At 33.6% G+C, this 53,814-nt stretch overlaps 1 long non-coding RNA gene across 2 annotated transcripts; it reads right to left on the bottom strand.

The window, feature by feature from the left end:
* Positions 1-13,716: 13,716 nt before the first annotated feature.
* On the bottom strand, positions 13,717-53,298 carry LOC143224127 (uncharacterized). Of its 2 annotated transcripts, none has more exons than XR_013013226.1 (3): positions 53,127-53,298; positions 44,139-44,416; positions 13,717-14,272 (listed from the first exon to the last, which is right to left on the bottom strand). It is a non-coding gene; the product is annotated as an uncharacterized LOC143224127 (long non-coding RNA). The 2 variants fall into 2 exon arrangements; XR_013013227.1 differs by lacking the exon at positions 13,717-14,272 and adding an exon at positions 42,239-44,048.
* Positions 53,299-53,814: the final 516 nt, after the last annotated feature.

The following is a 53,814-nucleotide window of genomic DNA, read 5'->3' on the forward strand; positions in this document are numbered from 1 at the left end:
GAGTTTCTACAAATTTCAACCTGCACAACAAAACTGGTGTTGCATTAGTGTTTATGTACACACATATATTGCTGCTTCTTACATTCGAGAATCTTCTACAACTTTAGTTAATAGAGGGGAATTTCACAATACAGATTTAACGGTATGAGTTATGCACATTTCCAAATATAGAGAACGATTAGGGAAAATGCTTCTACAGAAGTTGAGGTAAGGAATTTTTTATTTATCTCCGAAGTTACAGTTGCAGAATGATAAGGAAATTGAAACTTATGAGTCTCCCAATGCAATTGCACACACAAAACTGTGAGAATATTTTAACGATTTCACCGATTTTATTATAAAATATAAATTTCTACAACTCTCGTCGTTAATGGAGAAATGTCTTCAGTAAATGTTGAGTAAAACTTGAGAAATATGAAAGATTAATGTTTGGGAGAAATTGAAAAGTAACTTGTACTCTTTTTTTTTCTTCTCTTTTCATCAAACAATATTTGAGATGAAACAAAAGCGTTTTCATTCCCCTGAAATTGGCAAAGGATTCTGCTCGTACTGCAAATGTTTTGGAAATCCAGAGGCAAAGACAAGTAATTTAGTGATAAGATTCAATGACTGGAATAATGCAGGTCAGGATCTTAATAAGTATGAACGGAGTGTTGCTGAAATTACTGCGAGAACTATATTTTTACCCAAAGAAAAAGTAATTGCATATTGCAAAACAAATTATATAAACAGCTTGACGATGGAAAAGTTATTGGAAGAAAGTATTGGAAAGTGTGGTTGAAAAGTTTAAAAATTGTTAACTTAGCGAAAAATAACCTGCCCTTTCGTGAAGAAGATGAAAATATTGAAAACAAAGACTATGGACATTAGTTACTACAAAAGTGATTGGAAAAATTGACTCATTTATGGAACAATAAATCAAAACAAAGACACTTCATGCCGGGAGAGGAAACGTCTCATATTTATCCAAAACAGTATATGAAGATTTGATAAATATATTGTCGACAAAAGTAAAATGGAAAATATCGAATGCAATAAAACAAATATTAATTCATCATTGTTGATTCAACTTCAGACTATTCATACATACCAGCTTTGCTTTGTAATTCAACATTTAACTGAAAGGTGTAAACGTCATTGTCACTTTGAAATAAAGACACATTGAAAAATATTCGGTGTAAATTATTTTTGAAGAACTGAAGAAGAACAATACATATTTAACTGTATAAGTTTTGTACATTTCTAAATATAAGTGTAATTTAAACAAACATCGATATTGAAATAGTAAATCCGTCACACTCCTCCATCCTAAATCTCTGGGTATTATGGTATGAATATTCAAACTTTGTTCACCAAACTTATGATAACGCAGCCAATTTATCTAATTTAGATAATGCAGCAAAAACATGTATTAGTGATGAGTCTATGCAGGCCTTAAAGATATCATGCCTCATGTATAGTCTAAGCTTAGCAATCCAAAATGCCACGGAAGTTTTAAGGTTGTTCAAATTTTTTTCATTCTCTTGCAAAGGCTGCATAACGTTTTTGATGGTTGTACTCGAAGATAGCAAAATGTAAATAAATGTACATCAGAAGGAAATTATTAAAATCTTTATCAAAGTGTGGTAAAATGCTTAGATGACATTTTACTAGCAGAACTCTTGAATAAAGAAGCAAAAACATAGACTGGAAACATAAAGAAAGAACTATTATACCTGGATACAGTTGTCTTTGTGTTAGCATTTCAATTCAAAGAAGAAAAACACATTTGAAGCAATGTTACATTTCATTACAAAGCTTGATTTATTATGCATCCAGTAAACGCAAATGAAAAAACAAACTGTTGGAATAATTCAATGAACAACATTTTTACCCTTCCTTTGGGACAAAGGAGGGAGAAAGAAGTGTGAAATGAAATTCTTTGACAAAAGTCGACTCCTAGTCACAGAAAAGTAATTTAGATTTTACAGAAAATTTATATGCCAATTCTAGAGTTATTATGATTTTTAAAATCCTAGGTTCTCTAATTATTTTTTTTAGACAACGTAACGAAAACTATAAGAAACTTAATGATGTGTTTACTTTCTTATGGGATATATAGGTCTTAACAATAAAATTTGTCGAAATTTACAGATAAAACACTGATAGAAAGACGTAGAGGAAGAATTGCTGCAGTTTAATTCATACAATGATGCCTTTCTCTCAAGACAGCAAATATGATGTAGTTACTTTATTGGGGAATTTGAAAGAAACTATTTTATCCCTATACACTATGTAACATAAATTTTGTTCCTGGATAGTATTGTTATTTTTTAATTGCTTATGTTGTAAAAGTGCAGAAAATGGCCACTATTCCCTTCAAATTTTGCTTTTGCGACCTGGATAATGAAATTTAGAAATTAACCTATTTTCTATGTAAAAACGGGCAAATTTGCACATTTTCATTTACATAAGGTCAGAATAAAACAACATATCAATCAAGATTTACATGTACGTAAACTAAACTTATACAAAAATGTTTAGAATTGAGCAGTTTTTCGAGATTTATGACTAATGTAAATACTTTCACGTATCAGCCCCCAAGTATAGTCTCGGCTTTGTTAGAACAAGATCTCTGATCAAGTCAGTGAGGTCTCTTTGGTTGGGGTAGTATGGGTGTCTCTCAACAGCTGCGCTTCTGGAATTGTAATCTGAATCTTCAACGTCTACCTCCTCTTCTGATTTGCTGCTCTCTTTTAAGGATGGCTGCTTTTCCTCTAGCGGAGTGGGTACAGAAAACTCAGGGCAGTGTAGCAGTGGGGCGATGGATGATGGAAGGTCTGGATACATGATAACAGATTGCATTCTTGTCAGTCCGACGTTTGGAAGGGTCCACTATGCAGAAGTAGCGATTGCTTGAATGGTCAGTGGGTTCACGCCAAATTCTTGGAATAGCGAACTTCATGGCTCTCTTTCCCCTCTGTACCATCCTGCAAAAGAGCAAAATAAAATTGTTATTATGAAGAATAAATTTATTTCATCCACAAATAATGTGTAAGAGGTTCATACAAAATATTTTGTATGTGATATTTTTCTATACTATTGGAAGTTAAAAAAATGATATTTTAATTTTAAAAGGTCTAAAATTTGTATAATACAAAATCTTACCCTTCAAGCAAGCAAAAATTGTCCGTCTTATCTTCCAGAGTTTTTTGCAGGGCTCGCAGGTAAAATGAGGTGCCCGGGGTTTGTCTTGATCCCCGGCAGGCATGGCGAAATATGGCTTGTAGACGTCTCACATTTTAGCAGATGTTGTCACAGGAGTACTTTTCGCTCTTGTCTTAACACATTGGCCACATACATAGCAGAATGCGTCTGGAGAATGCTTGCAGCTTCTTGATGTCTTATCTGATAAAATCAGATAGGTCTATGTGTTCACTTAGGCAGCTAGAACCAAACTGAAGTGGTGAGTGGTGAGCCCCTATATACATATTACTATGGATAGTTCTAGAAAATTCTAAAAGGTTCTTAAAATTCTCGTAAGTTCTACAACATTCTTGAAAATTCTTTTTAAGTTCTACAACATTCTAGAAAGTTCTTGAAAATTCTTGCAAGTTCGAGAAAATTCTCTATCAGCTACTCAGCATTGAATATACCTGGAATGTTCTGGAAAATGGGTAAATTTGAAAATATAATTACCCAGGTCACTAAAGCAAAGTTTGTAGAGAAAAATAGGTCGTTTCCATTTACTTTAAGCATAAATAATTGCCCAGGAACAAAAAAAGTAAAAATTTTGTTATTGTGGTATTGAGAATGCATTAAGAGTATTTTTATCTATACCCAGATATATTTTTATCTATATCTGAAGAAGGAAGACCTTATTCAGTATTAATTAGAATATATTTAAAATCAACAATGAGACAGGACAAACTGTCAAGCCTCACTATTCTAAGCACTAAGTCTGTTGTTCTCGACAACTTAGACACGAATAAAATAAGTGCTAAATTTGGTGAAAACAAATCTCGTAAATCAAAAATTTGAATTTGATTTGCAGATATTTACAGTGATAATGCTGTTATTAATGTAACTATTTTAACAAAAAGAAATTTTATAGTAGTCTATATAGTATGCTAGCTACTGCACATTAAGCTTATTGTTTAGAAACTTAATACATTATAATATAGAATTATGATATATTTATATAGTAATTTAAATATAAACTATATTAATTATTATATAGATTATTCTTGAAAATATAAATACATGGCTCATGGAGCCCGAAAAGGTTTGCTCTGCAACCTGTGCTTCGGGCCTGGTGACAGCTTAACCCGGCCCCTCTTATGTTCTTTAAATGAGAACTGCAGATTCAAGCTCTATTACCGCCAGAAAAAAGAAAGAAGGTCGTATTACATGTTTTGGGGTTTTGATACATTATAAGCGTTGCGGATAAATTAAACTATGTTCAATTAGAGTGGTATAATTGATTAGCTGCTTTGCTACTAATATTTAACTTTAAAATTAGAATGGTTTGTGGAGTTAACTCTCGAGTAACGTTCCGCAAAATGCAACAAAGAACAATAATATTTAACTGAAAAGTGTGTTCATTTCTCACTCAAAAGAAAATGTTATCAAGTCTTTTGTATAATGCCACTTCAAGTACATTATTTTACAATTACAGATACATGATATTTGGACAAATTAAGGAACCTCAAGCTCTTCTATGCTTTCTCATAAACGAGTTGTCAATTTATGAAACACTACAATTTTTAGAAATTTCACAGCGCAGCCCCTATCTTTTCTTAAAGTTTCTGCATACACATCTTTCATTAAGTTTAAACAATTGATCTAACAAAGATTGATAAATTAGATAAAGCATTATTAAGTTTGTTGCCTTGAAACAAGAGTGAAATTCTAAAAAAAAAAAATAGATTTACTAATTTAGGTAAAGTGTAGCTTTCTGTGGAAAAGAAAAAAGGTTATGTTTCAACACAAAAAACGACAAAACAGCTAAAAACATATGCCCTGGTACTTGTACTGCCTTAAAAAAGTAAGTACCGGCAGAATTTGCGAATGTTTCTGAGTCCATGGAAATAACTAATTTAAAGAATAACTGATTAAAAAACAAAGATGTAGGTGTTGAACGTGGCGTCAGAAACACGGTACTTCAGAAACCAGATGCCACACAGTCTGTTTTAAAAGAAGACCAGACATAAGAAAACTGGGAGGAGAAACTCAGTGCCTGTTTGAACAAAATATTGGGATACTAATGTCGACAGAGAATTAAACAATTTTACTTTCAGATGCTCGTCAGTTACGCGTGATTCTATATCTGTCTAAAGAGATAATATTGAAATGTTTCAAACGCTGTTTTTGTGAGCTACAATAACTACAGTTCTATGCTGACTGAATCATTTTACAATTAGGGTTTCAGCAATTTTTCGCTCTGAGATACTAGGCAATGATTATTTTCCCATACCATTTTAACTTTTAAATAGAACTAAAGTTTCATAAACCATTCAAAGAAAGATGTGTCTCGTAATTATTTGTTTAAACATTTTGGAACTACATCTTTCAGGTACTATTTTTCAATGGCCTGGCATGGCCAGTTAGTTAGAGCGCACGACTCGCAATTTGACGGTTGCAGGTTCGAATTCCGGTCACACCAAACATGCTCGCTCTTTCAGCCGTGGGGTGTTATAATGTTTTGATCAATCCCACTATTCTTTGATAAAAAAATAGCCCAAGAGTTAGCGGTGAGTGGTGATGACTAGTTGCTTTTCCTCTAGACTTATACTACTAAGTTAGGGACGGGTAGCGCAGATAGCCCTCATGTATCTTTGAGCGAAATTAAAACTAACAAACAACTTCTAAAGTTTTATATTTTCAAATTTCAGATAAATAATGAAATATTAAAATATACGCCTTTTTATTTTCATTGTTCAGTCTTGGACTTCGTACTTTAGAAAAGACATTCAGTTGTTGAAAATTGTTCAAAATAAACTACTAGAAAAGTACCTAGAATGGATCGTCATAGAAAAAAAGATTAAAACATTCGCTGATGCACCTTAAATTAAGCATACAAAATTAGACATTTAGGTGCTGCCAAAGAGCAGTCACAGCGTCCCAAACACATTTGCCAGAAGATAATTTTGGATTTGAAACATAATTGTTTGTGACCCATTGGTGTGTCATGCAATCCATAACTAAAAATTGGTAATGATCCACAGGTGGGGAACATAACAGTGAACGAGTTACGATTTCTAAAACTGTTTTATTTTGAAAAAAGAAAAGTTAAAGGGGATCTGATTGAGGCGTTTAAGGATATTAAGGAAACTAATAATGCTAATGCATCATCCTTTTTCATACGTAATGGTAAAAATAGTAGCATGAAGGGGCACAAATATAAATGTCAGCAGGATATTAGTAATCTTCAGCTAAAATCGTTTTATTTTACTAACATTGTGGTCAGCCTGTTGAGTAGACCATTGCCTTTGATCGTTGGGGAGGCAATAAATTTAAGTGAGTTTAAGAATGAATTATAACGTTTTATTTTTATTTAATAGTTTTAGTTTAGTTTTGAGGCTGGGACAGCATAGCTGGATCAATATGTTTCTTGTTGTCCCTATAAATTAAGTTATAGTGTATTTAAAAATAAACCTGGCACTGGGAAAGTTATTCCATAAATATGGTAGAGAAATAGTTAATCTAACCATCATATAATGTAGAAAGAAAAACAAAGAGAGTATTAATATAAATTGATACCTTTGATTTTATTCAGCTTGAATTATAATAATCCGTAGTCAATACTTTACCATACCTTCTTCCAATTACTGGACTACTTCACTCGAACAATACTTTCCATAACGATCCTTTTAGTATATTATTGTCACTCGTATAAGTGTTAAAATGTGCATGAACTGAGTTGGAAGGGGTTCTTAATAATTAATATTCTTATTAGAAACTTATTGACCGAGTTGGGAAACATCATACTTTTGTTCAAATAATTATTAAAATAAGGGAAATTGTTGGGAAATTTCAGTTACTTTTAGCCACTGATATATTAAAGGTAGTAGAAAGTATTTAAAATATTTTATGCTCATTAGATATACTTAACTATTAGAGAATGTGTTCTGCAAATTCCGGGGTAGTAGTCTGAGAAATATAACATTAACAGGTGTTGATTTATTAAAAATGTTTTGTGATTTATTGATTGCTTAATTTATACAAATAGATAATATTAAATTTAGTTTAAGTAATCTAAAAAAATCACATTGATTAGTACATACTATTTTATATAGAAACGAATAAAACCCTATAAGAGAGCGCTTTTGAGAGGCGGGTTTTCTTCTTCAGGGGTAAATTGGAAATGATGGTGTAATAAATAAGATAAAATTCATGGCGGGTATTTCGAGTTAACACTTTGCATCTCAAGGAGAAGTGCAAAGCAATCGAGGGGGCTCAGAAGAGACCTTCTCTTCACCCTACACACGAAGTTAGATTTAGCTGGACTGATGATTAATAGCTATACCTACAAAATTTAAAGTTAACGAGATTATGCAGTCAACTGGTGGCAAAGTTCCATTGGTGTTTCGCGAGAGGTTAAATATTGACACCATAAAAAAGAAACACAATACGAGGGTAATGATCTGTAAATTCTAATACCCGGTAATTTAGCTGTGGGAGGAAAACATGAGTACCTCGAGAAAAACCCACTTTCACTAACTCATCATTCTATTATCTCTTGGTGTAATAGAATCAATGAGTGAAATATATAAGGGAAGTTTAGTGATATCACGAAGGTCATCTGGTTTTCTAGGAAATGTCTGTCTATGTACTGTTGTTAGCGTTTCATTTTCGATACAATGTAGCAAATAGCGAGAGTGTAAGTGAAAAGGTGTAAGGAATATTTTACTTTATACATGACTAAATACATGTATATTTAAAATTATATTGATGTATTTAAATAAAGTAAATTTAACAACTGGAGATTGGATATAAATGGATATGTTATACTAATAAATTTATATAAACGGATATAAACATTTTCTTTAAGAAGTAGTAAGTTTTATTAGATTCAGTTTTAATATTACATGAAAAAAATAAGCAAAGAGTAAAAATTATTTTTCTGACAGAGATAAAACCAATGAACGAATATCGCTGATTCCATGATCTAGTTTAATTCCGGCAGGTTGAACAGTGTTTAGATTAACAATTCAATAAGCTTATTTTATTTCTCGATCTTTGATTTTAAATCCTGTTTCAATGCTGATGAGAGTAAGGTCGTTAATGGAATGACCGGGTTGGTTAAAGTGCTGAGCAGCAGGGAGATCTTTTACGGTGTTAATATGATATTTATGGTTGTACAAACGTTCTCTCGGAGCTGCTTGTGTATGTCCTACATATTGGTGATTACATTTTTTATGCTGTACAAGATAAATGGTGTTTTTGTTTCATAAGTGATATCTTTGGATATTTTAAAGTTTAAAGTCAGTGATTTTTGTGAACTTGCAGATTCGACATGGGGCTTTATTATATGGACGACAATCATTTTGGTGTAGGATGTAATTCAGTTTTGTATGGACAAGAATATCTTTTAGAGTTCTACTTTTTCGGAAGACGATCATTGAGCTGCAGGAGACGGAAATATATTTTTTTCAGAATTTGTGGAACGTTTCTCAGTTTAAACTGATAAGTTTATTGTTCTCATTTACTGCCCTATTTCTTCGCTGAGTGTTGTTAGCTTTTTTAATTATTTGTGTGTCGATTTAGGTATATTTATCTCATCTTTGTAACATGGTTTGTTTTAGATCCTTGGTGTGGTTCTGTAGTTTTTTTTTATCTGACCGTATTTTCTTTATTTTAAGAGCCTGATTGTAGGTAAAGTTTTGTTTAGTGTGAAAGGGGTGACAGTCTTTACGGTGAAGTATTATGGTCTGTCTGTAGGGTTTTTGTGTAAGTGAGCGTGTAAAATTCTGTGTTTTACAAATACTGTCTTACTTTATTCCGAAATGAATATTTTCTTAAATGTTCACGACGAACGAACTAATTCTATGTTGCTACAAGTACAGTTCACTTGACGGATAAACTATTTCTCGCTGCTCACACGTGAGTTTTTCTCAGATGAAGACAAGTAATGTCCTCTTAGAAATATCAACGTTTGAAGCAATTCACTAATGTTAAGCGGTTTGTAATGTTCAAAATTTATAAACGTTCCGGATCAAGTATTTGCACTTTCCAGATTAATAAGAGTTGATAAAAATTATAGATTTCCAGGCTCATAGTATACTAACTATAGCAAATCAACAATATTAAACTGTATCTCCACGCGTTTGTAATTTATAAACTTTAAGACGAGGTTCTCGAAAGTTCAGGAGGCAAAAATACTGGTATTTTGTATACACACATTATATATTTTTAATTCTTATGGTCGAAAATATTATACAAATTTGTCATGTATCCTGCTATAATTCTGTTTTAATTTAGAATAAATTATTTTATACTAGTCTGAGTTGTGTGGTTTTTCTTATGAATTAAAATTCCGTACTTTTCTACTAGCCTAAGTTATGCAGTTTTCCTTTAATTTAGAATTAAGTAATTCATTAATAGTCTGAATTCCAGCAAAAAATATTAGGTTTTAAAAAATTGTAGATTATCTAACATTATTGTAACAAAAATATCAAAATTTATATCCAGAATGGGGCAATAAATAAGCCACGTCAATCTTTTGACAAACACTTGATAACCTAAGGAAACAAATCTCTACCAAACATTCAGTAACTTTCATAAAATTTCAGTTAGACAGTTTTACTCAGTTAATCAAGAATTGTTGTTTTAGTGGCATTTTATTTAGTGTTAGTGAGAAAATTGTTTTCATCTTAACAAGGTGTAACAAGATGGACCGACATGAAGTAACTCAATGCTTAATCAGGAAGAAAATCCTTCAAAACTATCGCAGAGAAAGGTACTCACCTGAATCGTCAATGCTTACTCCCTGTTATTTTTATCATTCTTGAAAAGTAGTTTATTAAAAATAACAGCACACATACACACACACAGAAAGTACAGTCCAACTGGAGTGAGTAATAGATGTCGTTGTTTAAGAAAGATATTTCTTTCGAGTAGCACAGCAACTGTGAAACAATATACTTAAGTGGGAAAATAAAACTACTTTATTCTGTAAAAGGTGTTGAACTTCAATAAAACACGTTATAAAAATTTTAACAACAGGAACAAATACTTTTGAAGCAAAATATACATGAAAGCTGTATTTTCAAAAGAAATAATTTTGAATCTCATGAGTCTAATGTAATACGCAAAAAAAGATGTTTCATATGACAAATTTAATTTATTTGCATTATGTGATCAGAAATAAGAAGTAAATAAAAATATAGTGATTATTTTTACTTCTAAATAATATGTCTCACCAGTGATTGTGCTATCAATTCTACTAGTATAATCACATGTATAATCATTTTGATCATAAAGAAATGTTTAAAGAGTTTAAAACAAAAGTCTGCAATTTTCAAACAGAACGCTGTAGCAAAAACTGCTCTAAACATAGCCATGACTCAGACTAGTATAAAAGAATATATTCTAAATTAAAACAGAACTATATTAGGTTACCGAACAAAAAATTAAATAAATATGGGGTTCTCTTTCACATATCATGTAGAGAAAAAAGATTTGAATTATACTCTTCAAAACAAGAAACGCAAAAGGGATATTTTTGTTATTTTAAAGAGAAATATATGTAATAACGTTACAAGCTCAGAGTACGTGATGTTACACGTATTAAGGCACTGATTGTCAGACCAAACTGACAATAAAAGTTGTGCACTTTGAAAACGGAGGAAAACATCGGATTTTTCGCCAAAACGCATGCGTGTCCAATAAATTTGTTTGAGAGATCTGCATGTTTTGCAAGTGCAACATGTGCAAAATCCCTATAAAAGTGACGGGTTATCGGTTTCCATAGCTCAGTGTTAATAACACGCAATACAGTTACGCCAAGACTGACTGAAGCACAACGCAACAACGCCATTGGTCGCTTGGAAGCAGGCGAATCTTGATCAGATGTTGCCAGAGCTGTGAATGTCCACCCAAGCACCATCACAAGGCTATGGAATCGTCACCAACAACATGGATCAATTCGTGACCGTCCACGATCTGGCAGACCTCGTGTGACCACGCCCGCACAAGATCGCTACATCCGGTTACGTCACCTTCGGGATAGGACCACCACTGCGACGTCTACTGCCTCAACCATACCAGGGCTGCGTAGGATTTCCGATCAGACCGTACGCAACCGTTTACGAGATGCAGGAATCCGACCTCGACGTCCAGTCAGGGGCGTCATCCTCACCCAGCAACATCGTCAAGCACGGCTGCAGTGGACTCGGGCACATCGAGTATGGCCTCATCGACGATGGAAGCATGTTTGTTTCAGCGATGAATCACGTTTTTGATACGTCGACGAAATTCTTAGGCCCCATGTGCAACCCATCACGGTGAACGTCAACGACGTTTTTCAACATGACAACGCCCGTCCTCACACAGCCCGACTCACCACTGTCTTCTTGAGACACCACAACATCAACGTTCTTCCCTGGCCCCCCAGATCACCAGATTTAAACCCCATCGAACATCTTTGGAACGAGTTGGACCGACGTCTGCGACGGCGACAACCTCAACCGCAGACTCTACCTCAGCTTGCAGCAGCTTTGCAGGCTGAGTGGACAGCAATTCCACAGGATGTGATTCGTCATCTCATATTTTCTATGGGCAGTAGATGCCAAGCAGTTATTGATGCTCACGGGGGGCATACTCGTTATTGACGTTGAGTGACGTTAAACTTCACCTAGTGAGCGTGGACTTCGCCTTTGCAGACTTTGGATGTTCAGCAGTGAATGTGCAAAATTTCACACATGTCATACAGAACTACCCGGAATAAACACGTTAACAATTTGTCTCATATTTTGCCTTTTGCGTTTCTTTTTTTTGAAGAGTATATTTCGCCATATTTGTAAACAATATAATTACATGTTTATTTTGCAATATACAATGTATATGTGTCATTATCAATGATATGACATACACACGCGGGTTTTTATCCCTACATAACATATATATTTTTAGAATTGTTGAATCTCTACGCTACTGTATGGAAAACGCAAATAAATTATCTGTACATTTTAAAATATTATATTCAAAATACTTTGTTTTCTCTTTCCAGGTCTAGATTTGACTAATTATTGAGTATAATGAGTGGTTAAGAAGAACAGAATGAGTGTCATATTTACTTGAGACCATCGCCACTCATATTACCATAATAGATGTATAATTTGCTTCAAAAGACTTAAGAAGAGAGAGACTTGTTTTAATCTACACGAATAAGGAAAATTACTCTACCTAAATGAATAAGAGAACAAGTTGACGAAATTTACACAGATTCCGAGAGAATAACGCCCTCGATCTTGGTTTTTGAAGTGGAACATAAAGCTACATAATGAGCTATCTATGCTCTGCCTACCACGAGTATCAAAAACCGGTTTCTAGCGTTGTATCATTGTGCTACTTAAGGTTGTCGTTCTCGATGACATTGGATTTTATTATTGAATTCGTTGTCACAGAATGTGTAACCACAGTAAATACGGTAAAACAAAAGTACGATCCTAAATGAATCTAGCCTGAAAAAGAATCCGAGGAAGTGTTGAAGAGCTAAGTGAAATGATTGTTCATTTATAACAGCAAATTCTACCACGAAATATAGACCTCTCGTACAAATCCGAATGACAGAGACAATTTGAGTGGCTTTGAATAGTTGTTTGGTATGTCGAGTGTGCACAGTGAGCACTAGCTCTTAGTATTTTCAGAAGAGTTTTGTAATCACGAGAGAGTCGTTTTGAATATTTATAACGGAGTTAAGAAACTGAAAGACATTATTGATTAAAATATAAGAGTCAACACAACCATAGGAAATATGTTCCCAACCTCAGAAAATCCATAGCAGGAGAACATATTTCTATATTTTAACAAGGTACAACAAGAAAACACTAAATATAATTAAATACAACATAAGAATCCTACAAAAAGAAGCCGCTTAACTTAAAAAACGCAAAAAGTGTGTACGTTTAAAGCCCCCTTTTGAGCTTGAATTCTGGTCCAAATGGCCCTTCTGCCCTCCTTAAATTGGCCCTATTCATGACTCAACAAACGTTGGCACCAAGGGAAATAGCAGAACTGACATGCAAATGCTGTGTATCAAAGTGTGATTCCAAAATGTGTAGATGTGTAAAGGTGGGATTGAATTACAAACTTAATTTGATAATACATTATTAAAGAATAATACTACTTCAGTAATCATGCTGATATATATAACACAAGTATATAACACAATCAATACAAATAACTTTATGAACATAAAATTACAAAGGACGTGAAAATGCATCGGAACAAATGTTATATATTTGGTAAAGGCTTAAGAGAATCAACATTTACACGACTAAGAGATTCTTTGAAAGCTGGAATTGGTTTGAAAGAAGCGACAGGAATTTTCTGATTAGGTTTTCTGACCAACTGACAGGTATGAAGAGTTTTACAAAACTGAGAAGCATCTTTTTTCAAAGATCGATAATTGGACATAACACTACTAGATTGTTTATAAAAATGGCAGACAGGCCTTAAGGATTTTGATGAAGTTTTATTCCATCTTGTGATTTTGAACTAGAGAAGTTGTATTTTTTAAAAAGAATTCGAAACTTTATTTGTGTGAACAGATACAATTTTTTTTGACATGGCAGAAATTTCTTTCTATGAAAAATTGTTTTATGTGTTAAAGTGTAATAATTGGAAAGAGCAACTGCTTCCTATAGTGTTTCAACTTTGCTTCCATCCAAGTAAGTTTTGAGGTCGTCACTTGTACAACATTCATATTCCTCAATTAGACATTGTTGTCTTAATTTGTCGAAACTGTTGTCAATATGCATATAATTACACCATCGATCAAACAAACCTCTTTTCTGTGGGCAAATTCCCTATAGTTCTCAAAGTGTTGAAAATATTTATCAACTTACTTTTCATTAAATGAAGGTACTTTAATACACTGAGTGAGTTCAAAGTTGTCATTTTGATTTGGTCGATCAGAGTTGGGTCTAATTTCTTTCAGCCTAATTTCTTTCTCGGCTCCTACATGGATTTGCTTTTTCTGGACTTCGATTAGAGTCTGCTCTTTCAGTGCTTCAATGAGGACTTGCTCAAGTTCAATTTCTTTGAGTTTTAATAGAGATGCTTTGTACTGTAAAGTTTTATAAAGTCATTAGAATTCATTTTATCTGTAATAACAATAATTTTTAAATGAAAAAAAGGTGTTACCATTGACAAAAATAAGCTTTGATAAAGATTTGTGTAAAGATAGAAACGAACTAGCGTTTAGTTCTAAATTATTTGATAATAACGATGAAAACAATCTTACAAGAATTATCAGCTTAAATTTAGAATATGAAAAATACTTACTGCGCTGATGTTTTGCTTTCACGGAGTAATACAGAATGCAGTTGTAATTGTATTAATAATTGGTTATTAACTATACCACCGATAAATAGTATATTGGTGATATCATTGTTGATAATGCTGTACTAATCGATTCTTTAAACAAAGCGAAATACGCTCAATGTTTTTATTGTTGCTGTTGGTATGATGGTTAATAGAATAGAATAACTGATAAAATAAATTAATCAAAAACGGTAATCGATATTTATTTGCTACATGATTAACCAAAAGTGAAATAATAGATATTGTAAAAAGTTTTAAAAATACTAAATCAGCCGGATTAGACAATATTTCTTCAATATTTAAAAAACAATTGTTAAGTCTATTGCCGTTCATTGCTATACATATTTAATTTTATGCATTGAGGCATTGAGAAAAATATTTTGAAAAGAAAAAGTAATATCAATATTTCCAGAGCAATATTCGCTTATTTGTTGTTAAACACAAAGCTAAGCAATGGGACATTTGTAGCGTTATAAGCCCTCAAATTTACTACTGACAAAAAATATTCTAATGAATTAATAAATACAAGGAGTGTTTGTCAGGAATTCGGTGTAAAATCACTGTTGTTGTTATTATATTTCAATGATATATCAGGATTATTATTTGATATAAATCATATTTTATTTGCAGATTAATTACTTATAATCATAATAAGAAGTGAAAAGGTTTAGATTAAATAATTAATCTGTCATTAGGTAGTTCAAATTATAGGCTCAGTGCTGATGATTTGGTTATAAATCTTAAACAAGATTAATTTTATACTTTTCCATAATGAAACACTTATTGTTGGAATGTAAATATGTATATGAAAGGAATAGTGTTGAAACGCTTTAGAGTAATACAAATTATGATAAATTGAAATGGTCTGGGTACATAAGAACTATTATAAACTTTGTTGCAAGATACTAACGATGGCAGCACAAACATTTAATTCTTGAAAGTTCAGATTATTACAGTAGACTATTAGGTGTTCAAGAGTAGAGTCACCAAGAATTGTTTTCATTTTGGCTCACCAAGGAAAACAAGCTGATGTAATCTATCAAGAAACATTCAAAGTATCAAAAACAAAAACACACTAAGAGTGTAAAGAAAGATTAGTAAAGGTAATATGGTAATGTAAAGTAATTAACTGAAACACTGTTCTGTAAAGTGGACTGAAGTAAGTGTAAAATAAAGAAAAAGGTCTGAAATAAATTATGTATATCAATAAAAACTCTTGATTTAACTCATTAGCTCATGTCCTACATTCAATCCTTATACCTCTGATGTAAGACGAGTGCTTCAACTTGTATAAACCCTTCATTGTTTCAAGAAAAAAAAAAGGAGTAATTGTGGACATGAAGTATTGAAACTTTGTGTATCAGTTACTTCATAAAACTATAGCATTACATATTTATCAAATACGTCATTACTTAGTAGATAATTTTATCTGTTTTGGACATAACAAGGACATTCATAGTCATAATACAAAAATTAATGCTCATTTAATCATATCACTTTTTAGAGGAGTTGAGAGATTGATGTTCAATAACTTGTACACAGGTAAAAATTTCGAATTCTTTTCTCAAAATAAAAACCAAAACACATTTATTGGACAGGAATCGAAGCTTAATAATAAACAACAAACGATGGCAGCAACAAACATTTAATTCTTGAACGTTCAGATTATTACAGGTAAAATGGTCTATTAGGTAAAAATATTCATAAAGTTTAAGCATTTTATAAAAAAGTAATTAAAATACAGAAAATCAGATGAAATAAATTAAAAGACAAACCAAATAATCAAAGGATAATAAAATGCAACAATATCATACAAGTATTTGGAACAAACGTAATCATAGTGAAGTTGTATTATTAAATTTGGAATTTCATTTATTGTTTGTTTGTTTTGAGTTTTGCACAAAGCTACTCGAGGGCTATCTGTGCTAGCCGTCCCTAATTTAGCAGTGTAAGACATAAACTTTCTTTAATTAAAAGTTCAATATCGGATCATCTAGATGAGAGGACCTTGAAATTCGTAAACGAAACGTAATCAAGGCTGGTGTTTTTACTATGTGTGCGAATTATGGAGTCTTGTAGATTTGATAGGTTTTTTTACCGATTCTGCTTGATAATCCCGTATGTTCGAAGGCTCACAGGTGTAACTGGCATATAGTTTAGCCAGTGTCAATGGCATAACAAAACTCATTGAAAATTTAAATTGAGAATACTATTTACTAGATATGTGATATCTAGTATCTGTCAGAATAACGCCTCTTGCAGGCCGTCTGGCCCTAAGGCGTCCTTCGTGTAGACGATTGCGAACAGTTTGGGTCGACACATGGGTTCCAGTGGAATGCTGAAGGTCATTTCGCAGTGACCGAGCCGTAGCTAACCTGTCCCGCAGAGCGGTAGCCACGATGTAGTGGTCCTCTCTGGTTGTTATGCAATGATGACGGCCTTGACATGGTCTCCTGCTTCAAGAGTTCGTCTTCTGGTAGCGTTGCCAAAGTCGATTGATGACGCTTGGTGACACACCGATGTGCTGTGCCACCCTCCTTTAGGTCTGGCCATCCCCCCAGCATCTAGACTGTCCTGGCCATCTCGTTCTCTGTTCTGTCAGATGGCGCCTGACTGCTTGGGCACACAAGATGAAGGTACACACTGACAAACTGAGCCGCAGAAGATCCCTGTTGGTGTTGTTTGTTTCGAGAATTAATGAGAAATGTATAGTTTTACGTAACAGCCTTATATAAGGTACCTTGAGTTGTATTCTCCTTGAGTGAGGTGAGTTTTGTTTGAGTTGCTTCAAACTTCACTCACAAGCTTAAAAAATACACTTGTAGACGAACGGATATGTTTTTCATGCATAAATTTAGTTGTAACAAAAATATTTTGAAATATGTATTTTCCCTCAAATTTTTTAGCTGTAAATTTCACCAAGACAAATTAAATTCGTTTTCAAAGTATTTTACTATTCTCATGTTAGCATGTATGTTACGTGCAAAGAAAATTAAATAAAGAGTAGCCCAAGAGTTGGTGGTGGATGGTGATGACTAGTTGCTTTTCCTAGTATATTTTCACTAACTTAGAGACGGCTAACAAAAATAACACTTGAGTAACTTTACATAAAATTCAAACACAACCAAACGTTTCTCTAATCACTGTATTAGACCGTAGGCCTAATAATACTTTAAACATTTTACATGCATTTATTCAAGAAATGAATAAAAGCCTTATATGTGGCTTACGAGGTCTGTTCAAAAAATACGCGGACTGTTTAAATTGCGCGGCTCCAGTTGATTCGAAGGGGAATCCGCTTGGTGTCGCTAGGTTTGCACAGATCAGCTGATTACGACGCCATTTCCCGATTGCAGATATCTTCATTTGTGTATTAGCTACGCGGTTTTAAGTGAAGTGCGATTTTTTCGTTTGACGGATTTCAGAATGAATGACCTGAAGGAGCAACGACTTGCTGTGAAATTTTGTGTTGAACTTGGAAAATCTGCGACTGAAACTTTTGCTATGCTTAACAGGGCTTACGGTGATGTTGCTATGAAGCGTACGGCATGTTTCAAGTGGCATGAACGTTTTAAGGATGGTCCCTGCCAGTCAGCCGTCGTTTTGCCCGCATCAGGTTGTTGATTTTGTCGACGTGTGAGTCGTCAGTTGACGTGGAAGGTCGTCCAGGGAGCTTGCTGAAGAGTGTGGGATATCAGTTGGATCTTGTTACGAGATTTTGACCGAAAAATTGAAGATGCACCGCGTTGCTGCGAAATTTGTGCCTCAGAACTCGTGAGTATTTGGCCAAACACTCGATCACTGTTCTTTCCTACCCCCCCTACTCACCTGACCTTGCTTCTTGCAATTTTTTCTTGTTCCCCAAACTCAAAAGACCCTTGAAAGGAAGAAGATTTGAGACGATTCCCGAGATTAAGGCAAATGCGACGAAGGAGCTGGAGGACATTACAAAAGAAGCGTACCAGGACTGTTTCAACAAGTGGAAACACCGTTGGGACAAGTGTGTGCGTTGGGGAGGAGAGTACTTTGAAGGGGTCCCAGACCTGTAACTTCTAAATAAAGTACATTTTGTTTTATGACGTCAGTCCGCGTATTTTTTAAACAGCCCTCGTATATGGTACATAAACTTTGCACAAAAGGCTTGGATGAGTAATTAACGTGGCCCTTATCAGACATTGACGTGAATTAGTAACTCAAAGAAAATGTGATATTACACTTTTAATGTGGTGTTTGTGCGTAAAACGTAAATAAACAACATTTCCGACTAATAGTGAAATTCGCGCTTATGTTTTTCAATAGACAATAAATAACTGATCATAAATTGTTAACGATCAACACTTGCCTCTCGACGTTGGAAAGGTGGATTGTTCAAGAAACCGACCAAAAAGAGAATTAGTGACGCACTCCTGACTTGCCTGGGGTGATGAAAGCAGAAACTTTAAAATCAATTCTTAAAAAAAAACGGTGAATAAGACAGCGAAAGAAATGAAAATTAATTTCATATCAGCGCTACTCCAAGGGACAAGACGGCCTTAATATCTAACAAAATGTTACGAAAACCACTCTTCCTCCTATATTTAAATTACCCCCCGCTAGTACATCGGTAAGTTTATGGATTTACAACGCTAAAATCAGATGTTTGATTCTCCTTCGGTGGGTTCAGCAGATATCCCGATGTGGCTTTCCTAAAAGAAACACACACACACACACTCCTAGAAATTAAGTGAGTATAGTATGGACTTGTTAGTTGAGCTTGCTAAAAACGATCTAAGCTGAATAATTAGTGAAATGAAGTCTAAAACTTATAGCTCAGGCAAACTAAATAAAAAGAAGCAAATAATAGACAAAATACCAAAAACAACATCAAATATATGTATATTTCATGTTTTTCAGTATCTAGAGTGATTCTGTTATCTGTATCAGACACATGAAACAACAAAAGTACACAAAAAAGTAGACGTTTTCACATTAATAACATGAAAAGGACAATAAATATAATCAAAATACACAGAAAAACAAAGTACAAACATACAGTCTCAAGAAAATAGAAAACACACATACTTATCCAAATATTCAGTTAGTATCGAAAGTTTCCGTCAAGGGAAAAGAAATGGATAACCAAACAACCTTCTCCCAAATTCGCCTCACAGCCTTCTAGACACAACACGTTACTCATTATACACTTACCAGGAATAAAGAAGCCCAGTGTCAAAGCATTTGTCATCCAAAAAGTACATTTTTGTTTTGAACATGCTCATATCCAGAACGAACTCACACACACACAAAAAAAAACATTTTATACACGAATATAAAACGAAGAATTTCATATACAACATGATAAAATTTGATGCATATGAAACATACAATCAGAGATTTCAGGTAGAAGAGTGATCTTAACTCAATATTTTAATTGTCAACGTCGTAGCACTCTGAAAATCTCTCCCATGATGTGTAGACTGTGGAGAACATCACCACAATTCAGCTTGTACAAAAGAACATGAAAACTCTCTTTGCTATAATTGTAAACGACAACACACTGTAAAAATTACAAAGGATGTTCAAAATATAAGGACATCAAAACAAGAATTTACGACATACACAGTATAATCAGAACCATAGAAACAAATACAATATACGCGGAAATAAATCACGTATAAAAATCAACCAGAAAAGCACCACTGCTGCCGACACAAATCACATAGCCCAAAGTTTCATTTATACAATCAACACCTTCATTTACTTATGTAGGAGTAGTACGCTTACAAACACACTGTAAACAAATTTCTCAACCAAATAAACAGACAAACACAGTCACAGTTGAAAAGAGCGACTTAACAGCAATCTATCATAATATAACTACAAATCGTCCAAATATCTCGCACTCAGACATACCCAAAAAATACCAGTAAAGATACTTACAAATGCAAAAAAACAACCATTACTAGAAGCAGTCCAAAGCACATTCATCGATTTAATCAGAAAATATTAAAACCCACTAAATAGCTAAGAAACATCCCACATCTACAAATACTTACATAATTCACACACTCACGAGCTCACTTTTCAAATGAAAATTCACGACACAATATCTAAGGTATGGTTCAAAACAAGTCACCTTTAACCAGATCTTACAATATAACCTAGATTAACGTAAAAAGTGTATTGTTAAGGTATTTATGAGTAATATACATCTCATAAACTGATCTACTGAAACGTGACGTTTGCCAGTGAACTGTTTGTGGACTATTATGCAATCAAACTAAATAAAGTGGTAAATAACATTAACTGCTATAAATTTAGAGTTCATGGGCGGAGCCCTTAAAAGGGTAAAATTATTAGTATAATTAATATCAATATTTATGCGCTTATATCGTGAATTAATCGTTTAGCTTTTACCAGTTAATAAAATAGTCAATGACGTAGGAAGATGACTAGGTAACACCTCATCTCCCAGGTCACGATCAGAAACAGACTCAGGGAGATAGTGAATGGGGCTGTTTGTGAAATACAGCCTCAAAACAAACAATCAAAGAAGTCAGAATATTCTATTGAACCAATTCCAGCTGAATAAGGACACGAATACCTGATTGTTAGTATAAGTAAATACACGGAAAATTCGCCCTAAATACACTTCAGCTATTGTGTTGGCATCTATTGTTTTGGTTAGATTCTTCATCTAAATTTGAACGGGAAATCTGTCATACTTAAACTATTTTAAATAACGTAACAAACTATATTCAGTCCAATAGTTAAATTGTAATCATCTGCGCATTTTAAATTAAATGTATTACAAATTTACATTCCTAGTTTTAAATGACTGCTTCAACTTTGGAGAAGTGTAACTCTTAAATCAGATAATCGTAAAATAGTCATTTAGTTCTTTTTACAAGAACGCATGATATATCCCCAGTAGTACGGTTGCATGTTTGTGGACGTATATCACTAGAAAGCGGGTTTTGTTACAGATAATCCATTGTGTAGCTTTATGCTTAGCTCAAAACAAGCAAACAAAACAATAATATAAAAGCACCAGATAATTTTGGTTGAAAAGTCTGAGCTGTTGCACAACCAAAATGGCACAAAACCACAAAACTTTTTTTCCGTGACGAGGTCATCGTATGAAGCAGATCTAGTTCTGGCATCTGCTTACTTTTTTTCTTTAATTGCTATTTATACTTTCCAAGAGCGCGTCCCATATATTTTTATTCCGAATGTGGATTATAGTAATTCTTGTCACATGTAAAAGGCTGATTATACTGGATTTAGTTTCTCAAAACTGACAACAGAGATTAATACCGCTTTACTTTGCAATTTTCATGATAAAGCTAGAATTTGGTCCAAATGTTTTTAGATGCACAAGTCATTTTTCTCGCAAGAGTAGATTGGATTACTTTAATATAATTTTTCTGGTTATATTTGTTCATACTTTATAAAAAACAGTATACTACGTTGAGTACATATTAATATTCAACGAAATATGTTTATCCATGAAGATATTTCTGTAATAAAAAACAGCCATCTACCTGACTTTATGTTTGTTTGAAGTTAAGTACAAAGCTACACAATAGGTTATTTGTGTCCTTCCCACCACAGATATCGAAATCCATTTTCTAGCGTTGTAAGCCCGCAGTTATGTCGTCGTGTTAGTTTAAGATATTTGGCCCGACATGGTCAGGTGGTTAAGGCAGTCGACTAGTAATCCGAGGGTCGCGGGTTCACATCACACAACAAACGCCTTTTGATATGATATATATTATTTTACTTAACTAAGTACATTGTTGTGTTATAAGACTGCTAAGGCTGACAAACCAAAGCCTTTGTTACTAAACGTTTTAAATAAGCCAGCTGTTCTAGACATTCATTTGACAGCACCAACTAAATAGTTGTTTATTGGAAGAGGATCTAGAGTTCCAGTACAAAAGCAGCCGTATTTTTAATAAATCATAGGTCGGTAATGATATTCAAATCTCTCTCACTGGTTAGATCTGCAGGTTCGAACACTCCTACAATTATGGTATTAATCCAAAAAACGTTCAATAGTCATCCCATTTCAGTTCTCCTTGATAACCGCAATTACTCTCTAATTATAAAGGAGGCTATATATGCAGCATAATAACTTACACAGGAAAAATATTTTGTCTCATCAGTAATACATTCATTTCCTTCTAAGCGTATAAGCGTTGCTGCTTTCCTGTAGCTCTATTCATTTGTACTTTACAAAAGTCAAGAAACACTAAAGGCTCAAGGGAAGCTCAGTAGAGAAGAAATTTGACGAAGAAACATCACTCTGGCATTCCTTACTGAAATCACATTTTGGGTCAAAGTATTGACATATTTTGTAATAAATAAGATCATTAATGTTAAAATGGAATATAAATACACTTAGCACTGTTAAACTGATAAATGTGTGTTACAGTAAACATCTAAGTATGCAATTTGTATAACGAAACATGTTCTACGAACATCATGAATGATTTATTAGAAAAGTACACAATTTTATCAAACACTTGTAGAAATATATGTACTTCAGCATTTCACCTATCATAACTAAACATTATCAAAATCTATACAATGACAAAATGTAACATCAAATGGTTATAAATAGTTTCTTTAATCTTATATCAATTCATATTAAACATTCAGTACTTGGTTGGTCTTCCCGGTACTTTAGTACACTCTACAAGACAATATGGCATACTGTCGATGAGGTCATTGATACAATCCACTTGGGTTCATTCCAACTTGTAACTAGAAGGCGCTGAAACTCAACTATAGCAGCTTGTTTATGATTGTTAGCAATTTTCATGTTCATTTCTGTCCAATAATTCCCAATGGGATTATAATCTACAGAGTTTGCTGGCCATGACATTCTTGTCTTTGTAACATTCTCCTTGTTGAGATAATCCTTTACTATACTTCCACAGAGGGCAGTGGCATTATCATCCTGGAACATAAAGCTATTGCCAAACCCTGATGTGATCAAACTTGATCAAAACATGGTTATTCCGGGCAGTAGTTTCTCGGAGTTTACCAGAAGACTTTCTTGGAATAACTTTTCCAATAGCTTTAAGAATTCTGGTTACAGTATATTGAGAGTACCGTACTTTTCTTGTAATATCCTTTTACCTCGTACCATTTTCGTACAGTCGAACAATTTGACATTCTATAACTTTTGGCATATAAGTAGGCATGACTCTATACCAAGTAGAGAGAAATTGTTTGAACAAAGCGTTGTTCTGTTTAGAAAAAAATTATACCAAAAGCACAACCTTTTATATAAAATTAGTATGTATGTGTGTTTTGATGATCAAATGATCAAAACAACTTAGATAAACCGTAATAACAACTCGTACATGTTTGTCAGATCATATGTTACCTTTTCTGTTACTACTCAGGCATTTACTCAATAATTACTCCTAGAAGTCGATAATCACATCAACATAGAATAGTATACAAACATTTTGACCATGAATATACAAATAGGGAGGAGTCCCATAGGATTGTTAAACACACTTCTCTAAAATATTATTTGTGGGTACATGATTTTATTGGTTGCAGCTTATCTGATAGCGTATGAATTACACAAAAATGTGTTTGATATTGTTATTAATTCTACTAATTGCTTCTGATATTTTCTAACTGTACATAGAAAATGGCTGTTTTAAATTAGTAATTTTCCTCAGCAAGTCACATTATATGCCTCCTTCAGGTATGCTTGAGGGCTTAAGCCGCTAAATGCTAGGCTCAGTCATTGAGGTGGGCACAGTGCAGATGGTTCATTTTGTATCATTAAGCTGCAAAAGGAAAATAAAATGAATACCAAACAAATATATGTTTATTCCTTACATTAATCTACAGATGGTAAAAAGCATTTCCGCATATTCAATAGCTGATGAAAAGTATGGAAGTAAGAACATACGAGTTAAATATATACGTACAAACATACGAGTTAAATATATATGTACGAACATACGAGTTATTTAGTGCTATAATAGAATTCGTTTCTGGTATAGACGGTTTGCCCATGATTAAATACATTATCTTTCATTTGACCTATAAACACCGACATAGTTTAAAACTAATTTTTGTTTCATATAGCTCCTTTCTAAATATCGGCCTGGCATGGCCAAGGGTGTTAAGGCGTTCGACTCGTACTCCGAGGGTCGCGGGTTCGAATCCCGGTCGCACCAAACATGCTCGCCTTTGGGGGCATTATAATGTGACAGTTGATCTCACTATTCGTTGGTAAAAGAGTAGCCCAAGAGTTGGCGGTGGGTGGTGATGACTAGCTGCCTTCCCTCTAGTCTTACACTGCTAAATTAGAGACGGCTAGCGCAGATAGCTCCCGAGTAGCTTTGCGCGAAATTTAAAACAACAAACCTTTCTAAATAAATATATTTGTTATTGTCTCACAGTGTTAAAACATATAATTCATATAGATATGTGCTTTCTTATAGTAAAGCCACATCGGGCTATCTGCTGAGCGCACTGAGGGAAATCGAGCCAATGATTTCAGCGTTGTAAGTCTGTAAACTTGTCGCTGTACTGGCGGGAGGCTTCACATAGGTTATTGATCCTGAAGGAAATTTTATTTAGAATTTTTATGAAACTACTTGTGTATGTGATGGTTTGGGTAGATGATTATAAAAAGAACTAAATCCCAGTTAGAAGTTCCCTTGTTCAATATAAATTCAGCTACAAAAATTTATTAATCACACAGTAACATAATCAGTGTTTTATCTTGGAATCGGCGAAAAGGCATAAACTGTGACGGATTTACTATCATATATCTGTTTTAATGTTGATATTTGTTTAAGTTAAATTTATGTTGTAAATGAACATAACTTACAGTGTTAAGTCTGCATTGCGAAATTCCAGCTATCCACTAAAATTGTAGAAATTTTTTTACTGTAAGAATTAACAACATATGTGTATCATATATGTTGTTATACAAATTAAATTTCTAGAAGCTCTCCTCACGCCTATAAATTTAACCAACGCGATGCGCCAAGAAACAGTATATATCATTGGTTTGCCACAGTTAGGGTTCTGTAAACCTCGGATGCTATGACTGTGATTGATGTAACGGTTATTAAGCGGAAACTTCAGATGTTTTTTTCCAGGAATGTTTATAAATTTTGAACAATACAAACGTTTAACTTCAGCATATTTAAATCGGAGAGTAATGTTTTTACGAAGACACTATACCTTCAGCAGCACTGAAAAATGCGCTTATGAAAAGCTAACTCGCTCCCTGTTAAGTGAACTGTACTTTTATTGACTCGAAATTAATTTGCTCATTGTGAACCCTTGATAAGATACCAAGGAAGTTCCAGACCAGATATGAGATGTAATATTGTTTGAATGTTTGTAAAACTTTTGTGCATAGATCATTATTTGTAATAACTGTTATTGTAAATTGTGTTATTGTTTGTATGTTAAAATATACTTGTATTAAGAATGTGTGCAATAAAGTAGACATATGGAAGTTAAAAGCGATTTTGTTCTCGTAAACGTGTGTGAAAATAGGCATGGACGCATAATGAATAGTTAAAAATAAGTACCTACGTGATTGTGTATGTGAAGAAGGCCTCGGTGTAGAAGACGAGATATCGTATCCTTTTATTTCATAGGCACTTGCAGCCTTTTATAGTTTGAGTTTACTAAATATCTACGTTTGATTTCGAAATTTCATATTGGAACCCACAAACTGGATATAAAGCGATATTTAACTCTTATAGATCTCTTTGTAATTCGGAACAAAAATTTATTTTTAGAAATTTTTTTTACTACTTTTAAATTTCGCTTTCTATATGAAAATCAAAATGCTTTAGGAGCTCTCAAGATTCGCTCAGAGTGTTACTTGCCAATTGACCAAAATATCTAAATGCTCAAGTAAACGATATGTGAAAACTTTTATGAGTAGGTGTTGTTTGCCGTGAATGTTTACAGTTAACTTACTAGCTTATCTATATCATATATAGTCTGACAAAGAAAAATAAATTCAAGGGTGGTATAAAAAAATCACACTCACTGGCCTTATGGACAAAATTTGTTTTCGTGGGGTGTTTGAATTCTTTTTTTTAATTCACCATGAAGCAGCATAAACTTGTTTTTTTACATATAACTTAAAACTTGCAGTGATGAAAATGACTGATCACAAACCTTTGTCACAGCTTGTTTGATCACATGCTCATTTTGTATGACGTCAGATTGCTTGGAATAAAAAAATAGAACACAATTTTATCGATAATAAATGAAACTCTTGCATATCTTTCAAATGACAACTAGAAGTTAAAGCTATATTCGAGACATACCTGTGTGTGTGCGTTTGTTGAATACCTGTTAAATAGTAATTATGAAAATTTACAGGAAAAAGGCCATTCAACTGTTTTTGCATTAGAATTCAGAAAACCTACCTATTACTAATATTTACACTTGCAAGTTAAATGTGAAAATATATCTTGTATAGAATATCATACAGAAATAGTTTTATGATAAAGCACTCATTTAAAAAAAGTTTTATTTTTAAACTGTTGAAATATGCAACTTACTGGTCTTGACATCTTGAAACATGAACTAAATATTTTATGAACATATGGAGATTGTACTTAGGCTTTAAGGTTATCAAAAGCACATAATAAAACAACGTTAGCCCCCCTTGAATGAAGCTTATTTGTTCCGAAAGCCGTAATAACAGAGAATTCTCAACAACCGTATGTCCTTTTGAACCCACTGCATCAAAGAATGTACTAAAAGCCAAAACTTTGACTGGAACGGAACAGGAACTTGTTACTAAAAGATGGAGAACTGGTCGGGACCCTACCAATAATTTGCCACTATATAACCGTCTGAAATATAATTATGAAAAAACCTGTCAAAATATCTTAACGTTCAATATAATTCTTCTAGATACAAAAGAAAGGGACACGCAGTAAAGCTATGTTATAAGTTATAACATGTGCACGAAAAACATTTTTCTTTAATGGCTAAATATATTTACTAATATAGGATAAAAACATTTAATATTACAGACAAAAATTCATTACAAGTTAGAAAGTTTTGCAATGAATTTTTGCCTCTAATATTAAATCTCTCTTTATCCTTTATTACTAATTATATTTAGCAATTGAAGAAAAATGTTTTTCGTGCACATGTTATAACCTGTAACATAGCTTTACTAAAAAGAAAAATATACTGCAACACGCATACGTATTAAAATAAACGTATAGTTTTCTTTTTTGCATATCACGTATATTCTTTACTGTGTATTGTGCAATTCCCACTTGTTCTCGAAATTTGTAGAAGATTTTTTGAGAGTGAGAATCAACAATGTTTGTTTTACGAAAATCACTAAAACATCGTTGAAACTTCGAGAAACTCGCGTAATTCGTATAAAAGCAGCTAAGAGAAAGATAGAAGAAAAATATTATTGTTGGTTAGCTACATTCAGTGTGCTATAGGTCTCAGAAGCTATAATTGTGATTAATGCCTATTAATCGGAAAACTACAGAATTTGACGAGTAGCGTTTAGAGATTTCGAATATTACAAACTATTCAACTTCATTGAATTAACGTTCGACGTGACTATTTCTACAAAGATATTAAATATCTTCTTTGGTAAAAAGTCGGTGATGTGAGGCCAATCAAGATAGCTAGCGTAAGTGAGGTGTAACAATATCAACTCAGAATTAATTTACTCGTCGGGGACCTGGATCGTCGATAAAACATTCAGCTCTAGACTAAATACAAGACTCAGTATTGTCTCTAAGTTTGTAAGCCTATTGTATAATCACCACTACCAGCCTGTAGCGTTGACACAAGGCAGGATGGATCCATGGATTCATGCTGTTTGCCCCAAATTTTGACCCTACCATTTGCATGTCGCAGCAGCAATCGAGATTCGTCACACCAATCTTCAGTCGTTCAGTTTTGGTGATTTCGTGCCCACTGTAGACTCATCTTCCTGTTCTTAGCTGACAGGAATGTAACCCTGCGTGGTCTTCTGCTACTGTAGTCCATCCGCTTCAAGGTTCGACGCGTTGTGTGTTCAGAAATGTCTTTCTGCATACCACTGTTATAAATAGTGGTTATTTGAGTATTTGTGGTCTTTCTGTTAGCGTCAACAAGTCTGGCCATTCTCCTCTGACATCTCTCGTTAACACGATGTTTTCACCTACCGAACTGCCGCTCACTGGATGCTTTTTTTTCTCACCATTTTTATAAGCTCTAAAGACTAATGTGCGTGAAAATCCCAGGAGCTCAGCAGTTTACGAGATGCTGGCACAAACAATCATTCAATGGTCAAAGTCGTTTAGATCACGCATTTTGCTCATTCTAATGAACCTCTTACCCATGTGTGCATGCTTTATATATTGAGTTGTAGCCACGTGATTCGATGTTTGGCTATTTGCGTTAAAGAGCAGGTGCACCTAATAAATTGGTCACAGAGTGTACATAAAAAGGCACATTTATTGAGGATGTATTTACAACAAAATAATGAACAAACGTATCATTACTATCTTTATGAGATTCAAATTTCTACAGGAGTTTTCGTTTTCAAAAATATCTGCAACGGTAATAAGCATAATGTACATACAATATTGTTCACACTCATTAGTCAAAATGTTCTCCTTTTTCATGTCAACCAAAATAAATACAGACCCAGCGTCTACCAGATTTATTACTAGGATCTAAGTTGACGACATATAACTGTTTTTTTCCATGATCAAGTAGTTGATTACTATTAATCATACCTCCAAATATTTTTTCTTGTAAACAATTCCTGTGAAAATACTGAATAAATTTCTAACTTATTCATATATTTTTACATATCTGTTATGGCATTTCTAGACTAATTAATTTTCAAAATTGACTTAAATTCTACATATGCTAGAACATTTACAGCGTTAAGTAAAACACTACCAAAAATATTTCAATTTGTAACTTCCCCTCTTTCATCAAGTTAAAACGAGAATCTCCAGCAAATATATCTGATGTAAGATCAAAGGCAAAGGGTGTGTATTCTCCGGAATGTTCGTCATATTCTATATCAATTTTTGATCTTGAAATTGTTTTCTAGTTCTACTAAATAACGTTTCATAGCTTCATGCATACAACTCAGCTTCAAAATCTGGCCGTAAGGATTGAGTAGGTATCCACCTCGATTATCAGGAAATTGATACCATACTGTTCTAAATTGTATGGGTTTTCCTTCCAAGATCCTTTGGATGCATCATTATCAACATTTTTAATAAGAAGGCCCGTAAATACTTAATCTAAAAATAGGTGCTTGTATGTTTCCCTATGGAATTGAAAACAATTAACACATTATATGCTTCAAAGGATATTTAGTTGTTCTTTTCTGAAATGTTTTAGCATGTGACAGAGCGACTGGCGAGCTCATCTTGACTTTTCTATCATAGATTCCAACATGGTGTAGTGAAATTTTGAATCCTGATTCATTATTTGACACAACAAAAAATGAATTTTTATTTCATATGAGTCGGATTTTAAATTTACGCCATTAGACAAGAACTTGTTTTGTAAAAATATATCTGTATGTAAACAGCCGATTATGTTGAATGTTTGACTACCACATGTATCCACATTTCGATCTTTGATTCCATCATATTCGTTATCATTAAAATTGAGATAATCAAAAGTGCTTGCTGTGTCTTTTAACAACATGGACGATGTCAAATGACTTGTCTTAGCTTCACCATCATATCTTGGTAAAGTTTCTATGTAGGTCTTCTATGCATAAAGGTTGTGAAACGAAGAAATGAGTTCATCATTAAGGTGTACATCTACTTGAGCAAACAGAGATTGAAGTAACAAGTTAATAGGCGCAGAGATATATTCATTTTTTTTATATACCATCAGGCTTGACAATCTTTGCCTTTATAAAAAGATATGATTAGGCTGGATCTAAATATTCATCTCATGGTCCTGATGTAGAAAATTCGATATGCCCTCTGTTGGTCGCTGTAGATAGAGGATAATATGTAGTTTACTGATCTTCCTCAATCATTGTTTGTGTTGGAGAGAGAGAAAATAAGTCTATCTCAGAGTTGCTACACTGACAGGAGTTTTCATATGTATAAAAGTCATAGTTACTTCACTCTAAATAAAAGTTGTTTATTTCTACTACCAGGGCATAGTCACGTCTATTTTCTGCTTTAGAAATATCGTGGTCGCTGTCAAATTGACTATCTAAACTGTATCAATAAGCAAGATGACTATCATTTTGTTGTCGTGGATATAAAATTGACTATTAAGTAGTAACGATGATCTATTACTAGTCAGTTTGACTGACTCTTAGAAAATTTAAGCAAATAATCAGTTTGACAACTTCCCAGTCGGTATGACCATGTCCCAGTCTGTTTTACCACTTCCCAGTCACCTTGACTACTTTATAGCAGCGTTACTATGCTAGTCTTAAGGACTACTTTGCGGTCAGGAAGACCAACACCATAGTCAGCATTAACTCATGAATTGACACCCTTGATGTTTCTTATAGCATTAAGGCGCAGTTCAAGCAAATGACTGTATACATGTATTTTGTTCCATAAGTACAACAATTGAAACGTGACCAGGGCTAAACTTTGCAAGAATTTATTTATTTATTTACTTTTATTTCGTCGAGGGAATAAATTTCTTTCACATAAAATAAATCCTGCCTAAATAAATCTTATTTATCGATCACTACTGTTCCTTCACTGTTTTATTTGACAATTGTGTTTTTATATTGTTGTGTGCGTGTGTTGGAATATTCGAATATGAAATCCAATAATCAATACATTTATTATTACAATCCACAATGATCTAAGTTATGACTGAAATAAGCTTTCCCCACGTGGTTAACACTCATTATACTCATTAAAAGGGACCTCGTCTGTTATTATTTTATAGACCTTTGATAATGAAAGATGACATACGATAATACGTAATAAATCCTTATTTTTAATAAATCAGCAGAGCTAAAAATGCTAAAGCGTACGCACTTTATGTGACGTGTGTATCATGGCGGGATCCACTGACACAGCCAACAATGGAGTTACAAATGTAGGTGGCAAGATAAATCATATGAAAACAGCGAAAAAAGTGAAACATATATTGTGTTTAATGTGTGTTTCTCTAATTTAATATTACAAATTATCTAAAATATCTTTAGGTACAAAATGTATTTAAATTTTTAAACTCTATACTTTGAAATCGAATGGTGCGAGATAGGAGCCAGCGCCAGGCCGTACACTCCTGTATTCCCCCAACTCCTCTCCCTTTTTTGTTCCCAGGGAACTTTCTCAGACTTTGGGTCCCTACCATAGTCCATACCACATCCATACCGGTGAGAGAAATGTAGGATCCGGGGGATATTGCATCGAGTCATGAGCAACCGAGTTGTGTAGTTAAAATAATAAAAATTGTATACCCATACGAAAATCAGAATATATTATAGATCCCGCATCAGTATGCTTATGCGTCTGCATAGATTTCCTTGTGTTCACTCTACAGTCCACAATTCCTTTCGGATTTCTATCCAATTTGGTGAATATGTTAGTTAGGTTGAGGTCTGGTCAATGAATGTTTTTGGCCATCTCCAGGCAAGAATTTCAATTTTGAAATACGTTTTTATTCGCTAGATTGAGGGCAAGTCCGAGGATACACCGTCGGTTCGCGAGTGACCGACATTTGCTAGTTGTTATTGTTGATATTTATCATTAAATTTAGTTAAATAAATTATACATTTTACGTTTCAGAATGAATACCCGTGACACTGTGAAGTTTGCTAAACTTTGGAGTTAAACATGGCAGAACAGTCAGACGTATTCAATATTTTCCTTTGTATTAAACGTAATTATAAGGTTAGGCATTTTAGCAAGCTTCTTTCACATTTTTCTTTGGTTCATGAGCATGAGCCTGAATTTGTTGTCCCATGTGGGGTTAATGGATGTGAAAGACCATTCAAAAGCATCAGATGTTTGAAAAGACATAAATAAAAAGCATGGATGGTTTGCTGCTACCAGTATGCATGATGATGAAGCTGGTGGTGAATGTGCCGAGTACTTTATTGAACAGAGGTATAAAAACTCTGACAGTAATGAGGCAGTTGATGGTAATAAGCAGATGGTTGTCACAAACGAGCGAAGAACCTTAGCTGAAACAATTCTGCAGCTGCGTGAAAATGAAAAAAATTACTTACAAAACTACAAGTATTTTTTTTAATTTGTCCTGTTCTATTATGGCTGCCAAAGATGAACATTTATTCCAAACCATAAAAAAACATTGATCAGTGAGGGGGTTCCTAGAAAGAGTATAGTTATAGTGATGGAAGCTTGCAAGAAAGAAAGTCTTGACTTTCATTCCATGGTTGAAAATTTCACTGACCACAATAATTTCCAGTCTTACATTGAAGATAATTTGTCATTTGTAAAACCTGTTGAGTATGACCTGGGAATTGCTGGTGATGGGAAACATGATAAAATGCAGTATGTTTCTTTATTAGATACTCCGAAATGTTTGCTTAAACATGATGATATTTTTAGCCAGGTTATTTATCCTCACCAGCCAGCTAATGATTGTCTTTGAGATGTCGTTGATGGTGAACATTTCAAAAGACGATTCATTCTGGCAAAAACTCCCCTTGCCCTTCAAATCATTCTCTATTTTGATGAGTTTACAGCTGTGAACCAGGCTGGAATACGAGTTCCTGCTTACAAATATGCTGCTTTCTACTATCAGTTAGGCAATATTGAACCTGCTTTTATATCTCAGCTTCATTTTATATCCTTAGCAACCTTGGTGAAGAACCAAAATGTAAAAAAAAAACATGGCTAAATACAGTGATGAGACCTTTGCTTGAAGAACTATCTGTTCTTGAAAGCATTGGCATTGACATTGTCAAACCAGAGGGAACATTCAAATTCAGAGGTGCACCTCTTGTTGTTGTTGCAGATAATTTGGGAAGCCATGCTATTGGAGGGTTTCTTGAATAATTTTCTGCTCTTAGATCATGTAGATTCTGCATGGTAACTCGGGATGATTTAAGAAAGTTGACTGATTTTTCAAAATGTCCAGAGAGACCTATTGCATCCTATAATTACCAAGTTGCAATGGTCGAAACTGAACCGACTTTGTCAAGTATATATGGGGTTAAAAAAAGATTGCCCCTGAACGTTCTGCAGCAATTTCATGTGATAATGCTCTACCACCTGATATATTACATGACCTTTTTGAATCTGACTTGGTGTCAGAAATTTTAGTTTTACTCATAGATCAGTATGTCTTGTCTGGATACTTCAGCCTTCAGTACCTTGCAGGCAAAGTAAAGGAATTCCACTACAAAGGAACTGATAAACTCAATAGGTCTGAGCTTGATATTTTGAGAGGGTCTGTACACATTAAGCAAAACGTTGTGCAAGTTTGGTGTCTCTTAAGGTTATTTCCATTACTGGTGGGTGATGCAGTGCCAGAAGGCAACAACAAATGGGAAGTTCTGTTGGCTCTGCTGGATATGGTAGAATTGATAATGCGTCCATCAATGTCATATGCAAGCATTAAATTCTTAAATGATGTGATACAACAGTTCCATTCTCTTTATGAAAAAAGAATTTCCAAATAGAACTCTCAAGCCAAAAGGACATTTTACTTTGCATTACTCAGAGATGACCCGCAGATTTGGTCCACTGAGGAATGTGTGGACCATGAGATTTGAGGCCAAACATAGTTTTTCGTTGATGTTGCAAGACGTACCAAAAACAGGAGGAATCTAGCCAAAACAATGGCAATGAGACACCAGTATAAACTCTGTTCACATTTGGAAAGCAATGGATTTCTTGGAATAGATGCCGTTGATCTGACTAATCCTGTCAGATTACTTGTGAATTCACTCGAAGAAGAGCGAAACCTTGTCAGTGTATTTGTTGGGGAAGGCGATTTTGTCACTGAAGCATCAGTTGTCAGTAGCTACGAATTCGACAGTCTTCAATTTTCTTCAGTGATCTGTTGCTTTTTTCTATGGGAAAAACCTTTTTTGTATTGTCAAAGATACCAAACTGTTGATTATTACAGGCATCTTCATGCTTACATTGTAAAGCCAATGAGAAGCTATGAACTTCTGAGCATTCCAAATCATTATGATTATTACCCATTGCCTTGTTATGTGACCAAAGGTGAAAATATGATCATCCTACATCACTACATTCGTGGCGATTGAATGATGACAAATTTTAAACAGAACTCAGTAGTCAGTGGTAAATTTTAACCTATTTTATGTAACTTGGTGTGTACCTTCCAGTGACAAATTTCATCAAAAGATTTGACATATTTTATGTAAATTTGTTTCTGCCTTTTTGTGACAAATTTCATCAAAATTTTCAGAGAGAACTTGTGTCATATTAATATGTATCACGTATATTTGCAATATTTGCACCAAAATCACCACTATCATCACCATCTATTGAGGTCAGACTACTTATATTTGCTTTCACCTTTTAAAGGCTACTATTTGTTAGGGAAAAGACTAAATTACTTATTTAGCTGATTCATACCAGTCCTACTGATGTTAAATTTATGGAAAGTTAATATATCTTTTTGGTGCTTTGTAATTGTTCTTCAATCGCAACCTTTCTGCATGTGTATACGTATAAATCATTTTTGATCAGTTCCATACTTTTAGATTCCAGAAGAATGGTTTTTCCTACCACATTACCTACAATGAAAAAAAATTGTGGTGTCAGTGGATGATCTGGGATTGTTGCCCAGTAAGATTTCTGAAAACCTAAATCTGGATGTAGATGCTACCAACTTGTCAGCTCAAGTGTACATGGAAGACTGGCAGGACTGGGTGGATGTTCAATGGTCTGACATTCTAAAACAACGAGCAAAGTTGCGCGTTTCTCTGGTTTTTAATGCTGGGGCCTCTGACGGAGAGACAGCTGGTGTGGTGAGTCGTTTGTAAGAATGCGCAACCCATTTAAATTTGAGTGATTATAATCATTTATGTAGTCATTGGAAATCAGTCTGTGGAAACTTTATTCTGAAGAAAAGAAGTAAAATTGTTCAATATACATTATTCAACATAACACAATTACGGTTGTTAATTTTTATTACAAATTTAGACCCGTTAAAAATGTATTTTTCACCATAATCCACCGAACCCTGAAGTGCCTTCAAGTAAGCAGAGCGCATCTTCACCCGGTCCCAGTACTGAACAAATTCAGTCCATGTCATCATGGTAGAATATGTCCTAATGAATGTCAAACAGATCTTTCAATCTTTTGGAGAAATAGTTTCATCTTTCACTTGAGACAATTAGACCTTAGTTAGTATTTCATTGCAATCAGTCAACCCCAATTTGTAAGTATTTTGAACTATTTGATATTTTCTTTGGTCAGCATCTTAGCATTCAAGCCTTGGCCAGTACCCTTTAAGCTGGAAAATTTGTCAAGTCTGCCTAGATCTACTGCTTTGCTGTTGTCGCAAGGGAAGCCTGTTGAGAAAGAAGGTCGTTTCCATTTACTGAATGCAGTCTACACTGAGGTTTCCAACTACACCTTGTAAATGCTGTGCAGTGAATACCATATGTACCATTTCTGATTACAAGCGTGTAATTATATCTCTTCAGATGTCTTCATCTGCACTTGATAGCCTACCCAACCTCTATTTTCCAGATATCCCACTTCAAGGCAGTATGACCAAGTAGTGGATGAAATATTTAAGCGCTACCCTCAGCTGTCAGATGCCCCAAATCTAACACCCCAAAGTGTTCGTGTAAGTACTATCCACATGTGCATTATGTTATGTGTGTTCTGAAATATATTTTCTTCACAAATACATTCTTTTATCTATACATTTGACTTTATGAGCCCAAAAGCCAATGAGTCCAATAAAATTCGTCCTAAAGTGCATAACAGGAATAAACTTGTAAGGGTTTAAATATATTCAGCAAGAAATATATTCATTAGTTACAAAATAAATTAAATGTCATTTTTTTGTGTTGCATAATATTAGTGAAAAAACAAGTGAAAATTTTTTGGGAAGTTTTATATTTTTTAAAATACACACAAGTACATATATCTAACAAGGTGGGGCTGTGGAAAATACTATTTTGATACTTTGAAATATTTGTTTTGTTTGTATACGATGTAACATGACTCAACTAATGAAACTCAACTAATTTGACGCTAAAGAAAATTCATTGTCAGATGAACTCGTACAACTGATTTATTAACCAGTATGTGTATGACTTTTAGTTTCTCAAATTAAACCTGAAAATGCCAAAAGTGGTTTAAAAGAAATATTGTTGAAAATAATTATAGTTATACCAAGAGAGTTTTGCTATTCATTCTTAATAGAACTAATTATTTCAATTCTAATTGCAGGAGCTGTGGAGGATGAGATTTCGTCAGAAATTCCAGAATAAAAGAAAGTAGAAGGATTCATCATTGCCTATAGTCCAAGAAAGAAAGAAAGAGACGAAAATTGCAACAGATGAAACCCCATCTCCAAACCACATCTCAGAACAGAGGCTATATGGATTAAAGCAATACTTGTGTGAAAAGCCAGTTGGGGAGGATGAAACTTCCACCGAAAACACAAAGAATTGATGAAAACTCGTCAGCATTGCAGAAAAAAGGGTGATCTTTGTAAAGTGGAAACTAGTCAACACTCCTGTCAATGAACGTATAGAGCATTATTCTTTCCTTGTGGCATCACCAGCACAGCAACTGAATAAATTTAGGCTTGAATGTAAACATAGCAGTGGGAAATCTGTCAAAACGTCCAAAGGTAAAGAAAGAGGAAAGTGTTCAAAGCCATAAGGTTATATTAGATCTGGTAATAGTAACTTGTCATGTGTATTTGATCCAGGGTGAATTTTCAAAACCCAAGTGTAAAGTTCAGTTGTTTATTTTCAAATTGTTGCTGCATTTTGAATTTTATTTTGGTACACGTATATTGATGTACACTTGTGTTCAGTATAGAATAAAAATGGTGCTGCTAAAATGCACTTTATATTTCTCAGGATGGTGGCAGGTTACTGGGACTTAGGTTGAAACATAAGATGGCTGCGGAGTTGGCTGCTCAGTGACGGTTCTGCTGACCACAACTCACTGAAGATGGTCTCTTTGCCAAACAGTGACATTGCAGAGGTGGTCCTGACCGGGTCAACATGACTTATCTTCCATGGTCGTTGGATAGTCATAATGACAACCGCTCCTTGGACGAATAGGGTCACACTGACTATGTCATGACTACTCTGTAGTGGTTTGCAGGTAAGCAATGAGACTATTGTCAGGTAGTCAGCATTGATCAGAATGACTATCTAACGAAAGACATAACGACTATCATAGAGCAGTCAAATTTATTACCTGCCAGGTATCCCTGTCACCATCACTTGACTATTTTCCGACTATTCAATAGTAAAAATGACTAATTTTTAATAGTCATATTAGGTAGTCATCGATTTTAGCGACTACTTATAGAGTCTTATTTTGGCACCGCTTGACTACCTGATTTACTATTCCAAAGTCGTTGCCTCGACTAGTTCTTATTTTGAGCGTTGTAAAACTAGTATAGCGTCAAAGTTCTTCATCTCTTAGCTTTCTGACCATGAAACCTTTATACTTCTTTTATTATCTAGAAACTTTCTAACCATGTTATGCGTTCCTTGTATCGCTCGTCGTTATTAGCATTGACCAAAAGTTTTTCTTTGTATGACATCAGATGCTAAATCTATACCTGATTTAACTGTCTTTTCCAAAAGTGGTATAGCAGAACAAAATAGTTGCTTAGAACATCTGTCAATCCTTACCCACGTTGCTTTTAAGTATCAGTGTAATAAGGTAAATTGTTTCCCGCTTGATAATTGTAACATACGCCACAGACGCTTGGTTCTTGATCGTAAGGAACTTTCGTGACTGTAAAGGTGGAGCTTCATGATCATTCTTCCTTGGTCGATTTGATCCTTTATATGGATCTCTATAGTCTTAAAATCTTATTTAGACAGAGGTCTGTATTGAGGATTTGTAAAGATCTCAGTGACATGTCTCCATCGTGGTCTTTAACTTGAATGATTCATATTAGTGGTACATATTCATCACCAACAATACTAGGTTCCGTAGAGTGAATAAAATCCACAAGACATATTAACAGTATATGGTGCTGTGGTTCTTTATTGTGTGATTATTATTAAACCCAAGGATAACTGATAGTACAGGATCAAATGTTATACAGAGTCCATCAAGTTCCTTGTAATTATCTGGTCTAATATAATTTATTGTGGTAGTAGAGTGACAGCCTTTAAAGAACGAAGAAGGAGAAAAATTAAGTATATAAATTTCATATCTTTATATTCATAGAATAATAAATATTGTAAATATCCTGTTGGACATCGAACCATTATAACAACAATTTTGTTTTCAACTTTAGACAACTATTTTGTATTCATTAAATGCAAAGGTTTAGCCCAATGAAACTTTACTATCTTGTATTACTTCTGAGAAGGAACGGAAAATTGACTTTCTCTTTGTGTAAAATGTGTGTCGACTTAGGAATATCACCACCTTGTAATCACTTAGATAATGAGAGAGCTTTTATCGGCAGCTGGGATACAGAAGAGGTGAAAAAAACTGTCGAGTGTAACCATAAGGTAATTCAGATTTATAAAATTTACCATTTTCCTGAAAATCCACACAACTGCTTAAAAATTATACAGACACATTTCTAAACATAAAACAGAAAAGTTCAGGCTGGCACTCTCACTGTGTTACACCAGAGGCAAAGCAGAAATATATTAAACAATATGCTGAAAAGGAAGGAGTGCAACTGTCCCCTTAAAACATAGATGTTACTTTAATAAATGAAGATGTTATAGCTCTCATTGGAAATATAAACATGAATATCTGCTCCAGATAGATCAAACCAACATCTTTCTGGTGGTTTTCACAACAACATATTCTCGTTTGAAATTATATGATACATTAGAGAAGTTAAGTTCGTCTGTATTGTATTATGATACAGACAGTATTGTCTACATATCAGACAGATCTAACGATTTACCTCTAGAAGATTATCTTGGACAGTTTGTAGACGAGCTGGACGGGTACTATATAACATCGTGGGTCAGTGGTTGTTCAAGAAACTACAGTTATTTTCGCAATGACGGAAAGTCATGCCATAAGATCGGGGGGTTTACCCTTAATTTTATTATCAGTGAAAAATTAACTATTTCATTAATGAAACGTGTGATAACTAACATATTCAGTCCTTTTCAGCTCCTATAACAGTCATAAGAAGATTTGTAGATATTTAAAGACTCAGACCATTTACAATGAAGAAGAGTTATCATCCAGTTTGCACCAAACGACACATCATTCCATATTTTAACACCCTTCTTTATGAATAATGACATACTTGCATCCCATAGAAATAACTTTTCGGTCTAAGGACCGAAAAGAAAACATGTGCAGGGCCTTTGATGTGGTTCCCAAGTGTTCTCAAACGTGATGTATGTAAAATGAATCCCATTACAAGTTATTCTGAATAGAGTTCGAAATGGATAACAGTCTACTACACTATTTTATATGTTTAGTGTCAGGTCGGACAGTAAGTGTTGAATCACCGTTTGTAAGTAAAGTCTTAACTTATCATCGTGAAGTAATTTATCCTATTCCTAAAAACATTGTATGATTGATGAATTTCAGTTGCTGTGGGCAAAAATAATTCAAAACGTTCTCAGCTTTTACTTTGTCGAAACCCAAACATTCTCATGATAGTTTACAGTCTGATAGACCAAATCCTGTTATCATTGACGATCTTATGAGTGGAAGCGGAGAAAATAAAAGAGTGTCTCAACTTTTTATATGAGAAAGTCACCATTTGAATTTATCGTATTTTATATTGTACAGAATATATTTCACTAACGTGTAATATTAGTTTAAATTAACTATATATTATTCTGTTAAAAATGTCAGAGACATATATCAGTTGAATGTTTTAGCAAAACTAATGTTTATATGTAAAAACGGCTCGTTTGGGTTGAGAAAATATTTTACGTAGAGGAGCGAAGAAGGCCGAAACGTTGTTCGCTCCTCTACGTAAAATATTTTCTCAACCCAAACGAGCCGTTTTTACACATATATTTTTCTCTACAAGTGGGGTTTCTCGACATTACTGAAAACTAATGTTTTTTTCACCTTTGAAGAAGGTTATCAAGATGTAACGAAACAACCATGTGGTTACTTATTCATTGATTTTAAACTTCAAATGCCTGAACATATCCCTCTAGAGACAGGACTTTCTGCTGAAGATAAAGCTGTAGTGTACGTACCAAAGCAAGTTAACTGTATTGTTCAACTAAATATACACTCATTTATTAACATGACAGCAACTGTAGTAGAAGTAAAAGGGTTTTATCTAAAGAATAAACCACACGTAATAAACATACTTGCATTCAAATGTTTGGTGACTGGATATGTAAATGTGTTTTTGTTTAAACAACCATTTTCAAATAAATATCTTTCAGGTGATGATCGTCGTCAATGTAATTGGATATCGAGGCACATTTATAGCAGTCCTAGGAAATCTGGTAATATCAATTATCCCTATCTGTGGAGTGTGGCTAAGTTGTTGAAATAGAACTGTACAATCGCTTACACAAAGGAAAGTTTGTGAAAATGTATTGTTACAGTCTGGAATTATTTTTGAATGCCCCGAGACTGATCAATTTTTCAAAATGTAATTTGTTATGTCCTCTTCGCATTAACAGTTATCATCATTGTAGTGTGAAGAAAGTTAACGTTATATCTAAATGGATAAATAGTTTTTTACATGTTGTACTCGCAGTCTATTTTCATTTATTCATCACGACACTTACAATTAAACAACATCAAGAGGTGCTCTATGCATTACTTAAAGCTACACGTAAACATATTAAAGCAATAACTGTCTGAGTTAAAAATGACTTTATCTTCAGTTGTTGTGAATGTACTTTAAATATTTTAAAGGGTAACGTTTCCTCGACGAACTTACAAAAGTAGAAACTTAGTTTATTGAGAGAATTGGCTGATAAGAGAACATATATTAAATAGAAGAGAAACTTGTTAATACAGAAAGGAGAGTGTTTACCATTAGTCATAGCATCAATAGTTTCATTATTTGGTGGGTTGGCAGGAAGAGCTATCTGTAAAGCTGCTGAAATATAAGTATGTGGCAAAACGAGTGGTTCTCGTTCCTGAAAAACTGGCACACTCTTTATTAATCAAAGGTTTATGAAAGGTATGTACACAAAATGTTAAACTCAACAGATAACGATGTAGAGTCAGTCATACAAAACGATACGTTACCCTTGGTTGATTAAGCAAAAATGATAAACCAACTGCAACAATGTCTTTAAACCTTTCGTTCACATTTTAACCCGCAGGCTGAAAAGAACCTGCAGAACGATAACTAGATACGAATATTCTTCAAGAAGTTGTTCGAAATGTAGATAGATGAAAGTATATAAAACATGATACAAGTGTTAGAAGACCTAAACTTACTGCATCTAAATGGGATCACTTTTAATAAAATGGTATTGTATTATTCATTCATTTGTGTATTGATTGTCGTTATGGTGTGTTCTCAATCTTTTAAATTTAATAATATCTTGAGTCGTCTAAAAATTAACATCATTTGTTGTAAATGTAAAATTATTACTACTGTTAGAGACAAATTTGATAGTAAAAATTAAATTAAAGTAGATGGCCTATAAAATAACGTCTAATAAAACTCTACATTTTATCTATTATAGCTATGCACATACAGTTAGAATATGCATTTTTGTAGAATTACATTTACAGAAAATCTTGAAAAGTCTTTTCTTCAGTTTTAATTGTTTAGTTATATTCCTATAATCTCTCAGTATTGTTAAAATTGAGATTAAATATCTATATACCCAAAAATGTTACAAAACTACCCAGGCTTTCATAGGGTGTTCTAACTTTTTCACATGACTTTACATTTCAAAATAGAGTATAAAAACCTCGTAAACTTCAAACCGATGCTGGGACATAATTTACTAATTTCTCTTTCAACGATATCTCAAGGAACAAAATATTCACTTCTTTATTACACGTAACGAAAAATAAACATTTATTGTAGATAGATTTAATCTAAAATGTGACACTACTTTACTCATCGTGAAACTTATAAATATATCACTGTATTGAGACGTCTGGTCAGTGTCTATAATCAGTTGTATCCTCGCAGCATTAAAATGAGACCGATGAATGTTAACCACTGTAATCAGTCTGTGGTGTGGAAAACACTTTACAAAATACCCATTACAATGAAATTTCATTTCAACGATGGCGACCAAGTACGTATTAATAAAATGAATGGTAAATTTTTTAAAAAATGTTATATACCTGGATGAACAGACGAAATATTTAACTGAAAACAGAGAGAAGTCTTTCAGTTTATAAATTGCAAAATTATTTTGGAGAAAAATTAAATCGAACATTTTATGAACCTAAACTACAAAGAGTAATTAAGTCTCCCGATGACGTATATGCTGTTGAAGAAATATTACGTGAATGAGGAAGAGGCAAAAACAAACGATATTTTGTAAAATGGAAAAAATATCCTGATAAATTTAATTGCTGGATTCTTCAAACAACTCTGAATTGCCTGCCTTCATAAAATGTTTCATATAACTCTTTCTCGTTATTCAATATGGATCAGTTGTATGTGACGTTACCTAGTAGCAATTATGTGAATTATTTTACTAATAATACTCTGAAAAGCTGTATCTCATTTTCCAAGATCCATTAACCTTGAATATTCATGGAAAGTGGTCATGGTCGAATTATAGTATCCACATGGCATAACGTGTCTGATGGTACGGTATGAATATTTTTACGACTTTGTATCCTAGACCTTCCAGTTGTTTTTATCTTTCCATATTACAATTTCGTTTAAGCCGCATAGGTCTATTTAAAAGTACATTATGTCTCAGAGTCATAATATTTATAAGAACCATGGTAATAGCATTTGTGAAACTTATAGATGGTGTTTTGTTCTATACAGAAGTCGTTTAGGATTTATTGATAAAGATATGAAATCTATATACTTGATTTTTCTCCTTCTTTAACGTTGTACAAAAGTCTTAACTCTTTCTCCATAGAAGGATTCTCGTACATCCAGTCGGAGGAATACTGTGTGGCCCCCATTAAATCAGTTTCATTAGTTTTTAGGATTTGTTTCACAACTCTATTAAGTGCATGTTAAAACTTTCTCCATCAGATTTCTGTATATAGTCTAACCATTGCACATTTATTCAGTTGACAGTAGTTGTTCGTTGTAAAACATCCATAGTTAGATATTATGACTATCGGCCATGGTGGTATAAACCTACTTCTGTAAAGAGAAGCAGCAAATTTGCATACCTAAATGGGTCTACACCACAGATTGTGAGAAACGTATTCCTAAACTATAGGCAATACCATGGAAGTATATCCTTAGCAGAGCAGTTTTATCTAAAGTAGAAAATAAATTATGATAAATATAACATTCAAAATCAAAAATCACAATTAATAAGAATTAACAATGATAGTATTTTTTCTTACCTGTACATCTCTTCTTGGGAATCAAACAGATATATATCCTTCCTTTTATTGCTGACAGTGCCAATCCAAAAACTTTTCACTTACGGATGCTGTCATGGTGCCAAGAGGGTAAAAACTGGCGTCTGGTATAGGTCATCGATATTCCTGATTTGTCGTTACTTACAGTAGCCATAGCTTCAGTTTCTTGAACAGATATAAGTCACGAAAGGAAGTAAATTCTGCCTAGTTCTCTCTAATTCGTCGATATCTTCACTACTGATCGATAGTGGGACTATTTCCTACATAAATATAAGTTATCTATAAAAGTACGAATTTAGTTTAACAATATACGTTTGATTTAGTTTAAAAGTATATTTAAAATAGATTTATAACAGTATTAGTTTAGAAATATATTAAAAATGATACTTATATCAATTAAGCTGTTCTTGGTTATGACTAGTAGAACTATAAAATATAGTATTCGCATTAATGTTGAATTGAAAGTGATTGATAGCTGTTATATATGGTCAAGTTAGCAGGTTCGGCTGATACTGAGATCTAGACTTTGCCAATTTAGAAATGACTTTTGTCGTCATTAATATGACCTGATTTATGTCTGCGTTCATTGTCGTAAAAATATTATATTTGCTTTAATAATTATTGCCACACATACTGAATACAACTTCCATTTCGTTCTAAGTCATCAGTATGTCGAGCATGGTAGGCTATAATTGGTATTTTATCATTGATAATTACGTTTTAGAAAATTTATAGTTTAATTAAATACAAAAAGTATTTAACTGATATGCGTCACTACATATTTACAGTGAACCATCTATGTAAACATATTGTAGATATATGACTAGTGACAGTATATTATAATTCACTTTAATTTTAATAAACATTTTTCCATAAACATAAAGATATTGTAGATAGAGAGAATCTATTTTATTTAATTTTAGTTTTAAAAAAAATCCCGCAACTTTAGTCGTAGCATGTTTACAACTTTTATTATTGTAAGTAGACTGAAACACTGATTGTTTTCGTAATAATATATACTGAGTAATAAATATGAATATTAATTATTATAGTAACTGATGCTAAATATGTATTTGAAATGCACTAAATGTTTACCAAACATTTAATCACTTGGTTCTTGGACTAGCTAGCCAGTTATTATGAAATAGACTTGGCAATCCTTACCTTATGGTTTTTTCAATTTTATATAATTTCGTAACCAAGATGGTCTGTCACTTTAGACTGACATGCTTTATTTCTTTAAACTATGCTCTACTTCTACATTATAACACAGTACTTATATAGTCTTAGTCTATCCGAGTTTAAATGTACATAAAGTTTTGAAATATATAGAAAGGAAGAAATAATGTTCCTTTTTAACTGACTAGTAAGCAAAGGTCATCGGCTGGTTAAGTCGCAACTCCACACAGTATGTGTGACTATCTCTTGACATTAGTGTCCACACTGATTGTGTCTGACCTTTGTAATTACTAAACCTTTCTTTCCGGATCGTATGCATTTGACTTGCTATTAGTGTCTTAACTTTAGAGAGTCTAAACGTTCTAGATAATAACTTTGATAATCTGTGTGTTGGTGACGTCATTATCTCCAAGCTTGACATTTGACCGAATGCTGTCACAAATAACTGTCTATAATTAGACATTAGATACGGGTTCGTTAGTATTATGAAAATAGAAGCAACGTGTAGGAATTTGTACGCGTGTTTCATGATAGACAGTCTAAAAGTTGTGGCATTTAAAAATATTAGTAGTCTGTAGCTCCTTCATTTACTTGTAGAATAATTAGTGGTTATGTGTGATTTGTGGTTTGGTTTGTTTTGAATTTCGCGCAAAGCTACTCGAGAGCTATCTGCACTAGCCGTTCATAATTTAGCAGCATAAGACTAGAGGGAAGGCAGCTAGTCATCACCACCTACCGTTAACTCTTGGACTGTTCTTTTACCAACGAATAGTGAGATTGACCGTCACATTATAGCATCCCCACGGCTGAAAGGGCGAGCATGTTTGGTGTGACGGGGATTCGAACCCGCGACTCTCAGATTGCGAGTCGAGTGCCTTAACCACCTGGCCATATAGGGCCGTATGATTTGTGAAATGGTGTCCTACAGAACATTGTATGAAAGAAGATATGTACAATTTAGAAATTTGTTACATTACTTCACAAGTTTTATGTGCGTTTGAAGGTGATAATTGGCTATTTAAAAAATAGAAATACAGTAAGTCAATTATTTTTATTACAGATAATGAATGTTAACATAATAAAATCTAGACGTTGATGAATTGTACTGTTACAGTGTATTTGCTAAAATCTTACGGTAATAATTATGATTAACTATATGTAAAGGTCCGCTTTTGTAAAACATGTATAAATCATTTTGTCACAAATTGGTGAAAGTGTTACTCCATAAAAACAGTTTTTTGTTTTGTTTTTTTAGTTTCGCGCAAAGCTAAACGAGAGTTATCTGCGCTAGCCATCCCTAATTTAACGGTGTAAAACTAGAGGGAAGGCAGCTAGTAATCACCACCCACCACCAACTCTTGAGCTACTCTTTTGCCAACGAATAGAAAGGTTGACTGTCCCATTAGAATGCTCCCTCTGCTGAAAGGACGAGCATGTTTGATGTGACGGGTATTCGAACCCGCGACCTTCAGATTACGAGTTTTAAACTTACAGTAATGTATTGTGTGAGTGATAAATATGTGTTACGTTAAATATTGTTTTGACACTTTTATATCACCGTAAGTCTTTAAACACTTGACTGATAATTAAAAGAGTAAAATTTAATTAAAACATTATCCTTTTAGGACATATTAATGGTTAAGAAATTTAATGTGATTTTTAGGACCCTGCCTTTATAAAAATGAGGTAAAGTAACATGGTTTTGATTATTGTTTTGACTGAGTTTTAATATGTATATCTTTACGAAAGTATCTTGCTGCTATTATTTTTCAAAGTTAACAACTCCACATTTCTTTGGATGTTACTGGTAGGATTTGTCAGTGAATTGATACTTCTTAAGATAGTACTGGCAGGTTTTGTAAGCACATTAGCACAAAGCGAGATATTGCTGGCAGAATGTCAGGACATTAGTACTTCATTACTTGATATTACGTATACATTGTGTCAGTACATTAACACCTGACTAGATATTACTGACAAAATGTGTTAGTACACAAAAACTTATGTGGATATTACAAACAAATTGTGCCAGTAAATTAATGCTTGACTCGATGTTACTGATAGGTTGTGTTTGTATATTAATACTTGACGGATAGTAATGATAGATTACTAAGTATATAAATACTTGTTTAGACACTATAAACAGATTATGTCAGTCCATTAGTACTTAATTGGATGTTACTAACAGATTTGATACTATTTTAAGAATTGGTGGAACGCTACAGACATTACTCTAAAACCTTAACTACGGATGCAGAGAAAAAATAAATTATCATAATGCATAAAAAAATGAAAATGCATTTCACACTGAAATATCTTAATATCTATCTGGATAAAAAATATTTGGCGGATATTTAAACTTAACAGGTATCGTGAAGTGGAAAATAATGGTTATAAAGCCACCGTAGCTATATTAAACTAATCCTGAGTTATTTAACGACATTATATGCATGATTTAAATATTTAAAACATAGAACCGAGTTGTTGGATTCAGTACAGAAATAACTCATAATTTCCCATGAATTAACTATTTGAACACTAATAAAAAACCCTTTAAAGTGAAATCACTGTTTATAATCTCAAATTTTATGTATAAGTGAAATATGTTACAATATATATATAAAATACTACTTACGAAACGACCATCAAAATTTCTTAGTTGGGGTAATATAATAAATACACAATACAATTTATTAAATCTACACATATTGTCCATGTTTGCAAGTGTTTGGAATGTCCAACATTATCTATAATGTCTATACGAAGTTATTATAATAAACTTGCTTTTCTATTATTTTATTTACATAATAGTATAATTTACAAAAGTAAAGGGCTGTAATAATGCACTCTACAAAACTGTTGTTCGAATTACCTACAGACTAAATTATGTTAAAAGCTTGTAAAAAAATGGTAGGAATTTAAGAGCCACGAACAACAGTCATTTTGTGGTGATACAACTGATACAGTAATACTCTTACACAAAAATGTTTGAATGGCTTATAAGTGTGTGTGTTTTTCCTTATAGCAAAGCCACATCGAGCTATCTGCTCGATTCCCACCGAGGGGAATCGAACCGCTGATTTTAGCGTTGTAATCCGAAGACATACCGCTGTACTAGTTTTTAAATAAACTGTAACCCTATCGGTAGTATTTTAATGAGTTTATTGATATTACTGAAGATATGAAAATTGCTTTTCTTACATTTAACTTGTATAATTAAATCTGTAAGGCCCGGCATGGCCCGGTGGTTAAGGTGCTCGACTCGTAATCTAAGGGTCGCGGTTCCGAATCCCCGTCACACCAACCATGCTCGCTCATATTTGTTTTTTGCACAGATAGCCCTCGAGTAGCTTTGCGAAATTCACAAACAAACAATCAAATCTGTACGCGAATATTACTTTCCAACAATAATTGCAAGGGCAACTCGCGATACTGGCGCTATCTAGTGTACTGCAGCATACATTTGCGACAAGAACGCAAATTTCAAAAATTCGTCTTATTTAGTTAATTCACGCATCGCTCGACAAACTTCTCATAATCCGTTTAAAATTATAACAAAAAAAATAAATGGTTAGACTGGTTTATGCCCCTAAGATGTTTAAAGAGAGAACGAATCTATGTGATTGATGAAATTTATATAATGGACTATGATATAAATTACATACGTTAGAAGCGGCTGGTATGAATAAAGAAAACGCTATGAAGAGAAGCGAACAACGTTTCGACCTTCTTCGTTCATCGTCAGGTTTACACAGAAAGAAAGAGGTAACTGAACGATAGCTGAGCACATGTTTGAAGTGTAGGAATGTAGAGGACGTGCTTAGATGTTGGATTATATTTATTAATATAGGTATAAAGGTGCTCCTTTGTATTGGTTTATTTTGGGCTTGAGTTATTGTATAAATAAGGCTTCTTTAATTTTGCATTTGTTTATGTTTGTTTCTTTGTTTAGTATTTGGGTGTTTTCTATGGTTATGTTGTGTTTATTTGATTTGCAGTGTTCGAAAACGTGTAAAGGTGACTATTGTGTTCTTTGAATCTGGTTTCCATTTTTATACTTGTTTCTCCAATATAGAAGTCATGACAGTTATTACATTGTATTTTATAAATAACGTTTGTGTTTGTTAGCGTAGTTTTTACATAGTATAGACCTTAGTTTTGTGCCTAGTTTTTGAATAAATTTGGTATTAACTGGAATGTCATATTTTGTTACTAGTTTTTGCCAAAAGTTGGTTATTTTTCTGGTGATCTCGGGAATATATGGTATGCAGCCGTATATGGTTTCGTGACTTTTTAAATCATGGGGTATATTTACTTTTGTTAGTTGATTTTACTTTTTGTCTAGGTGTGTGCGTATAATGTTTTCTACGGTTTGTGAAGGAAACTTGATGTTGATGAAGTATTGTTTTATTTTGTCTAATTCGTCATTAATTTTATCTGGTGAGCATAGTTTTATGGCTGTGTTTATTTGGTTTCTTAGTATGTTGAGTTTTTGTTTTGTTTCATGTGCTGAGTCTAAACTTGTTAACCTAGGACCACTTCCTTCACATCTTAAAATCATAGATATAAACACTGGTATACACAATTTAAAATTCCAATCCACTCCGTCCATGTTATTAAACTGATAAGTATAGACAGAAGTTACACATCAAAACAATAACTCTGTCCACTCTATTTGTGATATTAAACTTATAGATGTGAACATTGGTTTCATATCAAAATCCTCCTTTGCCAAAACACTTAATAAGCACGACCACTTCCTTCAAGTATTCATAGATCACAATACTCGGATAATAAAAGTCATCCTTCACAAACAAAGTAGAACTTTAAAATCTTTCTTAGTTTATACTAAGTTCAACCAATCATCTCACTTTTTAAAGTGCTTAACCACACAAAATTTTTATGGGAAACTTGTGTCCGTACCTGTCAGTTCAATTAAATAAAAAAACAAAACATCATGTATTTAAACGCTCCCTTCACGACCCTAAACTCATTGTTATAAAACTGGTTTCACTTCAAAAACTTCCAGTGTTTAAACACATCATCATAGAGCCATTCCTCTCACATCATTAAGCTCGCTGGTATAGAAAATAATTTCATATCAAACATCTCGTTCCCCCCATGGAACAACAATATGTCTTCAGACTTACAACGCTAGAAATTGGGTTTCAATACCAGTGGTAAGCAGAGCACAGATAGCCAAGTGTACAGTTTTATGCTTAACTTCAAACAAACAATCAAACACCTCCTGTGGCTAAGCCCGAGCACTAAACTGACATCATTAAATTTGTTGGTATATATACTGATGTTAATCAAAAATCATCTGTTACTAAGAACATTAACAAGCCCAATCAATCCATTTATGAAAGATATATATATATATATATATATTGGTTTCACATCAAACATCTCCTGTGGCTAAACATTCCTTTAACGACATTAAATTTATGGGCGTGGATAAGGTTTTAACATCTAAAACATTAAACTGATACGTAGAGACACAGATTCCACATCAAACATTTTCTGTGGCTATATACTTTAACAAACCCCGACCGCCTTTTTTTTGTCATTAAACTTATAAACATAGGCATTCTTTTCACATCAAAAAACATCAGTGGCTGCACACTTGATGAAAACATATTACTCTTTTTCTGTCATTAAACTCATAGATATAGATACAAGTTTCCCAACAAACACTTTAACATAAAACTAATTCCATCATGTTATTGAAGCCATAGGTAAAAACATTGATTTCATATCTAAACTTCCTGTGGCTACACACATTAACAAGCCCGACCACTTCATTTATATTTTTAAACCCATCGGTGTAGATACTAATTTCACAGCAAAACCTCGAGTAGCTAAACATTTTAACATGCCTAATCTCTCACTTTACGATCCTAAACTCATAAGTATAGAAATTTTCTTCACGTCATAAACTTTAAAATAGGATGACTCCCTTCCTATCATTAAACTTGCAGTTAAAAGCATTGATTTCACAGCCAAAGGTTACTGTGCTACAGACTTTAACAATCCAGATCATTACCTTCCAAAACTTTAAACTCGCAATTGTAAGCAAAGGTTTCACATATACAACTACTTGGAAATGAGAATTTTATTATAGGCCCACTTCAATTCTGTCAATAAAATCATATGTATGGTCAGCGGTGACACATTAAAAACTTCTTGTGGTTACAGACTTTGACAAGCCCAAAATATTCATAGTGATATTAACTATAGAGGTAAAAACAATGAGTTCCCATCGGAATCCTCCTACAGCTAGATACTCAAAAATACGACCACTGCCTTCATATCATTAAACTTATAGGTATAGTCATCGTTTTCATATCAAATACTTCATATACCGATCAGTTTATTAACACGAAGGAAGTGGTCTGATTTGGTAGAGGACGTAGCCACAGTAGGTGCTTGATGTGAAACCATTGTCTATATCTATGAGTTTAATGCCGTGAATGGTGTGGCCTTGCTTGTTAGAGTGTTTAGTTTTAGGAAGACTTTGTTTTGAAACTGTTGTCCATACCTATAGGTTTAGTGTCGAGGAGGGAGTGTCGTTAAAGTGTTAAGCATAGAAAGTATTTGATATGTTTTGATATAACTATTAGTTTTATGTCGTGAAGAGAATAGCTGGACTTGTTAAAGTGCTTAACCACACAAATGTTTTTTTTAGGAAACTTGAGTCGATACTTGTGAGTTCAATTACACGAGAGTGGTCAGGCATGTTAAATGATGTAACCACGGGATTATTTTGATATGAAACCAATGTTTATATCTATGACTTTGATGACATGGGCTTGTTAAAGCGTATGGATAGCCTGGCTTGCTAGACCATTTAATTAAAATATAAATATAATTAAAACCATATACGTTACTAAAACACTAAAATTAAATAACAGGTTAAACAATCGACAAGTTTTTATATGTGTTTTATTTAAAGAAAGATTACGTTTCGAGCTAGCACACTTCATCAGATCATATAACAAAGGCACATAAGTATAATTCAAAGAACTTCCGTGCATAGTATTTGGAATGTTGAGCGTGAACATTCAAAGCAGAAAATACATCCGTTATATAAAAAGATAAGTAGATAGCAACTAAACTTTAAAACAACAATAGGAAAAATAGAAATATATGGGATTCTCCAAACTTTTTAAGTGTGTGTGTATTTTTTACAGTAAAACTACATAAGGCTATCTGCTATGTCCACGAGGATATTTTCAGAATAATTAATGAAGCCAATTAACACGAGTTCCTTATAACCTCAAAGAAAATTACAACACTACAAGATAATAGCCTTGAAACCACACATAATAGTCCTGTCAACCTTAATCTCCATAATGGCCCTTCAGGATTCTCACACAATATACCTTCAGAGATTTAAAACAAAACAACGGCGACGATCCTACAAACTTATTAAGATAACTCCTACAAATAGATATGCACTTCCCAGATCCAGGTGCTCACTTAATAAATTGATAGGCAAACCTTTTAATATACGTACCTGAAATACGACCATTATCCCTTAATATACGTACCTGAAATACGACCATTATCCCTTAATATACGTACCTGAAATACGACCATTATCCCTTAATATACGTACCTGAAATACGACCATTATCCCTTAATATACGTACCTGAAATACGACCATTATCTCTTAATATACGTACCTGAAATACGACCATTATCTCTTAATATACGTACCTGAAATACGACCATTATCTCTTAATATACGTACCTGAAATACGACCATTATCTCTTAATATACGTACCTGAAATACGACCATTATTCCTCCATTTGAAAACGACACTCCAGGAGCTACTACTTCCACTTTCAATAATTAAAAAAAATGTATGAAACCATTCAGGTTGTCAAAATTCCTGGTGATTTGGAACTCTTGCCCAGTGAACAGAATATCCTTAATAAAGTACTTCTTCTCGAAGTGGATTTCTGTATGCGGTGAAGGGACCTCCCAGAAAGGTTCTGTACTTGCAGTTTACCTCCTCTGAGATCTGAACATCTACCCATGTGTTTGCCGTACGTGACGGTGCGTAAAGGGAGGAAAGAATCCTTGTGATTGAGAGGTCCACTCCTAACATACAACTTTGATCTTGAATTCCTGTAGACTAGAGGCCCATTTTTTTCTGAAAGATTATTTTATCTATGATACTGTCACTTGCGGTAGCTCATATACCCAGTAGTAAACATTCAACTCTACTAAGAAAAACACACCGATCATATTCCACTTGTGCTAAAATACCATCAGCTTAAAAAGAAGATAAAAATATAATACAAACAATTACACTATACTTACTGAAGTCCTTACCATTAAATCTCTTTTCAGGAACCCACTCATTATTTCATATGGACACGACAAAAACCTAAACCAAATCTCGGTACAGAGTAACCTTAAACAAAAGCAAAAGGATACTACAGACACTCACACATGGAAATGAAAT

The sequence above is a fragment of the Tachypleus tridentatus genome, chromosome 8 (assembly GCF_004210375.1).
Source record: "Tachypleus tridentatus isolate NWPU-2018 chromosome 8, ASM421037v1, whole genome shotgun sequence".
Taxonomy (NCBI): Eukaryota; Metazoa; Arthropoda; class Merostomata; order Xiphosura; family Limulidae; genus Tachypleus; species Tachypleus tridentatus.